At 43.7% G+C, this 72,089-nt stretch overlaps 2 protein-coding genes across 2 annotated transcripts in view; both read left to right on the plus strand.

The window, feature by feature from the left end:
- The window catches only part of CA3 (carbonic anhydrase 3), a 10,053-nt gene extending 5,987 nt beyond the window's left edge, over positions 1–4,066 (plus strand). Inside the window, exons 5-7 of the mRNA XM_006077413.3 lie at positions 273–335; positions 1,461–1,616; positions 3,090–4,066. Of these exons, the coding sequence (XP_006077475.1) occupies positions 273–335; positions 1,461–1,616; positions 3,090–3,209 (339 nt within the window). The 3' untranslated portion in view covers positions 3,210–4,066. The remainder of the gene's footprint in view (positions 1–272; positions 336–1,460; positions 1,617–3,089) is intronic.
- An 18,415-nt stretch (positions 4,067–22,481) lies between these two features.
- Positions 22,482–40,237, plus strand: CA2 (carbonic anhydrase 2). The gene is made up of 7 exons (XM_025264987.2): positions 22,482–22,663; positions 23,868–24,065; positions 33,531–33,649; positions 34,075–34,167; positions 35,797–35,859; positions 37,984–38,139; positions 39,468–40,237. The coding sequence occupies exons 1-7, from the start codon at positions 22,630–22,632 to the stop codon at positions 39,585–39,587; spliced, it is 783 nt and encodes a 260-aa protein (XP_025120772.1). The 5' UTR covers positions 22,482–22,629; the 3' UTR covers positions 39,588–40,237.
- Positions 40,238–72,089: the final 31,852 nt, after the last annotated feature.

Here is a 72,089-nt window from a genome sequence, read left to right on the forward strand (position 1 = left end):
GGTCAAGGACACAGATGTAAATCAACATGTAATTTTGTGGTTTTGTATTTCAGAGACCCAGAGTCCACGTTTAGTTCAGAAAATACATACCCTAAAATTTCGGGGGAGGGATGAACTTATGGTTTTGCTTCATGCAATATATTCTGGCAGATTTATAAACACTGGTTGTAGATGGATGGATTAAAATCAGCTTTTAAGACAATCCTAAATTATGGAGAAGAGAAAAATATAATCGTTAGTTCTCTTTCTCTCTCTTTTTTATTTTTTTACAGATAGGACGTGAGAAAGGCGAGTTCCAGCTTCTCCTTGATGCACTGGACAAAATTAAGACGAAGGTAAAAAATATCATTTTCCCTCTTAGAACATAAAGTCAGGTTATATCGATTTTTTTCTTTTTACATTTTTCAAGTGTGCTTCTTTCACCTAAAATCCATTAGTAAATTGTTCAATGAATATGCTGCTGCTGCTGAGTCACTTCAGTCGTGTCCGACTCTGTGCGACCCCATAGACGGCAGCCCACCAGGCTCCGCCATCCCTGGGATTCTCCAGGCAAGAACACTGGAGTGGGTTGCCATTTCCTTCTCCAATGCATGAAAGTGAAAAGTGAAAGTGAAGTCACTCAGTCATGTCTGACCCTCAGCGATCCCATGGACTGCAGCCTACCAGGCTCCTCCATCCATGGGATTTTCCAGGCAACAGTACTGGAGTGGGGTGCCATTGCCTTCTCCGAATGAATATGCTAGGCATACCTATAAAAGCAAATGCTGTTATGTTTGTATATTTTTGTGGTTTGTTGGTTTTAGAGCAGTTTCACATACATAAGCTTATTTAACCCTCATAGTCAACCTGTCAGATAATTACATTTTTAATGAAATATTTGAGAGAGAAGTTGAGTGGTGTTTCCCTGCCCAACACACACACACACGCACACATACACACTCTTACACACTTGCAGAGGCACTAAATGTTTGGGACCTAGTGTTTCCCTTTCTCTCCTGGATTGCACCTGTATATTTTAAATCTTAACAGTAAATTCTTCTACTTAACAGACTCACTTTAATTCTTTGAGACTGTTCTAGTCATCACTTTTAGTTTTACCACTAGGTAAAATATTCTGAGGATGACATTTGATAAAAATGCAAGCCTGTTTTGTATCATCAGGAACCACAGCATTAATTTATATGAAATATTTCTGTTAGTTTAGAATGAGTTTGTCTTTTTTCTTGAAAAATGGTAGGTTTATAGTTCTACAGATAGCGAATAAGGGATAAAATATTACAATGATTGTGCCAAAGTCATGTCATGCAAACCTGCCCAGCTCCCTCCCCCCGCACCCCTTTTATTTCTAAAAGACACGGATTTGATCCCAAGCTTGTTTTCTCCGTTGCCTTTGAAATCCACACCCCTCAAGCTGAGATGCAGGGCGCCATGCGCGCCTGCTCACCCCCGCTCTCTCGCAGGGCAAGGAGGCGCCCTTCAACAACTTCAACCCGTCCTGCCTGTTCCCCGCCTGCCGGGACTACTGGACCTACCACGGCTCCTTTACCACGCCGCCCTGCGAGGAGTGCATCGTGTGGCTGCTGCTGAAGGAGCCCATCACGGTCAGCTCCGACCAGGTGAGCGCCCGCCCTGGGGCGCGGGGCTCCGGGTCTGCAGGGCCCCGCGGGGTGCCGGCACTAACCGGAAAGCGTGTGTGTGTGAAAGGCGCTCAGTCCTGTCCGGGTCTTGGCGACCCCATGGACTGTAACCCGCCAGGCTCCTCTGACCATGGGATTCTCCAAGCCAGAATCCTGGAGTGGGTAGCCTTTCCCTTCTCCAGGGAATCTTCCCAACCCAGGGATCAAGCCCAGGTCTTCCCCAATGCAGGCGGATTCACCAGCTGAGGCACCAGGGAATCCCTAAGAGTAGATAGAGAGTGTGTGTGGAAGTCTCTGAAAATATAAAGCTGCTAAATAGGTGCTTACCCAATCTCTACTGCTAGCGCTTTCATAGTTTGCCATGGTTAATTACGATCAGCTTGTTTAACTTTCTAAAACTCAGCTTCCAGAGGGTACCAGGCTAAGTGCAAAACATTTATAGATGATGGTGGTGCTGTTTAGTTGATCAGTCCTGTCCAACTCTCTGCGACCCCATGGACTGCAGCACTCCAGGCCTCCCTGTCCATCACCAACCCTTGAAGCTTGCTCAAACTCACGTCCATCGAGTTGGTGATGCCATCCAACCATCTCATCGTCCTTGCTAATTTGGAGAACCCCAAATACTGAGGACTGTTTAGCAAATGGGATGGTAAATACAGCCTTGGGGAAAGGATGGGAAGAGATTGAACATCCTTGTGAGGTGTCAGCTTCCCTGGTGGCTCAGAATGTGGAAGAATCTGCCTGCAATGCAGGAGACCTGGGTTCGATCCCTGGCTCAGGAGAATTCCTGGAAAAGGGAATGGCAACCCACTCCAGTATTCTTGCCTGGAAAACCCCATGGACAGAGGCCCCTGGTGGGCTACAGTCCATGGATTGCAAGAGTCAGACACAGCTAGTTCCTCAGTTTTACAGCTAAGGAGGCCAATGCTCAGAAAGGTTAAGTAATTTGCTTATCACCACACAGCCAAGGGTAGCATCTGAGATTCCACCTCCCCTCTGTCTGCTTTCAAATGCCTTTGGTCTTCTGCTTAGGCTTCCCTTCCTGTAAATTACAGTCATGTAAATTGACTCCATTAACTTATGCAGTGAAGGCCAGTTGAGCTTATTACTTGCGCTGACACTGTCTTCCACTCTTACATATAATTCATCAGATTAAGATAATTGTTTCAGAATTCTAGATGAAAAGGTTTTAATCACAGGGGATAGTGATCCTCTACAAAAGGAAGAAAAAGGTGGTTGTGTGTGTGTGTTGTTTTTTGTTTTGTTTTTGTTTTTGTTTTTTACCAAAAAGAGGTTGTTCTTACTCTGGACCTGGCAACCAGAAACTCTAGACTGAACACTGGAGACGGGTTTTGTGGTTGGCTCGTCCAGAAAGCCAGCCATCTCTCTCTGTCCCACGCTTAGCGTCCGCTCGGGTGGACGTGGTGTGACGTCTCCCCTTCCCGCCTGCAGATAGCCAAGCTGCGCACTCTGTACTCCAGCGCGGAGAACGAGCCCCCGGTGCCCCTGGTGAGGAACTGGCGCCCCCCGCAGCCCATCAAGGGCAGGATCGTGAAGGCCTCCTTCAAGTGAGGCCGCTGGAGCTCGCCCTCTTCAGGAAAGGAAGCTGACCCTGCAGAGCTTGGTCCCTCACCTCCTCTTGGTGCTTCTGACTCCGGTATACTCCAGGTCCATCCCCGTGTTTCCGCGCAGAGCAGAGCAGATGAAAGACGCCATCACCAGGAAATCAGAGCTACTATTCCCAGGATCTGATGTGAGAGCGCTTGGCCTCTGTGATAACACCTTGCCTATAAAAGTAGCATTTCTAGTAAGGTTTCAAAGAAGAAGCAGAAGCAGGGTGAGGAGAGTAAACACAGGGAAAAAGTGGCTCCTGGGCACCGTTTCTGTGTCATCTTAAATTTCACAGAACTTCCGTTTACCCTTTTTCTATGATGCGTTATCCATCTTAAAGAAATACTGAGTACTTCTATATGTGGGCGTAGAGGAGTCTGCAGATCCTGTAGCAGAAATTAAAGTGACTGTGAACATCAAGAATGGAGATGATTATACATTTTAACCCTTAAGTAAACCAATAAGAAGTGCATCATTTATTAACATTTAAAACCGCTGTAGAGGTCTCCTGGTTTTGATTATCAATGAAAGTAAAACACACTGACCAGGAATTTTTTAAAACATTTGACCCATTATTTGAATGTTTTCTTCATGAAGATAGTTGACTTTATCCTGATATTTTTCTTTACCTGAAGGAGGGCCATTTATTTTTCATTTTACTACTTTTATCTTTGCATGCTTAAGGTAAAAAATGTCTCTGATGTATTTCCAATGTGAGGGTGGGATTAACAAGTCCTAGAACTCGCAGGAGTGAATGACTGCACTCGAAATAAAAGCAGTGTACTGATCATCCAAACTAATAAAGACATGAATGCAGACACTTGAGAGTTGTGTTTTTTGTGGAGGGGGAACTTTGTGAGTTTTCATAACTGAAGGGACTCATTCTGAGTTTGACTGGAAGCTGCATTCCTTGTGGAGTGGCTGGAGCACTTCCTGGGGGCTTTCCAAGGAAACTGCAGGCCAAAAGGGGCTTGTGTAGCCACAGAGTTGACAGTGTGGACTGGTTAGGTTAGGGGGTCCTTATCAGTACCATGGTTGCTAACTTAGGGTCATGGAATCATCAGACTGTAGCGTTTACGTCATTATTTTTTTTTTAATGCACATTGAGATGACGTCTGTCTGACACTGCAAACATCCATACATTTGAGACCTTCAAAAGTGAAATATCTTTAGGCATAAAGTCCAATTTTGCTGTTAGTAGCCTTGATGAACTCTCATCACGTCACTGGCTAATCTGTTAACTTGCTTTTGAAAATGGCAGCAGTAATTGAGTTACCCTAAGGAATGAGAATGGTATTGGGTCAGGAGAGTCCTGCAAAGCCGGAAGTCAAGTCACGTGACAGAGTCCTGGGAGGCTAACGTTATTTAATAGATTACCACTTGGGTGAGGTTAAACCAGGTTGGTCAGTGCAAACTGGGTGTGTTAATTAAATCCCTTGAAATTAGGAGGTGTGGAGTTTTCATCAATTAGTGGTAATACACAAGCTGTTTCTCTCAGGGTACTTACTTGGTAATGCAGGGAGTGCCACAAAAACAGTGTGTTGGAGGAACGTAGGGCTTAGTTCCAGCTGCAGTGGCACTTGCTGGAGGATGGGCTGGACAAAGCTGCAGCGGCGTTGAGGGGAAATATCTAATCCAGGAAAGGTATCTCCCTAAACCACGAGCTCCCTGATGGTGTAGACTTGAATCTCATATGCTAACATTCTAGTATGGTGTCTGTCTCTGGGGTCACACAGAGTCGGACACGACTGAAGCGACTTAGCAGCATGGTGTCTGGCACTTAATAAGCCCTCAGCAAATATTTGGTGAATAAATAATGTCACGAACATGGATAAACCCAGGACAAATACTTATCTCCTTGAACAACACAGGATGAAGATTCATACTGTTTCTTTCTTCATTTCATTTAGTTTGGGTCTCCTTGGAAAGTGACCTCTTTAGCTTTAGGTAGTAGCTTCCCAGTAGAACATATATTCCCCGCCCCTCACCCAAGTCATTGCCAATGATCACAATTATCACTCAACTTAAAACTTCCTCTCAACTTCTGCCTGCAACTCAAAAGTGCTGAGTTCCTAGAAATGTCCACTAGAACATCGAAACCACACTTGTAGTCTGTATTCAGTGGGAGGATCATTTTTTCTGATCATGGACAGGTTTCCAAACAAAGATGTTTTAGGCATATACAGCTTACAGAGGCAACTTGGGTAGGAACTGCTGTGGTGAAAATGTTTCACATCTGTGAACTCTTGTTCTTGAAGATATAATCATTTCAGGTATTTTAAAACTTCAACAAAGGGCAAAAACTAATTTGAAGGAAGGGTGTTATAATAGTCAGATGATGACAACCTTGAAAGTCTATGAGTGGGGCATCAACCAATAAGAATTTACTGAATATAGGGCCTTGTTACCTTTTAAGGCTGCAAATATAATTCCCACCCATTTAATGGGAAGACAGAATATATTTATGAAGAGGTAAATAACTATTCAGGACCACTGGTTCAGAATTCTTTACGTGCAATCGGTGAATATTTATGTAGATGAATGGGAAGAATTCTACACAGAATGTGTAAAATGGCAGATTTCAGTGTCTAACTATAATCATTTATATAATTCAATAAATATGGGTGAAATTGATCAACTATAAACAAGCTTGGTGAGATATGAAAAATTAGTATGTTACTCAAATAAGAATAGGTGCAAATAAAATCATTTTAACCAAAACCACATCAGACACCACGCATAAATAAAATTAATTAGATGTTAGTTTCTCCTCTAAAACCTGCTTATTTGATATTTTAATAGCAAATTAAAATGGACTATGGACATGAGCAAAATACATTATTTTAGCAGAGAAAGAAAAAGTGAGAAGAAAAAAGAACTGCAGCTGTTATTTTTTTTAGAATTTTGGATTTAGTATATGAATATTTAATGATTTTTTTAAAAACGACTCCTAACCAGGTAGCTCAGTGGTAAAGAATCCGCCTGCCAAGCAGGAGACATGAGTTTGATCTTTGGGTCAGAAAGATCTGCTGAAGAAAGGAAATGGCAACCCTCTCCAGTATACTTGCCTGGGAAATCCCATGGATAGAGGATCCTGGCAAGATACAGTCCAGGTAGTAGCAAAGAGTCACACATGACTTAGGGGCTAAACAAGTTCATCAAGGTAGCACTTAAGACTTAAAATGCAAATGAGAAGGCAAAATCATTTGCATGTTATTTTCATTTCGGTCACTAGATGGCAGCAACATACTTAAAATTTTCATTTGGGTCACTAGATGGCGGCAAAATAATGACAAGCATGACAAATGAAACGCCATTTGTAGAGCAATAAGGGCTTTTATTTTTAAATCCTGAACACCCGGTCTCCTTTTCTCGAATGTTCAGCATTAACCGTCAATACCTATCTGCAACAGAAAAGATGGTGAGAGTCTTACATAGTTCTGAGAATTTTCATAGCCAAAGGTGAAGCCAGGCTTCTCTGGTGGCTCAGCAGGTAGAGACTCAACCTGCCTACAGTGCAGGAGACACAGGCGATGTGGGTTCGATCCCTGGGTCGGGAAGATCCCCGGAGAAGGGAATGGCAACCCACTCCAGTATTCTTGCCAGGAGAAGCCCACGGACAGAGCTTTAGTCCGTGGGGTCACAAAAGAGTCGGACATGACAGCAACTAACATTTTCACTTTGTGAAGCCTATGAGTTAGTAGTTGCTACACGACAATTGAGACACATGAGAAACGAGCCTTTTACAGCCGCGTTCAGGCTTCTGGAGACCTGGGTGCAAGGTACACAGCGCTCCCCAGATACATGACCTCAGGCAAGCCAACTTCTCTCTGCCTCACCCTCCTATCTGTGAGCAGGAATGGTAATAGTAACTGCTAGAGGGTTATTTTAAGAATTAAATGAGTTAATATACCTAAACCTCGTCAGTAGCTTTTCTAGCATGTAACAAAACTTTGGGCTTCCCTGATAGCTCAGTTGGTAAAGAATCTGCCGGCAGTGCAGGAGACCCCAGCTTGATTCCTGGGTCGGGAAGATCCACTGGAGAAGGGATAGGTTACCCACTCCAGTATTCTTGGGCTTCCCTTGTGGCTCAGCTGGTAAGAAATCCACCTGCAATGTGGGAGACCTGGGTTGATCCCTGGGTTGGGAAGATCGCCTGGAGAAAGGAAAGGCTACCCACTCCAGTATTCTGGCCTGGAGAATTCCATGGACTGTATAGTCCATGGGGTTGCAAAGAATCGGACACGACTGAGCGACTTTCACTTGCATCTTAAGGGGCTTCCCAGGTGGTGCTAGTGGTAAAGAACCCACCTGCAAAGGCAGGAGAACTGAGCCGCTGGTTCGATCCCTGGGTCAGGAAGATCCCCTGGAGGAGGAAATGGCAACCCACTCCAGTATCCTTGCCTGGAGAATCCCATGGACAGAGGAGCCTGAGAGGGATACAGTCCATGGGGTTGCAAAGAGTCAGACACAACTAAAGAGACTTAACACTAACCATTATTTTCTGTGAGTTAATTTTACTTCAACCAAGAAAAAATTCTAATGGCTTCTTCAATACCTAAAACCATGCTTCTTTCTTTATGTAAGGTCATGAACCCATATCTTAGCAATTCAGAGGATACTTGGGAGTTACTATAGTGAGCTCCCCTAATGAGTTTCCTCTGTGCATGGCATTAGGGAAAATGCTGTTTGAAAACAAGGGTGATAACTCTTGTCACATTCTTTTCAGCAGGAAAAACAAGCAGTGGCCCCACTGAAAATAAGCGCAAAGCTAGAAGGAGTGATTTGGGGAAGGCTCAGAAAATGTTTTAGGAGGAAGGTTCTATTCTGAATCTCTGCACCTGAGCTTCTGAGAACATGTATGATTGGCAAAACATTCAAAGACTAAACCAAAATAGACAGGTGGGGAAGCGTGATGGTCATTCTGTTTTGCTGACTTAGCAATGTTGGCAGAATAGAGTCCCTTGGAGTGCTCTGTAAAGTGGAAAATCTATCCTCAGGATACATATGGAAATCTCTTGCCATGAAATTAATCTGGGGCTTGTCTGGGCATGACATAACATCAGAATCCTGAATGAGGTGTACAAGTCATCCATCCAGTGGAGGCAACTCAGTTCCAATTGTACAGAAGGAAACAAAACAGTCAAGGCATAAAATTCAGGATCCGGAGATGATGAGAGAGCCAGTTAAGTCCTTTAGATTTGAAGGCATTTAATGGCAGCCACTCGACAACCTGACCAGGCAGATAATCACAGGTAATCAGCAGGGTAAGAGCAAGAGTAACCGTGCAGTCCCTGGGGACCGCGTGCACTGCAGCGGTGTAGAACCCAGTGATTTAAAAGCTAATTTTCGCCAGGTGAGAATTGACTGTGTGCAGTAAACAAGGAATCAGATTCTCCCTTGTATTTAAGTTATTCCCAGGCAGCACAGCCTGGAAGCCCAGGAAAAATATTTTGGTCATTAAATGTTTAAGCATGTCCGTGTATTTCTACCATACTCCCTCAACTCATGTGAAATTTGGATGATTCCAAACACGTTAGTTCAAGGGAAGTCATTCCCCCAAGGGCACTTGAATCCCTTGAAAGTATATTACAAATGGAAGTCCTTGAAAATACCAGGCAACCTGGGCTTAAAGAATTTGCCCTTCTCGTTCCTGTGTATGAGATTAGTTTAATGGGACACAAGACCTCTGTGCAGCGACCTGTCATGGGCAGGGAGATTGTAGAAGCCAAGCAGAGAAGATAGAAGGGTGGGGTTCAGCCCAGGAAAGAACTGAGAAGCAAGCAGGAAAAGGTGCAGTTAGAAAGTGAGCAATAAGGAAACTCCAGTCCAGCAACGACTTAGGGCTGGGGTTCTCGCACCAGGAATTGATTTTAAGAGCTAACTTGTCAATTCTATCTGTAATGTAAGTCGGTGTGTGTGTGTGCAGACGTGTGTTTGTGTGATGACCAGTCTGGGCAAAGAGGTTTTAGGAGGGTAAGGACTCTGTCTTGTGGTACCACAGAGGCCCCCCAGTACCCAGCAGTTATCTGGATCATAGGGCCTGAGAATTATCTGTTGAATGAAAGGAGGAGTGAATGGACGGATGGACAGATGGAGGAGGTAGCGGGGATCCGAAAACAGTGCATGCTGGTCCAAGTCCACGAGCTGGCGGGAGCTCTTTGCTTATCCATGGAGGGGCAGGGAGTGACATTCCGAGGGGCTCCGGACGAAAGCGCGGTTTCTGTTGCCACCCAGGCGTGTCTGCACAGAGAACGGGAGTGGGCAGAGACAGCTGTTTTATAGACACCCAAACCTCATTATCTGCAAATTCAACTGGGTAGAGAAGAGACATATTTTATAATATAAAAGAGAGATATAAAAGCAGACTCTACCAGAACATTTACCTCTTAGCACCCATGCTTCTCACATGCAGTTTGAAGGCAGCTGGCACTGAGCCTGGGACTCTGGACTCTGGCGATACGAACTGGCACTGTTTACGCTAGGGCTTGAACTTTTATAAATTTGCCTTTATTTTCTTATTTGCGATTTTTAGTTCTCCTTTTCTTTCACCTTTGTGCCCATTGCAATTCCACACACATTATAAAGATAATTCTTTAACTCAGATGCTTGTGGTGTGGCCAGGAACGACCCGAGTGTGATAGTTTTGAAAATTCAATCAACATTTTCAACTGACACATTCTGCCCCACCCCAAGCGAATTGGTAAATGTCCTGCCCTCCATAAACAACACAGACAAATACACCCTATACGTTCTCATGCACTTGTTACTACTTGGAGCTTACTTTACAGTATAGTGGAGTATTTGGAGAAATAAAACGTTTACCCAGACAGTAAATTTACCAGAAATCAAACTCAAGTTATCTCTTGATGGATGGGGAGGGGAAGAAGAAATGGTACTAGGCAGCTGAATTTGTAACTTGAAGTGTAAATCTCTGGTTGCCTGTATAATTGTTTGTTTTTTTTTAATTTAAAGAAGTATTTTAGTGATATTTCATCAGAGGTCTGACTTCTTTCTTTCAGTTTGTTTTCTCTAACAGAAGGCCTGTTGTCAAGATTGTGAGGTGTACTGAGTCTCTTGCCCTTAGCAGCTTAATTGATATGAAACATTGATTAGGCCCCAGGAGGGCTGGGGAGTTTCAGAGGAATTATGAAATAACCATAAGGAGCAAAGAAGAAAGTTTGAGCTTGTTAAGAATGGAGTGGTTTTGGCTGGGCAAAAGCATTCAATATTTGATGTATAATTTTATTTTTTTTAGAGACTGTTTTTTAATTTAACATGTATTGTTTTCTAAAGTCTCTGTCGAATCTGTTACAGCATTGCCTCTGTTCATGCTTTGACGGTTTGGCTGTGAAGCACGTGGGATCCCAGCTCCTCGACCAGGGATCAAACCCATACCTCCCCTCCCCACCCCACCCTGCAACATTGGAAGATGAAGTCCCAACCACTAGACCACCAGGGAAGTCCTTGGATGTGCAATTTTGAAAGTATACACAAGTGACTAAACCACCTTTTTCTTTAAAGGATTGCATGCTTTCTGAAAGCAGTTAGGTGTCGAGAATGAGAGATACAGAAGTAGTCGAGGAGCTACCTGGAAGCATCACAGAGGAGGAAAGAAATGGAAAACAGAAGGAAAGCTTCAGACACTGCTCAAGAGAAACTGTGTGAAACGTGGCTGTGCTGCTGAGGGGAAGGCCTTATCCAGCATGGCCAAGGTGCCCAGCACACCGGGCATGAATACATGGTAAATAGTGATATCAGTGTCACTGGAGAGCGGGGGAGACAGCAGAACCAAGGGCGAGGGCAACCCGCAAAGCCTGGGCCTGGGGCACCTGGGCCTCTGGGCCGACAGTGACTCCCGTCTCTGTGGCTGACGCAGCCACGGGGCCCGGTTCATCAGTGGGGAACACGAACCACCGATACCGAATTTCTAAAAATAATAAATTTCATGCTCACAGCATTATACTACTGTATATGCTATAAAATATAAATAAAGTGGACATTTTCAGGGGGCCAAAAAATCACTATGAAGAGAAACAGTCTTTCTTCCCTACTCTGGAGCAGCCCCTCACGGGCACCCCTCCGTGTGTGCCCTGCACGCGAAGCGGCTGGTCGGCAGCTGTGCACGAGCAGGGTCAGCTCAGGCAGGCTCCTGCCAGCCCGTCAGCTTCTGTCTGTTCTAGAACGCCACACCTCACGGGTAACTGCTGTGTTCACTGTCTCCCCGAGTGGGGAGGAGCTGCAAGTAGAAGGGATAGCCGTCACAGGTATCAGAGAAACAGTGCCAACAGGCCCTGCTGTGGCTTGTGAGCAGTGTAGCATGTGGTTTTGACTGACCAGTTTTGACCTTGGGTTGGTTGGTGGTTTTTTTTTTTTTTTTTTTTTTGACTTGGTTATAAACTCTTTTAGCATCATCAAAGATGAGACAAAGGAAAAAAAACAAGGAAGAGAGGAAAGAAAAAGACATCCCATCACATCAAAGGATGTTGACTATACCATTCCTTTTTTGCCTTAAGATATTAACGTACAGAAATTTATTCATCCAAGTGCATATTACGTTCCCTGCTCAAGTGAAGGAGAAACAGAGAGAAAGGAGAGGGAGAGGAAGAGGGGGAGGAGGAGAACAGGACAGACACACACAGGGGCGGGGAAGTGCTGAACAACGGAGGTGGTTCGCACAGAGTGACTGAGAACGCTGTGGCCTGTAAGAGACAATTCTGGTGAAGCGGTAAAGCAAACTCACATATGAAACAACGGAGCGTAAAGAAAGTGCCGTGGAGATTTGAGGTCAGGTGCGGTATTTTCAGGTTATAGACTGCTTGTCTCCTATCCCCAAATCCTCACTGAGCAGTCCAAAACTTTCACGATATCTTTCCTTGCATAAAATAGACTTAATCTCTCTTTAGAGTTAACCTGGATAAGTAAAAAATTAACAAACTACAGGGTTATAAAATGTAACCATTTCTGTATCCTGTGGCCTATCCATATATTTCCTAGGGTAATAAAAATGCCCTTTTCCCATCTGTATACTTTTAAGACAGTTTTCAGAAAACCAGATTGACCTGGATTGAGGCCTTCCAGGGAGGCCTGGAATGCTGCAGTCCACGGAGTCATGAAGAATCAGGCACGACTGAGTGACTGAACAACAACAAGCCTTCCATGGGCTATTCTGGCGTGAGTGAGGCCCCGGAAGCATACGGTGATTTACTCCTGCTTTTAGGAGGGGTAAAAGCCAGGTTCTCATTGGCAGAAAAAGTTACATGGAGACACTTGAGGGCACCCTAAACAACAACCTAACACAGCAACAACAAAGTTATTAAAAGTATACATTCAAATTTCACATTTGGGGTGGGAAAGACTGTTTTGCTCTATGATAACAGTGAATCCTGACTCTTGCCCTTGGTAAGGGGGAAAAATTACTTGTCATGCCTATAATTCCCCTTGTATGGAAAAATTAAATTGTTCTTGTTTCTAAAAGGAAGTCAAAAATTCCCCATACAACCTGGTGATTTATAAGCAAATGAGAAGTTGAATCATGTGATGAAGTTACTACGAACATATACCAACTATCATGATTCAGATAGGAGAGCCGTTATTGGAGATATGCTGAAGCAAAGTGAACAAACAAGCTTTGGAAGGTACAGCGGTGAGATTTTCCGTTTTCTATCCCATCCCACCAACAAAAATGAGTGAAGACATATTGTGGGCAAAGAACTGTCCCAGGGCTCTTGTCTTGCTAGATCCATACATAATTTTTACAAAAGCATTACCTTATGGATACTCTTAAGGCAGGGTTTCATGATCAGGGTACTATTAACATTTGGGACTGAGTAATTTTTGTTACAGGGAGCTGCTCTTGAATTACAGGGTGTTTTACAGCATTCCTGGAGGCCCGTAGCACACTGGCCCTCACCAGTGGTGACTACCAAGATGGCCCTAGACACTGGCGATCTCGCCCCGGACCAAAGCTCTAAGGAGAGGCGGACTTTTACTGAGTGCTTCGCGGTATTCCGTGTGACAGACACCGTGGAACATCAAAGACTGTAAATGTGCAATTTGCATTTCCAGTGTAATTATCCCACCTAATACTTCCACTCCAGTTCTGGTTGATTGAAACAATATTAGAATTTACCAACTACTTTTAAAAGCTAAATAGACTTAGTTATAAGGAAAAGTTGAGATGTTACTAGGTTATCATGAAAGAAAAAGACACATTTAGGAACTAATGCTTTCAAAGTCTGAAAGCATTACTAAGGGAAGTTGAACTCATCTGTTTATTAGATGTATGCTGTGCTGTGCTTAGTCACTCTGTCGTGTCTGACTCTTTGCAACTGCATGGACTGTAGCCCTCCAGGCTCCTTTATCCATGGGATTCTCCAGGCGAAAGTACTAGAGTGGGTTGCCATGCCCTCCTCCAGGGGATCTTCCTCACCCAGGGATGGAACCCAGGTCTCCCACACTGCATGTGGGTTCCTTACCAGCTGAGCCACCAGGGAAGCCCAAGAATACTGGAGTGGGTTGCCATGCTCTCCTCCAAGGGATCTTCCCAACCCAGAGATGGAACCCAGGTCTCCCGCACTGCAGGTGGGTTCTTTACCAGCTGAGCCACCAGGGAAGCCCAAGAATACTGGAGTGGCTTGCCATGCCCTCCTCCAGGGGATCTTCCCCACCCAGGGATGGAACCCAGGTCTCCCACACTGCAGATTCTTTACCAGCTGAGCCACAAGGCAAGCCCTATTAGATGTACACTTGGTGCTATCTCCTGCCACTTCAGTGATTAGAGGGCTTTTGGCAGAAAACCCTAAAAATGACCAGTATGTCTATATAACTTTGTTTTACAGAGTAGTCGTGCGTGCTAAGTCACTTCAGTTGTGTCTGACTCTTTGAGACCCTATGGACTGCAGCCCCCCAGGCTCCTCTGTCCCTGGGGTTCTCCAGGCAACAATCCTGGAGTGCGTTGCTATGTGCTCCTTTAGATCTTCCAGACTCAGGGATCGAGCCCTCAGCTCCTGCGGCTCCTGCACTGGAGGCAGATTCTTGACCACTGAGCCACTGAGGAAGCCCTTTCCAGAGTAGCACTTCATGCATAACCTGAACGCAGCGCTACTGTGACACCCAGAGGCCGCACGGTGGAGCTAAGTGCCCAAACTCTGTTCTGGGACAACCTGGGGCAGACTGAGCTACATCAGTGCCTCAGGGCTGTATCAAATCCTCAGAATCGTGCTTGCAGCATGATCAGATTTCCAAACATGGTTTTTTCTCTGTAAGAGAAGGAATTCTGAAAGTATTCCTTAAGTAAATGTGAGCTTTTTCATCCAAGTTCAGTTCAGTTCAGTGGCTCAGTCGTGTCCGACTCTTTGCGACCCCATGAATCGCAGCACGCCAGGCCTCCCTGTCCATCACCAACTCCCAGAGTTCACCCAGACTCACGTCCATCGAGTCAGTGATGCCATCCAGCCATCTCATCCTCTGCCGTCCCCTTCTCCACCTGCCCCCAATCCCTCCCAGCATCAGAGTCTTTTCCAACGAGTCAACTCTTCGCATGAGGTGGCCAAAGTACTGGAGTTTCAGCTTTAGCATCAGTCCTTCCAAAGAAATCCCAGGGCTGATCTCCTTCAGAATGGACTGGTTGGATCTCCTTGGACTGGTTGGAGTCCTTCCAAGGGACTCTCGAGAGTCTTCTCCAACACCACAGTTCAAAAGCATCAATTCTTCGGCGCTCAGCCTTCTTCACAGTCCAACTCTCACATCCATACATGACCACAGGAAAAACCATAGCCTTGACTACACGGACCTTAGTTGGCAAAGTAATGTCTCTGCTTTTGAGTATGCTATCTAGGTTGGTCATAACTTTTCTTCCAAGGAGTAAGATCTTTTAATTTCATGGCTGCAGTCCATCTGCAGTGATTTTGGAGCCCCCAGAAATAAAGTCTTACACTGTTTCCACTGTTTCCCCATCTATTTCCCATGAAGTGATGGGACCAGATGCCATGATCTTCGTTTTCTGAATGTTGAGCTTTAAGCCAACTTTTTCACTCTCCACATCCAAGTTAGAGAAACAGAAAAACCAGTTCATGATTTTATAATGGGAAGTGCTGTAGTAACAATTAAACCATTTATTCAATAAAGAAAATGTTCCAGAACCATATTATGCTGCATATTATCCATATCATAATGAGAAGCAGAATTTCTCACTAATTTACAAATAAAGTAAGTAGCGTTCAGAAGGACCCTGAAGCTCGCTCAGGGTGATGATGACAACGGCACCTGGGTGACGGAGCCGGAGTCTGGACTCGGGTCCGTTTTCTCACGACGTTGATTCCCACTGCACAGGTCTCCGCCTCTCGGCCGCACTGAGGACAATCCTCACGGAGCAGTTAACCGCACTGGGAATCATGCTAGCTTACATGCCTAAATCACAGGAACTAGCTCATCTAGCACTCCCACAACCCTAGGTACTCTTATTACATTCTGGATGTAGAAACAGGCTTGAGGAGGTAGAACAAACAAATCATCCAAGGGGGAATAGAGGGTGAAGTTTGGATTTACGTTTGAATGCTGCCGTCTGTCGGGTTGCACAGAGTCGGACACGACTGAAGCAACTTAGCAGCAGCAGCTGCTTTTGAGGGCTTCCCTGATAGCTCAGTTGGTAAAGAATCGCCTGAAATGCAGGAGACCCCGGTTCGATTCCTGGGTTGGGAAGAGCCCCTGGAGAAGGGATAAGCTACCCACAGCAGTAGTCGTGGGCTTCCCTGGTGGCTCAGTTGGTAAAGAATCTGCCTGTAATTTGGGGGACCTGGGTTTGACCCCTGGGTTGGGAAGATCCCCTGGAGAATGGAAAGGCTACCCACTTCAGTGGGTATTCTCTGGCCTGGAGAATTCCATGGGCTCTACTGCCGGGAGCTGGCATATTGCATATTGAGTGCATATTGCATGTTGAGTGCAGCACTTTCCACAGCATCATCTTTCAGGATCTGGAATAGCTCAACTGGAAGTCTATCACTGCCAGGAGCCCGCGTGAGGAACTCCTCCCGTGGCAAAGGTCATGAGGAAGGAGGCTCGGCATACGCAAAGGCGGGATCGAGCCTCAGGAGTCCCCCTGGAAATTCTCGAGCATCTACCCCCAAAACCAGAGTCTGCCTACTTTCTGCTTTGTGCTTTCACCTACACCTCTGACTTTACGGGGGCTGTCCCCCACTACCTCTCTCTGAAAAAAGAGTTAGCTTACAGCTGCAGTTAACAATTCCTGGGTGTGACAGTGTTTCAACCTACAAACTCCTTTGGAAATCCTCTAGCCTGCCTGAATAGGTTTTTCCGGCCACATGTGATTGTTCAGAGCCTCCCGACTGTGAGAGGCATGAGATGTTCTAAACTGTCTAAACACAGATTCCTTTGAGCAGTTAAAAGATTGATTAGAAATTGTATTGGTGAAGGGATTTTCACTTGTTGGGCCAATGTTTGCTGCTAAGTCTCCATATCCCTTACCTGCTGTGTCCCTGGCAGTGTATTGATTAATATAATTGGTGTAAGTAGAAGCTTTAATGTTTGTAACCTGGGACCCTTGAGTTAACTCTTTTTCTTGTTATAGCCCACCACACCTTTGCTCTGTAGGAATGCAACTTTATCTAATGCTTTTGGAGGGTGGCTCCTGACCAATCACCTTTAGAGAAAAATAAGCTTTCTGAAGAAAGGGTCTTAAAATGTTAACAGGCCTCCGGGCCAGAAGATAATGCCAGTCAACTAAGCTTTTGCATATGATAAGTTTGCAGGAAGAAAGTCTGGCTTGCTGCATGACTCTACCCCTTCCCCCATTATCCTCTATGCATAACTTAAGGTATAAAAACTACTTTGAAAAATAAAGTGCGGGCCTTGTTCACCAAAACTTGGTCTCCCCATGTCGTTCTTTCTCTCACCTTCTGGCTGAATTATTCAGCCTCTTTTCTCCACTGAATTTCCTCACTGAGCTATCCTTATTTCAGCCTCTTTTCTCCACTGAATTTCCTCACTGAGCTATCCTTATTCTATTACTCTTTATATCCTTAATTAAAGTTTAATTAAGCAGTTGTTTCCTGATCCTCGCCGACGCCATCCCCGCTTCGAATTCCCTGGATCCACCGGGGCTGGACCCCTGCCCTCTACAGTCCACGGGGTTGCAAAGAGTTGGACACGACTCAGCGACTTTCACTTTCACAGCCTTTGAGTAGAAGCTGAGTTTGAATTTGGAAAACTCAATCCAAATTCAGGAGACCGGGGCTCTAGGCCACTCCTCCTATCCCCTTGCTGAAGAATGTCAAGAGACCCAGAGGCCAAGGGGAAGGCCAGAACCAGGATTAAAATGGGTCAATTACGGGTCAGGAAAAGGAACTTAAGTCTTTTTGCGAAAAGTCACTGTCAGATGGTCCAAGGCAAGGAAGTGAGGGATAGTGAGGGATCCGTCAGTATGTTCTGGGAACCTCTACCAGTTTCCTCATCCATAAAAAATAACCAAATGAGATGATCTCGGAACTCCCGCTGGTTCTGAAGAGCACCATGTCATTGCGGTTTGCAGCGCTCCTTTGCTCCCAGCCTCCCGGCAGCTTCCCTGGGCCATCGTATAAAGTCTCTCCTGGGAGCTGGCTGCTAGCACTCCACAGGCGGCTGTCCCTGCCTGCCCCGACTCCCCTCCTTGTCTTCTCTCCCTCAGTCACAATGCTCTCGTCACAAGCGTCTCTGCGCTGGAAATGTCCTTGATCCAGGCCCTTATACTTACCGTTCCTCTGCCTGGAATGTCCGTCCCTGGATCTTTCTTTAGAGGTTTCTGAAATGCCACGGCCTTCAGTAGCTCTTCATAACTAACCACGGTGCCTATGGTAACATCCACTGCCTTGTTCTTCTCCACTTCACTGGAAGTCCGTGTCCCTTGTTGCTTATTCATTTATCGTATTCTCCGCCTATCCGTCCCCAGGTAAGCTCCATGAGAGCAGGATCCTGCCCATCTGGTTCGTGGCTGCAGCCCCTGAGCCTGGTACATTACAGTACTTGATAGGTTTGATGAATGAATGAGTGGACAGGCGACTACAGCTTTGACAGCCCACATAGGACCTAAAAATAATAAGCACATAACAGGAGTTCAAAACACATATAACCAGCAGTAATGAAAGCTAGGATTTAGCAAGCTCTAAATATTGGCACCATGCTAAATCTTTTTTTTTTTTTTTTTACAAATTAGTCCCCTTGATCATTAGTCCTTGCCACAACTCCAGAACGTGGGTAATATTATTCTGGCTTTTCAAATGAGGAAATTGAATCTTTGCAAGACCAAGCAATTGGCCCCAGGTCAGAGTGCTAGTCAATTAGCCCAGTTTCAAAACCAAGTCCATTCAGCACAATGTTATTTGTTACCGGCTTCTGTGAAGAAAGGTTGCTATTGCCTCCATCTGGATTAGTGACTTCGTAATTTCAAAGAGCGTTACTCGGATAGTTACTACTTGCATCCTGGAGCTCAGGCCAGATAACAGTGATAGATACCTAGGACTCAAAGTCGAATAATGTGATACAGCTTTCAATTTCAGATGGCTCAGTTTAATAAAAACGAATATGCAATTGTCCTAAAATGGACTTCTCTATGACATGAACACTCCTCGTCACCCCTACAAAAAACCCAGGCTGCTGGAGCCTCATTCTTCTTAATTGTTCCCCTGAACCTTGCCCAGGTATTTAATTTTGCATTTATTACATTATATTCTAACAATGTAGCAATGACTGGGATGAACTGAGTGCCTTTATGTGGCAGGTGATTTATATACAGTCCCTAATTAAGTCCTTATAACAAGCCTGAGACTGGTGTCATTATTCCTACTTTACAAATGAGCAGCCAGAAGCTTATTGAGGTGGTGGATTACAACCTGCTGATCATAATACAGTGTCGGATCAGAACGTGGTATGGAAAATACTAGGATAGATGGATATGCGTGCAAACACCTATGGGAGCCCCAAGAAGGGGACAGTTCTCAGCCTCCATAGATATTTACTTGAAAACTGTAATTGTAACAAACAAGAGACTAGTTAACTATTTATTATCTTATTAGTTTTGTAGTTAAATGTCTAATAAACTATGTATATTTCACTTTGTAAAATATATTACCAATATATTTACTGGAGGGAACAAATACTTTACCATTTTATTTTATATTTTTATGAATATTAATATGTTAGAAACCTTTTATTATGATAATTGGAGCACAGACTTCAGGATTTTTGTATTATAATTTCCTGATATATAGCCTGCCATTTTTTCCTTCTGGGGCAGAAAAAAAGTATCTTTCTTCAGGTACTGTAACAATCTCTTTATTTAGAATTATTCTTAAATAAACGGGTCTTCCTGTCCAGTAGAAAAATGAGTGTAGGATAACTAATATTTTTGACATTTAAAAATGCAATCTTAGAGTAGTCTTTTGAACATAACTGAATCATGACTGCCTGCTAAGAATGCTCAGTAAAATAAACTTCCATTCTGAATGCATCTACGTGAAGGCACAAAGCCATCTCTATTATCTACAAAAATTTTAAAAAGGACAGAAAAAACTGCTAAGACAATCAATGTAATAAAAAAGAAGTTAACAAAAAAATGTAGATCTCTACTGAATAGCCAAAGGTGAAATATTTTCTGCCTGAAGTGAGTATGCAAGTTCCCTCCAAGCTCAACTCTGTGGGAAGGGCCTGCCCCACTAAAAATGAGTTCATGTTCCAGAAGTGAGAGAGGAAGGGGGAAACTCACTTGAATAATAAGAATCTATTTCCTGAACTGCAGTTTGGTGGTGTTTGAAGTTTTAGAAAATTTAATAACCAAAATGTGCTTCTTTACTTCCATGTAAGTAAAGCCACAGTCTAGCTTCACAGAAAATAAGAGACAAGGATTCCAGCAGGTCTGAAAACCTAGCCACCTTCACAGAATCTTTAGAACCCACTTTATATTCATAGACTTAGTATTCAGCTCTTAACACTTACCAATAATACATCCCCAGGGCCTAGTGAAGAATCTCATATCAACTGCAAGGCCCTCTTCTTTCAATTAAGTACATATTTGAAAATTATGCAAAGAATCTAATTATTTTACTGGACTCCACAATATGTAGCTACAGTCATAAATAAGAGGTTCTTTGCAACTACAAATACATTTTGTGATGGTGTGTGTACATGCGTTCTCAGTTATGGCTGACTCTTTGTGACCCCATGGACTGTAGCCCCCAGGCTCCTCTGTCCATGGAATTTTCCAGGCAAGAAAACTGGAGTGGGTTGCCATGCCCTCCTCCAGGGGATCTTCCCAACCCAGGGACTGAACCTGCATCTCTTGCATCTCCTGCATTGGCAGGCAGATTCTTTAGCACTGTGTGGCATCTGGAAAGAACTGTGATGGTACTAGAAACCAAAAATACTCATTGCCTAAGAATTCATGGCAACATCAACCAAAAGACTCCAGCACAAACAGGTGCACACTTTCCTGGAATCTTAGGACAATAACAAGTATATCTAACTGTGAATCATATTTGTTTGTGTGGAATTGACTGAAATAAATAGCAAGTAATAATTTTTGAGATCAATATTGCAAAAGTTTGCACTAATATTATAATTTATCTTGTTATTTATCTGTATAAGTAGTATGATGTTTAGGCTGATAGGATTGTGTAAAACTGTGTCAGCTTCCCCAATGTTAACTCTAATACTATGCTCTCAAAGATCACAGTGATCCACAGGACAGAAAATCCTTCTCCTCTTTTTGTGACAAGGCCCCTTGAGGGAAATGAAATCTGCTCCCACCAGAAAACAGTCCTGACTTATGCATTAGGTATTAGGAAACAGAGCTTCAGGCCCACAGTACTTTTAGATATCCATGAAAATGTTTTCTTTTAAAACCAGAAGAAAAACATGAACATATATATCAAAAAATGTTTAAAATACATAATATTAAAATATTAATATTTATGCCAATACAGCAACAAATTCATGTATGTGTATGTGTGCCCTTGTGTGTGTGTGTGTGTGTGTTTATGAAGAAGGGATCCATAAAGGCAAAACGCCTAAGGCCCAGAAAAGCCATAATGTTGCCTTGCCTCAAAAAATATCCTGTTAAATTTCTTTGAATTGATTCTTAGGTATGCCAGATGCCAAGTTTTCTTTGGCAGCCAACTTCTGAGTTTTCACCATTTTGCAAGTTCTCATCTTTTTGCAAGAAATTCTTTTACCCAATTCCTGTTAGAAGAGTGATTCTTTAGAAGTCTTGGTTGCTTTAAATCAGTATTTACTCGCCTAGGTAATCTCCCCCCACCCCAACCCCAAGTTAATTTTTTAAAGAGAAGAAAGGAGGTAGGAAGAGATGTCAGGGTATCCATATGACACCTTGTCAGTTCTCAAGGAAATGGCCCTCTCCCATGCATGCGCCCAAAGGAAATCAGTCCTGAATGTTCATCGGAAAGACTGATGCTGAAGCTGAAGCTCCAATACTTTGGCCACCTGATGCGAAGAGCTGACTCATTGGAAAGACCCTGGTGCTGAGAGATTGAGGGCGGAAGGAGAAGGGGACGACAGAGGATGAGATGGTTGGATGGCATCACCGACTCAATGGACATGAGTTTGGGTATACTCCAGGAGTTGGTGATGGACAGGGAGGCCTGGCGTGCTGCGGTCCATGGGGTCGCAAAGAGTCGGACACGACTGAGGGACTGATGGAGAAGCACGCTTGCCTCGGTGCGGACTCTGCGGGAGACCGCCCTCCTCCTCGGTGCGCTCACGGCCGTCCGGCAGGGGGCGCCCGGCGCCCGGCCCTCCGCGCCCCTCCAGGACCGCAGCTCCGTCCGCCCCAAGGTCACCCTCCCGGCCCCGCTAGCGGGCGCAGGGCCGGGACCCCGAGCGGCGAGCCTCCCGGGGCTGGGGGCCGCGGCGCGGGCGGGGCCGCAGGGCGCGGGGGCCGGGGATGCGCTCACAAAGGGGGCGCGGGCGGAGAGGCGCCGGGGCCCGAGCGGTCCGCGCCCCGCGGGCGGACGGGGCGCGCGCAGACGCTCCGCAGCCCAGTCCGCGCGGTGAGCGCGGAGCCTCGCGGCCGCCCCGCGCCCTCGCCGAGGGAAGCCGGGCGGCCCGAGCGGAGCCCCGGAACCTGGCGTAGCGCCCCGCCGGCAGGGCGCTCTCCCCGCCCCCGGAGCCAAGCCCGCCCGGCCCGCCCCGAGCGCGCGGAGCGCACCTCCGCCCGCGCCCTCCTCCCCGCTCCGCCCGGGGCCGCCCGGGGCCCCCACCCCGGGGCCGCCCCCACGCGCGAAGGTGGCGGGCGCCTATAAGAGCCGGCGACGGCGCGGCCCGCCGACACACGGCGCGGGCACCTGAGCAGCAGCCCCCGGACCCCGGCGCGACCATGTCCCATCACTGGGGATACGGCCAGCACAACGGTGAGTGCAGAGCCCCCCGGCGCGCCCCTCTGCGCGGGGGCCCCCGGGCGCGCCCCCTCCCCCGCCCCCGGCGCGGGGCCCCAGGCCGCTGTGGAGGAAGCCCCGCGCCGGGCCGGGAAGGGGGCCGCGCATCGCCGCGGGACCCGCGCGCGGCCCCTCTCGGGTCAATCACCACCCTGTCCCGACCCAAGAGGACGCTAGGAAGGGGTGCAGCGAAACACTTTGGTCGTTGATCGCAGAGAAATTAGGAGACTGCCCCCTCCCACCGTCTTCATCCCCTCTCCCCCCCCAACCCCCCGCCGCCCGCTTCATCCTCAGCACCACCTGTGGCTAAGATTCTCAGCATGAACTGTTCCCCGGGCGTTTTCTTGGGCTGGTGGTTTGAGTCCTTTGCGCTGACTTCTGAGTTTTCCTGATTTCTTGACTTCTGAGGTCAGGAGGTCCCCAGGAACCCGGTTTTTTCGGGGCCACAGGTCTGGGTTCCCCCAGGCCAGCGGACGTACGAGCAGATGTGTCTGGCGCATCTCTGAGCGTCTTGCAGGGTCTGGGGCTCGTCAGGTGATGGAGATCCCGACCCTTCCAAGGCGAGGGGGCTGGCGGGGCGGTGACTCAGTCCTTGCCTCTGGCTGAGGCAAGGAATCTCCCTCTTCGGGAGTGTCTTTAGGAAGCTTGCTCATTCAAATCCTAATCACAAACCCAGGGTCAGCTGCTCCGTTTCAGTAAAAGAAACAAAAAATAGCTAACATGTATGTGACGCTGACTGCTTGTTCTAAAAGCATTACATGGATTGATGTTCTTGTACCAACCTCTAAGCCAGATGCTATTGTACCCCATAATACAGAGGGAAAAACTAAGGTACAGATCAAATGTTTTCCCAAAGGTTGCATTTCAGTCGTGTCCTACTTTTTGCGACCCCATGGACTGTAGCCCGCCAGGCTCCTCTGTCCATGGGATTCTCCAGGCAGGAATACTGGAGTGGGTTGCTGAGCCCTTTTCCAGGAGATCTTCCTGACCCAGGGATCGAACTCAAGTCTCCTGCATTGGCAGGCGGGTTCTTTACCACTAGCGCCACCTTGTATACGGCTGTGAAGTGGTATCGCCAGAATTGGAGCCAAGCAGGTCCAAGAATCATTGCCCTGTCCCCGGAGTTGGGGTGTGCCCTTCCCCACATTGTGGGGGTTCACACGTCTCTGCTCAACCCCAGGCCCCGAACACTGGTATAAGGACTTCCCCATTGCCAACGGAGAGCGCCAGTCACCCGTTGACATCGACACCAAGGCCGTCGTTCACGATCCTGCTTTGAAGCCTCTGGCCCTTCTCTATGGGGAAGCAACTTCGCGGAGAATGGTCAACAATGGTCACTCTTTTAACGTGGAGTTTGACGACTCCCAGGACAAAGCAGGTCAGTGTTTACAAAATAACTTGTGTGTCAGTAGCAGCTCTTTTCCCAGCTTAACAGGCGCAGGACCCCCCCTTAATACTACACTCTGATCATCTTCGTTGGATTTCAGCCTCTGCGAAGCAGGCTAATTTCTTTGAAGTGGCAGGGGCTGTTTCTCCCTGTCGGATTCCCGGTTTCTATGTAGGGCATTGAATAACTGTGCTATGCCTGAGAAAAGTCAAAAAAAGGCAGGGCCCCTTGGCGATAGAGATCAGCAATGAGGAGACTTGCAAAAACTGAACTTTTTAGGATTGGTCTTCAAGGTAGCATGCAGAAGAGTGATGAAAACCTGCTACTTTAAAATCCTGAAATTCTCAGAAACACTGTGTTTGTGAGTATTTTCTCAGCCTTGGGCCAGTGTGATAAAGGTGGCTGTGTGTCTCGGTATCCACCCAGAAGTTCATTCCATAAATGAAGATGTTTTAGAGTTGGTGGACATACCTGGTCCCTTGCTGACAAAACCAGTTACCATAATTTATTTGTAGTCGTGCTGTTTACAGAACACTCTTTGACTGCTTCTTCTTTTTATTATTTTTTTCTTGCTTAGAAGTCGGAGAACAATCCCCTTCAGACACAGTAGCAGCCTTCTTCGCCCACTGGTTGATTTCTTGGCCAGTGCCCTGTTTTCCCGAGTGCTTTCCTCTGAAGGGCCCTGAGTAAATGGTGCTACAAACACGTTATGTGTGGTGGTGGCGTGGGCCTGGGGGTGTGTGGAGCATTGCGCAGAAGGAGAAAAGACAGATCCAATGTTTAGTAACGCTGTCAAAATGTTCGCGTAATGACCTACAGTACTAGTATATGAATGTGATTAGAATCATTATAGTCGAGATGCCTTGCCCTTTTTGGTAGCTATCCGATGTATTCAGTACAGTTTTGAAAAAATTATTCTTCCTTCCTCCTCTCTGTAAAATTGGAGTATCTATTACAGCGGAAGGATTAAATGGGACAGATATATAAAGCCCAGTGCCTGGCACCTAAGATTCCTCCGTAAATGGCCATTGCTCTTGTCAGCTCTTCACACCACTTGGCTGCCTTTGTTAGGCAACTGCTGTAGCTATTGCATCTCTGATGAAAACTTTTGTTTTTTGTTTTTTGTTTTTTCATGGTAGCAAGTGAATAGGATTTATTAAAGAGAAAAAAGTAAAGTTTTTAAATTGCTTTAAAATTACTTCTTACCACTTGATGATATTTTAAAGTCTTATAACACTTCTGTGTTTTTCCAAACATGCCAGTTATTATGTTAAACTATGGACTGATTTTACATATGACATTATTACATAGTAATATGTTTTACCATGAATATGCCCAGTTCTGATGGATTTCTACATGAGCAATAACTGATGAGAGCTAGCTACCTTTTTCTAACTACTTCTCCCGGTGAATAACACACACATTACTAAAGCAACTGGCTGTGTTTGATTGTGAAACAGATGAAAACAAGTGGTTCAGATAGAGGCTCAAGTCCATGTCTTTAGAGACAGATGTATTATTCACTTGCTGCTGCTGCTGCTGCCAAGTCACTTCAGTCGTGTCCGACTCTGTGCGACCCCATAGACGGCAGCCCATCAGGCTCCCCCATCCCTGGGATTCTCCAGGCAAGAACACTGCAGTGGGTTGCCATTTCCTTCTCCAATGCATGAAAGTGAAAAGTAAAAGTGAAGTCGCTCAGTCGGGTCCGACTCTTAGCGACCCCATTATTCACTTAGTTTTTATAAAAGAAAAGAAAAATCTCAGTAGCGCCACCTTTATGTAAGACAAGCCAGGCACCAGGAGGTCAGGATGGAGCCATGGTCCCTCGATCGCCTCCCCTGAGCCCGTGCTGGGGATGCCTCAAGTAGGAAGACAAGAGCAATAGATGCTGACAGTCACTTTTGTGGGTGCAACAAGGAGGTATTCCAAGGAAACATGGAAAGCAGATTTGGAGTTGGCCCGAGCAAGTCAGAAAAGACTTTTCAGGGTGAATAAGGTTTGAGCTTAAAGGATGAGGCTTGAAGGATTTCAGCCTTTTGGAGGAGACTCCCAGCAAAAGGAAGGAGGACTTGAGAGAGCCAGGCGGGAGGTACAGTAAAAACAAGAGGAATGAATGCTAGAGAGGCTTGTTCTCCTTTACAGGTGAAAGACTCCTTTGTAATTTTGCCTGGTACCTCTTCAGCATTTGCAGGTGTTTTGATTAAACAAGGAAGCATTTTCCTCTAGAATATGAATATATTAAATGTTGATGTTAAGGGAAAACACATCTACAGGATAGAAAAAATAAAACCAAAGAGAGCATGCAGAGAAACACGCTTTGGACTTTTTTAAAATCCTAGACTCTCAAGTTGGAACACATGGTGGAGATACTCTAGTCAAACCCACTTAAAATAAACGTGAAGAAACGGAATGCTCAAGAGTTTAGGTTAATTGCTAGTCGTCTCCTTCCTAGTTTGTTGGAATGAGACTACATGGCAACCACTTAAAAATGGAAATTGAATAAGAATCTCTAAATGACAGTCGTAGTTAGCATTTAGAGTGTTCATACCCATGCCATACTTTTAAAAACTGAGATACTTTTCTGTTCTAAGTCTAAAAATAATTTTTCATTTTGGTCATTCAGTTTTTTAAAATCTGTAGTTTATCATCTCTTTCTATTAGGAATTATTTTCCTTGTGTTAATATTTTCAGATATCCTTTATTTTCTATATTTAAATGCTTCAGTTCATTTACTCCCCTCCCCCGCAACCCAGTGAGATATCAGTCTTCAAGAACTTTTCATAGGCTCAGATTTTCGGATATATCCTAAATGTTCTTATACCCAAACTTAAATTCTTGGGGATAATGAACTGAACTGGTAGAATTTATTGTTATGTTTAAGCTTGCGAGAATTCTTTTTAAATATGGAGTTAATAGGCTTTAACTAGGAACTTGGGTTCAAGCTCTCCTCAATCTTCTGCCTTTAAAATCTAGAAACCGCCTGAAATTAATGAAAAAATGTTAATCCTGTTAGGTTTTTTAAATTATGAAAAAATAACTCTCCCCGTTTGAGATCTTTTATTACATTCTTTATCTGGGAAGAAAAGAATAGTAGTCAAATTATTAACTCCTGCTAACTTATTAACTTTTACTAATGAGTTTAAAACTCTCTTACTGTATTGCAAAGTTAGAGGCAAATATTGAAAACCAGAGCTCGAATTATTGGGCCAACCCATGGACAGTCATTGTGAGCGTCTGTAAGATAGACTAAAGCATTCTAGACCCCGTATTTAATTGTGTTCATGTCAAAGGGTTACTTTAAAAAAAAAAAAAAGCTGTTAAATAATGGCCATAAACCTGAAACTAAAAACTGCTGTTCCCTTCTGTCTTCATTGTGGTTATGTTAGTGAAAGTAACAGCTAAACATCTCACTACTGAAAAAGAAATGGAATATGGGCATGTTTCCCTCAGATTTGTCTCTACTGACACTTGCTTTTTTAACCTTAGCAGGTAGCCCTAGAATGGCTGACCACTGCCAAAACCCCAAAATAGATTTTCAGATTCTTCATAGAAATGATTATTCACCTGCTAGAAATGTGTTTTTTAATAGACTATTTACTTCATTAATAGGAATCCCTTAAATTTTAAACTAAGGATTATTGGGAATAGTTTATTTATATTTTGAATTTAAGAGAGATTATTGACATTCACTAAGGTCTGTAGTTTATTTGGATGTATCTTATATCATATGTATGCATGTTAGTAGCTCAGTCATGCCTGACTCTTTGTGACCCCATGGACTGTAGCCCTCCAGGCTCCCCTCTGCATGGGATTCTCCAGGGAAGAATACTGGAATGGGTTGCCATTTCCTTCTCCAGGGGATCTTTCCAACCCAGGAATTGAACCTGGGTCTCCCGCATTGCAGGCAGATTCTTTACCAGCTGAGCCACCAGGGAAGCCCTCACATCTTATATTAAGTAATATTAAAGTGATCAAGAAGGAAAAAATGTTAATGTTACATTTATAGTTTTTAATTTGTATTAGTAGCTAATTTATTTCAATATTACTAAAATGAATCTTTCACAAGTAACATAATTTACATAAGTAACATATATAAGAGGACAGATGATAATATTACATTTAGTGCTTCTGTTGTGTTTTATATAGAGTATGTATAACTGATGGAAGATCATGGAAGTTAAAATCTCAGGCTCTTGATTTTGCAGTTTGGATTTACATGAAGTTTGGAGGTGTCTTGAACAGGACATTGGGTCTTGGAGTAGAAAACCCCATTCATGTATCTCCATCGTTTGTGGAACACATTTCTGTGGTACAACGGATGATGGATTCTACACACAAAAATGGCTGGATTTTTCCAGAGGGGAAAAAAATGCAGTCAGCCATTTCTGCTATTCTTTAAAACTACTTTTTCATTAGAAAAAGGAGTTTTTAAAGTGGAGTAGTTTAGAAAATGGCATGGAGCAATCAAATTAAGTAAAAGACTAAGTAGACCCAGAATACTGTGTGAGTTGCCCGTCTTGAATCTCGTCTTTCCTATTTCTCAAGTGAAAAGATGCACGCTGCCTTCATGAGTATGTGTGTGTCGCTCAGTCGTGTCTGACTCTTTGCAACCCCATAGACCATATGGAGTGGAAATGACATTCCTTCCCCTGGAGAAGGAGATGACAAGCCACGCCAGCATTCTTGCCTGGCGAATCTCATGGACAGAGGCGCCTGGCGGGCTACAGTTGACTGAGTGACAACCTTTCCTCATTACAGTAGGGGCTTCCCAGGTGGTGCTAGTGAAGAATCCACCTGCCAAGGCAGGAGACCCGAGAGACACTGGTTTGATCCCTGGATTGGGAAGATCCCCTGGAGAAGGAAATGACAATCCATTCCAGTATTCTTGCCTGGAGAATCGCATCGACAGGGGAGCCTGGTGGGCTACAGTCCATGGGGTCGCAAAGAGTTGGACATGACTGAGCGACCGAGTACACAGTGTTTACAGTGGACTTCTCAGCTACATAGTAACATAGTTTTATTTTAACAGAAGCTTAAACAGATATGTCTGGTAATAGTAGATTAGTCCTGAAAGTGTTTAATCATTGAACACTCAGGCATTTTTTTTTTTTTTAGTATTAGAAAGCCTTATATAATAAAAGTTCATATTACTCTTGCCTAATTCTAAATCTTTATAAACATGTATTTTTAAGGGTATATATAGTTATGAATTATATTTTCATCTTGGAAAAAGTCTATTTGGGGGGTATAAGGATAATTCTTTAATTCTTTCTTTATTATCAAATTTTAAAAAAGCACTTTTACAGTAAGTTTTTTTAAAGTTTTAAGAGATGTGATTTTATCTGAATACATCCAAATTCATGTTTCTTAATAGATCAGTAATATAGCACCATTTTTTAAAATTTATTTATTTTTTCATTGAACTTTTTTTATTTTTTAATATAAATTGATTTATTTTAATTGGAGGCTAATTACTTTACAATATTGTATTGGTTTTGCCATCCATCGACATGAATCCACCACGGGTGTACATGTGTTCCCCATCCTGAACCCCCCTCCCACCTCCCTCCCCATACCATCCCTCTGGGTCATCCCAGTGCACCAGCCCCAAGCATCCTGTATCATGCATTTAACCTGGACTGGCAATCCGTTTCACATATGATAATATACATGTTTCAATGCCATTCTTCCAAATCGTCCCACCCTCGCCCTCTCCCACAGAGTCCAAAAGACGGTTCTATACATCTCTGTCTCTTTTGCTGTCTCATATACAGGGTTATTGTTACCATCTTTCTAAATTCCATATATATGCATTAGTATACTGTATTGCTCTTTTTCTTTCTGGCTTACTTCACTCTGTATAATAGGCTCCAGTTTCATCCACCTCATTAGAACCGATTCATATGTATTCTTTTTAATGGCTGAGTAATACTCCATTGTGTATATGTACCACAGCTTTCTTATCCATTCGTCTGTTGATGGACATCTAGGTTGCTTCTATGTCCTGGCTATTATAAACAGTGCTGCGATGAACATTGGGGTACACATGTCTCTTTCAATTCTGGTTTCCTTGGTGTGTTTGCCCAGCAGTGGGATTTCTGGGTCATATGGCAGTTCTATTTCCAGTTTTTTAAGGAATCTCCACACTGTTCTCCATAGTGGCTGTACTAGTTTGCATTCCCACCAACAGTGTAAGAGGGTTCCCTTTTCTCCACACCGTCTCCAGCATTTATTGCTTGTAGACTTTTTGATAGCAGCCATTCTGACTGGTGTGAAATGATACCTCATTGTGGTTTTGATTTGCATTTCTCTGATAATGAGTGATGTTGAGCATCTTTTCATGTGTTTGTTATCCATCTGTATGTCTTCTTTGGAGAAATGTCTGTTTAGTTCTTTGGCCCATTTCTTGACTGGGTCATTTGTTTTTCTGGACTTGAGCTATAGGAGTTGCTTGTATATTTTTGTGATTAATTGTTTGTCAGTTGCTTCATTTGCTATTATTTTCTCCCATTCTGAAGGCTGTCTTTTCACCTTGCTTATAGTTTCCTTTGTTGTGCAAAAGCTTTTAATTTTAATTAGGTCCCATTTGTTTATTTTTGCTTTTATTTCCAATATTTTGGGAGGTGGGTTATAGAGGATCCTGCTGTGATGTATGAGTGTTTTGCCATGTTGTCCTCTAGGAGTTTTATAGTTTCTGGTCTTACGTTGAGATCTTTAATCCATTCTGAGTTTATTTTTGTGTATGTTATAACACCATTTTATTGTTCTCTTTTTTTTTAAACAAATTCTTTTCTTCTCCTGGCCTAGTGTAAGGCAGAACTGTCAGCCAGAGCTTGTATCAGGAGCCGCAGAAGGGCCCAGCCGCCTGGCTGTCTTGCAGCAGCTTTATCTCTTCTTTGACGAGATGAACGTGTGCTGCTACCAGTTAAGCCTATTTAGGTGAAGTTGTCCAAACAAACTTTATCATGAAGACCTTGTCCCTTGGTTTTCAGCCAAAGCTGAAGTTATCTTGGACTCATTACTCTGCAGAATTATAAGCCCAAACTAATAAAATTCACTTATGGCAAAAGGGGTTCTATTTCCAGTTCTAGAGAAATAACACTGAAGTAGTAGAACTACCCTAATTTGAAAAGCTTTTAAATATGTCAGGTTGTTGCTGTTCAGTCACTAAATCGTGTCCGACGGTTTATGACCCCATGGACTGCAGCACGCCAGGCTTCCTTGTCCTTTACCATCTCCTAGAGTTTGCTCAAATTCATGTCCATTGAGTCAGTGATAATATCTAACCATCTTATCCTCTGCTGCAGTCTACTTTTGCCCTCAATCTTTCCCAGCATCAGGGTCTTTTCCAATGAGTCAGCTCTTTGCATCAGGTGGCCAAAGTATTGGAGTTTCAGCTTCAGCATCAGTCCTTCCAATGAATATTCAGGGTTGATTTCCTTTAGGACTGACTGATTTTATCTTGCAATCCAAGGGACTCTCAAGAGTCTTCTCCAACACCACAATTCAAAAGCATCAATTTTTCAGCACTCAGCCTTCTTTATGGTCCACCCCTCACATTCATACATGACTACTGGAAAAAACCATAACTTTGACTGTACAGACCTTTGTCAGCAAAGTGATGTCTCTACTTTTTAATATACTGTCTCGGTTTGTCATAGCTAATAAATATGTCATAGATATATCAGTTAAATCCCATTAATACATATAAATTAAGTAAAAGCTTTTTGGAGGGCATGGGGAAAACAGTGGTTTATTACTATTTTAATCCTCCCTTAAGACACAGCTCCTTAATTATCTACAGATAGACTGCTGTCTAAGAGTGTGATTTCTAGTATGAATTTAAGTGTAAAAAGGTTACATTAATATCAGAATCATGGGATAGTTATTAAAGTTAGAATTTTAAGAAAGCACTATGCACTATATCTCACAGATGATCAATCTGTGATGATCAATCAATTCTTAGTGAATAAATAATTGAAGGTATCCATTTTACAGATGAGCTAATTTATGTCAGAGTCTAAATAGAACATTTTAAGTATAAAGCTAAATAGTAGCAGTGACAATCCACACTGGCTCCCTGGTGGGTCAGACGGTAAGGACTCTGCCTGCAATGCAGGAGACCTGGGTTCGATGCCTGTGTTGGGAAGATCCCCTGGAGGAGGGCATGGCAACTCACTCCAGTATTCTTGCCTGGAGAGTCACATGGACAGAGGAGCCTGAAGGGTTACAGTTCATGGAGTCACAAAGAATCGGACATGACTGAGGAGCAAGCACACAATCCAAATTCTAAAGAACTGGGGAAACTTGTAGAGAAGAATTGATTTTAAGATCAAGGGAATGCTTCAGTTCAGTTGCTCAGTCGTGTCCGACTCTTTGTGACCCTATGAACCGCAGCACACCAGGCCTCCCTGTCCATCACCAACTCTCGGAGTTCACTCAGACTCACATCCATCGAGTCGGTGATGCCATCCAACCATCTCATCCTCTGTCGTCCCCTTCTCCTCCTGCCTCTAATCCCTCCCAGCATCAGAGTCTTTTCCAACGAGTCAACTCTTCGCATGAGGTGGCCAAAGTACTGGAGTTTCAGCTTTAGCATCAGTCCTTCCAAAGAAATCCCAGGGCTGATCTCCTTCAGAATGGACTGGCTGGATCTCCTTGCAGTCCAAGGACTCTCAAGAGTCTTCTCCAACACTACAGTTCAAAAGCATCCATTCTTTGGTACCCAGCTTTCTTTATAGTCCAACTCTCACATCCATACATGACTACTGGAAAAACCATAGCCTTGACTAGACGGACCTTTGTTGGCATGCTTATTGTTTCACAAATTCTAGTGAGAAGTGGCATCAGAGGTCGGCGAAGGGGGCTGAAGGCCGCTGTCTGGGCCGAGTCAGAGCAGAGGCTCCTGAGTTTGCAGGCGTGTGATGGCCCAGCGTTGGAGGGCTGCTGCCAGCGCCTCCTCACTGATTCACAGAGGAATTCACAGTGCCCTGAACATCTCCTCTCTCTGAAACCTGAACCTCTGACTTCAAAACAAATCTGGAAGGAAAGTGTCCTGTGCTCAGAAAACAGATGGGAAAAGCATGCATCCTTTCAGTTAGTACAAGTAAAAGAAAAAAAAATAACAGCAGTTGAAATGATTCCATTCAGCTCTGCAAACTAAGCCCAAGTCTAGATTTAATTTTCATGGAGTGAAAATGTTGCTTCAGGCATAAATTTAGTACTATAAAAGAAGATTGAAGATTGTGATATGCAGTAGTGTGTGTCCCACGTGCGTATGGATGAGTGTGTGGGTGTATAAGTGTGTGTGAGCCACCAGGCTCCTCTGTCCATGGGATTCTCCGGGCAAAAATACCGCGTCTCTTATGTCTCCTGCATTGGCAGTTGGGTTCTTTACCACTAGCGCCACCTGGCAAGCCCACATAAATATTATATATATATATTTTTTCATTTTAGTGGTGAAAGACGGACCTCTTACTGGCACTTACAGATTGGTTCAGTTTCACTTTCACTGGGGTTCATCTGATGACCAAGGTTCTGAGCATTCTGTGGATAAGAAGAAATATGCTGCAGAGGTAAGATACACTTTTTTTTTTTTCAAAAGCTTAATTTGTAAATTCAGCTCAAACCATTTTCTTTACAAAGGCTCTTCATATTTGCTTCTTATAACCTTTATTTGTGATGTTACGGTTAATGCCGCAAAGCTTTCTCTGAGACCTCCTAAGAACACCATTTGCGTGAAAATGAATTCAACTTGGAGGATCGTGTTTTAATGTAAAATCTAGAAACAAACGTTCCTCAAAGGTATGCAACGCTTTGTCTTAGAGTTGTTGAAGGAATCACTTGCTTTTATGCCAAGTCGTGGACAAGTAGAATTAAAATACAAGTTTAGATGTATAATTATCCACATTTTCGCTTTCTTTCGTGAGCTCTAGCTATGGAGATAACTGTGTAGGCTTTTAGCACAGTTAATCGTTTGCTGTCTGTGCTTCTGCTTCAGCTACACCTGGTTCACTGGAACACCAAGTACGGGGACTTTGGAACAGCAGCGCAACAGGCTGATGGACTGGCTGTTGTGGGTGTTTTTTTGAAGGTTAGTTGATGGCCCAGTTCTCCCCCCCCCCCCCCCCCCCCGCCTGTTTCCAAAAAAGATGAACTGGACAGAACATTCATGACAAATAGAACATTCTACAAAAAGCCTAGGAAATGCTTTTGGCTCTGAAGTATTTAGGGGCTTATTTTCCTGCCTATCTGCTAACCGCAGTGGAGATAGAGACAAAAAGACAGTTCCAGAGGCATTTCTTAGGTACTGTTTGGATGTAAATGTGAAGGATGTTTACACATGAAATATGAAATGAGAAAAAGCAATACTTGGGATAAATACTAGTACTTTTTTTTTCTCATTCAGCCTTAAGCTAGGTAGTACTCTTCCATGATAGAGAATGATAAATTAAGACCAGGTTTTGGAGGACTGAAGGACAGTGACTCCATGTTGCAGAATCCAGGCAGCAGGAGTTTGACATACCGACTGGGCTGCCCCCTGGATAGTTATAAACCCAGTGGAGGAAGGTCCGGGCTGCAGATTCGAGGTTCTAGAAATCCTGTGTCAATGTGACAGCTGCACACAAGTGACAAGTGAAGTGAAAGTGGCGCAGTCGTGTCCGACTCTTTGTGACCCCGTGGACTGCAGTCCATGGAATTCTCCAGGCCAGAGTACTGGAGTGGGTAGCCTTTCCCTCCTATGGGGGATCTTTGCAACCCAGGGATCGAACCCAGATCCCCCGCTTTGCCGGCAGATTCTTTACCAGCTGAGCCACAAGGGAAGCCCAGGAATACTGGAGTGGGTAGCCTGTCCCTTCTCCAGAGGATCTTCCTGACCCAGGAATTGCACCGGGGTCTCCTGCATTGCAGGCGGATTCTTTACCAACTGAGCTACTATGAGTGTCTATGAGATCATGCAAGGAAACCCTGATGAGGAGGGGGTAACACTGCTCAGCAAGCAACTCTGAGAAGCTGCAGACTGGGAAGAAAGACCCTGATTAAATGATCAATGGGGAATACAGGAGTCAAGGGAGATTTGGGAGGCTGGAGGGCAGAAGGACGGAGAAGGCATTGGCACCCCACTCCAGTACCCTTGCCTGGAAAATCCCATGGACTGAGGAGCCTGATAGGCTGCAGTCCATGGGGTCGCTAAGAGTCGGACAAGACTCAGCGACTTCACTTTCACTTTTCACTTTCATGCATTGGAGAAGGAAATGGCAACCCACTCCAGTGTTCTTGCCTGGAGAATCCCAGGGACAGGGGAGCCTGGTGGGCTTCTGTCTATGGGGTTGCACAGAGTCGGACACGACTGAAGTGACTTAGCAGCAGCAGCAGCAGCAGGGCAGAAGGAAAGGTTGAAAGAGGGGGGATTGTGCAAAGGAGGGAAGACAATAGTGCAAAATTCTGCATGAAGCTTAACGCAAGCATTTGAACAGTGTTGTTGACTTTGGCAGTTGGAGGTCACTGGTGACATCTGAGAGGGTAATTTCAGGTGAACCACAGGGCCAGAAGCAGGTTGTTAGTGAAAATAGGGAAATCAGACTAAGACTGATGGGTGGCATGTAGCTAGTGGTGGTTTTTGCTTCACCATTTGGAGAAATTATACCTTAGAGCTGCCCTAATCAAAAAAGGGTGTAGTGCCAACTGTATATGCTGTCTTGTCCTTTGTGTCTTTTTATAGGTTGGTGATGCTAACCCAGCTCTCCAGAAAGTCCTTGACGTGCTGGATTCTATTAAAACAAAGGTACAGTTCAGTTTTTTTGACACCTGCATAGGGTACCTATTTTCTATACCCAACTCATTTTTTAAAATTCTTTTGCTCAAGCTGGGTAGTCTCGGTTTGATGAGCAGTGCTTAGATGAGCCTTTAATAAAGGTAACATGTTGCTCATATGTTTATGTAACTTAATCTTTATCCCAAAGTTAATCCTAATGCTTTTATAATTTTCAGACTTGTATTTATTTAATCTTGCTTCATTTGAACATCCATATGCAAGAATCAGAGAAAACTGTGATTGCAAGGAGGCTGAACCACCTGATCCAGTTATTCACCCTTCATAAGGCAGATATTTCTTGAGTACTTACTATACGCTGGCCACTTTGTTAGTCTAGGAAATGCAATGGAGAACACCATGAGTAAGGTCCTGCTTTGAGGCCTCTTTGAATTCATGTATAAATCTATGTGCTGAGGTCATGGGGCATCTGCTTATTATAAATACTGCTTTCAGCAGCAGCAACCTGGCTTTATCAAACTCATCCTCAAATGAAAGCAGCATCTATCTTCTGAAAGGCTTACCTGTTACCCTGAGCTTGACTCCCTTGATTCGTATAGAATAAACCTGATCTTACAACACTAATTCAGAAGGATATATACACCCCCTGCCCATGTTCATGGCAGCTTATTTACAATAGCCAAGACAGAAGGAGCCTAAGCATCCAGTAACAGGTGCATGGGTAAAGAAAACGTGATGGGTAGATAGAGATAGATGGGGCTTCCCAGGTGGCTCAGTGGGTGAAGAATCTGCCTGCCAAAGCAGGAGACGTGGGTTTGATCCTTGGGTCGGGATGATCCCCTGGAGGAGGGCATGGCAACCCACTCCAGTATTCTTGCCTGGACAATCAATCCCATGGACAGAGGAGCCTGGTGGGCCACAGTCCCTGGGCTTGCAAAAGAGTTGGATAGGACTGAAGTGACTAAGCTCAAGATATAGACAGACAGATAAAATGGACTCAGCTGTACAGGAGAATGAAATCATGCCATTTGTGACAACATGGATGGACCTTGAGAGTATTAGGCTAAGTGAGATAAGTCGGATAAAAATACCAGATGAATTAGTGGAATCTAAACAAATAAGCAAAGAAAACAAATACAAAACCAGCTCACAAATACAGGGACTCGATGGTGGTTGCCAGAAGTGGGAGTGGGGGGCCAAAAATGGTTGAAAGGGGTCAAAAGGTACAAATTTTCAGTTATAAAATAAAGACGTTTTGGGATTGACTTACAAGTAAATCAAAATCAATGCTATGGTGACTGTAGTTAATATCATTGTATTGCCACTTTGAAAGTTGCTAAGAGTAGATTTAAAAGTTCTTATCCCAAGAAAAGAAAATTCTGTAACTGTTTTATGTTGAGAGATGTTCACTAGACCTATTATGATCATTCGATAATATATTCAAATATTGAATCATTACATTGTATTCCTGAAACTATATGTCAACTGCATCTCAAAAAAACCAACTAAGCCTTCCTTAGCTTGAGCCCGTTTTCTCTCAGCCTCTCACCTACGCCCAAGCTCATTATCTCTGTCCCCTTTAACTAGTCTTACCTGACAACTGTCTCTCTGCAGCGACCTGTCAGTCTTTGGACAACCCTTTCCTGTTGCTTCTGTTTCTCTAAAGTGCGGTGTCCAGAGCTAAATGCAGCTCTTCAGTTCTGGTCGAACCATCAGACGGTACAACAGAAAAGTTACCTCCTCATCGAGGATACTGTCTACATGTTCTGTTCCTACATCCTAAAATCTCAGCGTTTCGGTGGCAGCAATTTCACTTTAAATACCAGCTAAGATTAGTTAATGACTTAATGAAAAAGATAAGGGATTGTTTGAGAGGACAGATGAGCAAATGGACGGGTGAAATTGATAGGTTCTCTTGTTTATATCTGCTAATCTAAGTTTCCATGTCAAATGTCTTCTGTTAATTTCTTTTATTCTGTTTTCTGGTGAATATGGAATGTATCTTTTAAAAAAAAGGAAGGTATTTGACTCTCCAAGTTGAATGTTTCTGTTTCCCCTTCTCCTGCGTCCCCCCGCCCCCTCCCCCCGACTCTGATCACGTGATGTTTTAACCTGTGTCTTTGTCTTGTGTTCCAGGGTAAGAGCACCGACTTCCCTAACTTCGATCCTGGCAGCCTACTTCCCAACGTCTTGGACTACTGGACCTACCCTGGCTCACTGACCACCCCTCCTCTCCTCGAAAGCGTGACCTGGGTCGTGCTCAAAGAACCCATCTCTGTTAGCAGTCAGCAGGTCCGTTTGCTCAAGTCGGGGGAGCACTTAGTCCAGGTGGAAGGGCTGGACCTTTGGAAGCAGACAGACCTGGGCTCTAATCCTCCTGCTGCCCCTGGCTCCAGCAATAGCGCTTAGCAGATGTGGTTAGCACCCAACAAGAACTTGATGTTGTGAACCACAACCTTGGGCAATTCTTTCTTTTTACTCTGAAGTTGGATAACATCGAAGATTACCTGAGAAAGGTGTCTGTCACCCAGTACGTGCTTTTTGTGTGTGTGCATTAGGAGGAATCTGAAGCCTGGAACAAAGAGATTTTATATTCAAGGGTACATAGCTATGGGTGATAATTTCCAGCCAACGGCTCACTCACCTAAGAGCTTACTGTGGTTTATTAATATCAGACTACATCCTGAACTCTAACAGAGTTTCGAGTCATCCCTTGGATAAAAGGCACCTATTAAAAGTCACTCCAAGTGTCTTGAGCAGCTTAGACCAGATGCACATTTCCTATAGAGCGTCGTTTGCGCTGTGCAGCTCGCCACAGTGGCAGTGGTTGTGTGTGTTAACAGTAGTTGGCTTACTCGGAAATTGACTTCCTCGGAGGTGACCAAGGGAATTTTGTTTGGCAAAGAGATCAGGTTCAAGGCTATTGATTCTCTGGCAGCTGCCCTACTTCCCAAACCACCATTCTTCGTTTAGATCGAGTCATGCTTCGTGAAAGGGAAGTGACACTTTCAGAAACAGCCTCAGAGAAGGAGGGAACTGGGGGAGGGCTGCCTGGGTCAGGGCACTCTGCTGGGAACTCACACGAACTTAAAAGGAAATCAGAACTACCCAGTGATAAGGATTGGAAATCCCAGCATGGGCAGATTTAATCCTGTGCTTCTGTAAATTTAAGCAGAGATGTCAGCCGTCATTCTACCCCGGAGTCACTTTATCTAATTGTACCCATGCTGATGTTTATCTTCCCTGGGGCAGAAAACAAAACCTTAATTTGGATCTAGAATTGTTATTATTACTTTACATCTCTGAAATATTTTATAGGTTTTTGATGTTTGATTATGAAATTAAAAGAGGAAAAAACAAGCTCATTGCAAATTTCCTTCAAATAACAGCAAAATGTTGTATTTATTCTGTAGAAATTAATTTGTTGTATAAAAGTATATATATGTAATCTATATGTGATTATATATCTGTGGGTGCGAATCAAATTAAATTTTGAACATTGCCATCTGAGACTGTGAATACTGGGAAATATATTTCAAGATTTAACACAAGCACGATAGTTGAATGCTCTAGTGAAACTTGTATTTTTGATGTTTTTCATCTTTAATTTTGTCTTTTAGATGTTGAAATTCCGTACTCTTAACTTCAACGCGGAGGGCGAGCCTGAACTCCCGATGTTGGCCAACTGGCGTCCGGTTCAGCCGCTGAAAAACAGACAAGTCAGAGGTTTCCCCAAATAAGACGGCCCCGGGGCGGTGTCCAGGGGAGAGCCTTTGGGCCTCCCTTTAGCTTAGCACAAGTCCACCTGGTGAACTGGCCCCTCGCTGCTTTGCGTCTGGCTTTCTAGACACTTCGTCTCTCACCTGACGTGCTTACTACTAAAATGTGAAAACGTAGATCAGTTGTCATGATTGGCAGATTTGCTGTGACTGGTGCTTTGCTTTTGATGGTAGCCTTTCTGTGACAGAGAATATAAGAACCTTGATTTTGCTCACAGAATGTGGGGTAATGAGCACTCACAATGGTACAGTAAAATGCTATTTTTAAAATATAGGAAGGTAGGATGATTGAGTGCAAATCTATATATGAGGATAGATTGAACTATGTGATATAAATCAGGTAAAATAGTCTCGATCCTATGTAATGTAAATCAGATAAATGTTTGTGATTCCAAGATGGTATAATAAAAACTTTAAATTCTTATATATTTGTAGCAATGGTATCTTAATTACGCTATGATTTAGTGACTTTTGAACTATAGCAATGTAAATGAATTATCTATAAAAATTGTTATAGTTGTGATACAGAGTATATTTCCATTCAAATAATATATCATAACTTAATAAATATTGTATTTTAGATACATTCTCTAATAAAATCTGGAATTCTATCTTGGATTATTTTATTTTATGCTGGGCAGTGGGTAATGGTGAAGGAGCAAAGGTATACTTTTTTAATTCATATTAATTCACTGTAAATAATAAGCCATCATAATTGGCTTACTCATAATCAAGAGTCTCCACAGAAGGAAACACCCTGAAGGTTATCTGTATTTGCCATGCGCTCTTGTGAGTTTTCTGAGCACTGGCTCATGTGATCTCCATGAGGGTAGATCCTGAAAAAGGAGAGGAAGTGGTTACTAGAACAGCGGGAGCGGGGAGGGGAGACTTCCCGAATCAACATGTGCTCCTGGGAAATGCAGCAAATAAAAATAAAAATCCATTTTATTCAAAAGAGGAATCCCAGTGGTCCCCAGAAGTGAGAGTCATCTGAATCTTCAGAAGGGAATCATACCTGCTCCAGGTGGGAAGCACGGTGAACAGATGGAACGCCAGTCTCCTGCTCCCATGGCTGTCTTGGATTTAGCTCCATGCCCAGACCCTGGGATGTTTGGCTAATGAGTTACTCTGGGAAGCCAAGTTTAACACATGACTCAGGTGCCACACTTTGAGGGGAAAAAAATAAACTTCTTTGTTACCAGAGATAGAGAAGTCACTAACTCATTCTCACCTGCTTTGCTAAAGAACTGAGCTGAGTTTTCTGTAAAAGAAAGATCAGAAACTTTGGAGTTTGATGGTCTGTTTTGAATCTCAGCTCTTCTCAATCGCTATGACCCTGGGTGTAAAGAGAGGATAACACCCAGGGTGATCATCTTATATGAGGTAATGTCTGGTGTATAGGAGGTGGTCGAAAATAATACATTTTAAGCCTGAGTGTGTGTGTTTAAACCAGTGAGTCTGTTAACTTAGTTTCCTAGAACAAGGCTTCTCTAATTTGTTGTTTATTGTTTTGGGTAGGGGACCTACAGGCCAACCTTAAACAGGATTGTGTATGAATTAAAACTAAATCTACTCCAGGTGAACTGCAGAGGGCCTCTTCTAAATATAAAACATTTAACTTGTGTATATTTTTACATATTGATTTTCAGTTATATGCTGAAGCAGAAACTTGTCAACACTGAGTTCTATATATAAGTGAGTTATGATGTTCTTGGTGTATAATGATCTCTAAATTTTGTAATAAAGATATTTTATACCACTCATCGGAGAAGGCAATGGCACCCCACTCCAGCACTCTTGCCTAGAAAATCCCATGGACGGAGGAGCCTGGTGGGCCGCAGTCCATGGGGTCGCTAAGAGTCGGACAAGACTCAGGGACTTCACTTTCACTTTTCACTTTCATGCATTGGAGAAGGAAATGGCAACCCACTCCAGTGTTCTTGCCTGGAGAATCCCAGGGACGGGGGAGCCTCATGGGCTTCTGTCTATGGGGTTGCACAGAGTCGGACATGACTGAAGCGACTTAGCAGTATACCACTCTTAGCCAGAAATACATGTAATCAAGAGATACTATTTTCTTGATCTTTTTTTTGGAAAGACTTTCACAAATATTCTAATTTATTCCGGTACTTTTCAGATGTTTCATCAAAATATTCCTTTAAAGCAGAAAAATTCCTCAGGCACAGTTCAGAGCAGATCATTACTTCTTTAGAGTTTCATGTTTTACAAAATTTATTCAAAATGTCCATCTCACTCTGTATTATAGCTATGTTTATTTTTAATATAAAATGTTACAACTGGCTTATTGCAGTTAATAAAATTGGCACCGGGGTATTGTTTATCCTTCAGCTTATTGTTACCTCTGGTTATCGGGTGTACTTGCTGGGACCTGGGTAGCCTCAGTTTGAGAAGCACTGATAATGTTGAGAGGCAGGAAAGAATAAGTTAAAGCTAAATATTGAGGATTTGGATTATATTTATTTCTCCAAGGACAGCTGTTAGTTTTAAATGGCTCCTTACTTTAACGGATATCATAATTGGTGTTAGTATGTTTCTATTTTTAAGCTATATTTGAATTGCTCTTTTGCATCTCACAAATAGGATCCTAACTCAGTTATTCACCCTGAGTTAGAAGAAAGGAGGTAACATAAATGATACTCCTGTAGGCAGAACAGTGGCCCTCCAAAGATGCCTGCATCCTGAAACTGAATGTTACCTTACCTGGTAAAAGAGACTACACGTTTAGTTTCAGTAAGGGTTGTGAAATGAGGCAATTATCCATTGCAATCACTGGGGTTCTAAGAGGGAGACACGAAGGTTGGGAGCAGAAGGAGGAGATGGGACGGCGGAAGCAGAGAGGAGGGATGAGCCCTCCGGCAAGGGAGCGGGCAGCCTCCAGACTCAGGCAGAGGCAGGGCACAGGCGCCTCTCTGGAAGAACCAGCCCGGCTGACACCTGGATCTTCGCCTGTAAGACCCACTTTGGACTTCCGGCTCTGGACAGGTCAAATAATACCCCTGTTGTGTTAAGCCACTAAGTTTGTGGGGTGATTTGTTACAGCAGCCATGAGAACTTAATACTGAGGCAGGAATTACGTGACCCTGCGTGTGAAAATAAACGAGGTCAGCGGCTTCCTCCGTCCAGCCTGTGCGCCCGGGGGAAACCGTTCCTCAGCCTAGACTGTTCCTCCTGTCCAGCCCTAACTGTGAAATCTTGCCTCCTCGTGGATGCCAGGCTCCCAAATCAGGTCTTAACGCTGACGCTCAGTCTCTCACTCAGGAGAGCGTGTGGCTCTGGGGCTTCGGACGCCGATGGCCTCCTCCCCTCGGGTCTGCAGTCGGGACACCGGTCTCCCTTCCTGCCTCGGGAGCCCCTGGAGGGCAGCTTCCATTCACTGCGAGAGCTGTGTGCACAGCTGGGGCTTGGCCAACGTGTGTGGGATGGAATTAGTCAGGGAGAGCCTTCGGAGGGGAGTGAACTTTGTCCTAGATCTAAAACCAGCAGAGCGGGTGGGTGTTGGAAGGGCCCCTGCTGAGGGATGTGTATTCTGCCCTTTGTGTGCAAAGAAGAGGCAGCTTTTTATTTACTGAGGCTCACCTCCCCCTCGCCCCCCGGCTCACCCTCATCCACAGTCCTCCCCAGCAGTGGTGGCAGGGCGGCTGAAAACTCAAACTTGGCCCTAAAGAGCATCTCAACCTATGCTGGTTGAGGCAGTTTATTTTTGTAAGGTTTCCTATCTCTAGCTCCACACCAGCCCACACACAGGTCAGGCCTGGTGACTGGCGCCTAAGAGGTCCCCTAGGCCGCGGCCTCTGCCGGGGCGGGGCTCGCCCAGGCCGGCCCTGGCCTCGCTCTGGGTCTGCAGAAGCCTGTCTCATCTGGTCCTTGGAGGCGTCCACAGCCCACCTTACCCCCGCCGTCGCCTGACGGCAAAGACCTGTTGTCCCCTACAGCCCTGGGGCGCCCGGGTGGATGTTGTTTCCAAAGGAAGCAGAGGGGCTTCCCGGTGCCCCAGGGGTTGGGAATCTACCTGTCCCTGCAGGGGACACGGGTTGGATCCCTGGTCTTGGAGGATCCCACATGCCGCCGGGCAGCTGCGCCTGAAGGCTGCGTGCCTGGAGTGTGTGCTCACAACCAGAGAGAACTGGTGGGCAGCGAGGAAGACCCCGCAGCCGAAAATAAACGCGCAAATGAATAAAAGGGCGCAGCGTGTAAGGGAAGCCCCTCTCGCACCGCAAGAACCACGGGATCGGCTTCTCTCCTCTGACCCAGTGCCTGCGGTCCTTGCTTCATCACCCAGATTTGACCCTGCAGGCAGATGGGGGAGATGAAGACGTGGGTAGCTGACCTCTCTTCTAACTTTCCCTCCCCTCCTCCTCTTTCCACTGGCCAGAAAGATAGGCTGGCCCTTCTTCCTGTACAACAGGACTCTGTCTTATACTCTGTTTTCTTCTGGAACCGGCATTCACCAGGACCCTTCCCCAGAGTCATCAGTTCAGTTCAGTTCAGTTCAGTTGCTCAGTCGTGTCCGACTCTCTGCGACCGCATGAATCGCAGCACGCCAGGCCTCCCTGTCCATCACCATCTCCTGGAGTTCACTCAGACTCACGTCCATCGAGTCAGTGATGCCATCCAGCCATCTCATCCTCTGTCGTCCCCTTCTCCTCTTGCCCCCAATCCCTCGCAGCATCAGAGTCTTTTCCAATGAGTCAACTCTTCGCATGAGGTGGCCAAAGTACTGGAGTTTCAGCTTTAGCATCATTCCTTCCAAAGAAATCCCAGGGCTGATCTCCTTCAGAATGGACTGGTTGGATCTCCTTGCAGTCCAAGCGACTCTCAAGAGTCTTCTCCAACACCACAGTTCAAAAGCATCAATTCTTCGGTGCTCAGCTTTCTTCACAGTCCAACTCTCAGATCCATATATGACCACTGGAAAAACCCTAGCGTTGACTAGACAGACCTTTGTTGGCAAAATAATGTCTCTGATTTTCAATATGCTATATTTGTTGGTCATAACTTTTCTCCCCAGAGTCGTAGTAACAGATAAAATGCACATGAGGAAAGGTAGTTTCATAGAAGAAGGTCCATCAGAAAGTATTTCCACATTTCTATCCACGTTGCCCCTAGCAATATGCTGTTACTGAAGACTTCAAGAGATTCCTTTACCTCACTTGGTAAAAATCTACAAGATATTTAACCTGTGTTTATCTGCCTTTCCTCTCCATTCTTTCTCAGTCCTGGACCCCTACTTTCACTGTGAAATAAATAGTGCTTAAAAATGTCAACAAAGGTGTCAACAAATGTCAACAACGTTACTTGTCATCTAGGATTTCTAACAACCTGTTGGATGGTGTGAGACGAGAGAATGCTGAAGGCTCTGATACTGAAGGTTCGTGTCCACAAACAGAGGATCACACAACTTCCTTTACATGTGTGACATCCTGAGGTCTGATGGTCCTTCTGTGGGAGTGTGTGTGTTGGGGAGCGGGGGGTGCGAGGAAATTGCAACACAAGGCTGCCTGATGGAGTTACATTCTGCAGAGGAGCATGGTAGCTTCACTACTGAGGACTTGCTTCCCTGGTGGCTCAGCTGGTAAAGAATCTGCTGGCAGTGTAGGAGACCTGGGTTCGATCCCTGGGTCAGGAAGATCCCCTGGAGAAGGAAATGGCAACCCTCTCTTGTATCCTTGCCTGGAGAATCCCATGGACAGAGGAGCCTGGCAGGCTACAGTCCACGGGGTCACAGAGTCAGACACACTTACAAGGAGCGATCCTTGGAAGGAGGCTCAGAAGACCTCAGAAGACCCCCAGCCCTCAGCTGACAGGGTCCTGCAGGCTCACTGGAGACACTGAGCCCAGCACACCCCCTGCCCCCTGCACACGGGCCCCCACTGGAGCTGCGGCTGCCACCTCTGCCACCTAAGTCTCCAGCCCCAGGCATCTGAAGGTCTTGGCCACACATCACTGGGCTTTGGACATCTCCGAGGTTTTTAGAGAAGGTGTTGGCTCCTGAGACTCCTCTTAGAAGAATGAGCCTGGCTTGCTTGGCCGAGGCCAGCACCCGCTCCCAGAGAAGGCCTCTCCAACCCTTGGTCACTAATCTTTCTCTCCATCCATTCACTCCACCTGAGTTTCTACTTTGCAAAAGTTTTCAAGTCTGCAAAAGCTTTCAATGCTTTGTTGTCTGAAGCCTATTCTCAAAAAGTTCTGGCAGGAAGAATGATGCCTTCCAGCTTTGAGACCTGTGTATAAACAGAGAATTGCAAAACAATTTTTTGTTAAATACACCCCCCTCAACCATGGTTGGCAAGGTGTGTTTCTTGTGTACAAATTATTTTATTTATGACTGTCTTGGTTAAGCCACCTGGTTCTTCTAGGAACCAGTAATGAAGTAGAGTTTTGCACTACATCTCTTCCCATGTTGCACCTGATGTATGTTGTTCAGCCGTTAATTTGTGTCCAACTCTTCACGACCACATGGACTGCAACACGCCAGGCCTCCCTGTCCCTCACCATCCCCCAAAGTTTGCCCAAGTTCATGTCTATTGAGTTGGTGATGCCATCCAGCCATCTTGTCCTCTGTCGTCCCCTTCTCCTCCTGCCCTCAATCTTTCCCAGCATCAGGGTCTTTTCAAATGAGTCAGTTCTTCACATCAGATGGCCGAAGTAGTGGAGTTTCAGCTTCAGCATCAATCCTTCCAATGAATATTCAGGACTGATTTCCTTTAAGATTGACTGGTCTGATTTCCTTGCAGTCCAAGAGACTCTGAAGAGTCTTCTCCAACACCACAGTTTAGAGGCATCATTTCTTCTCCTCAGGTCTACATCCTTGAAAATAGAAAATCCAACTATTGCTGACCAATGCAAGCTGATTTTACAGAAAGAACAGAAGTGAGGTTTTCACCTCACACAGTGTAGAATTTCACCGCCCAGATCCCCACTCCCCGCCCCTTCCTCCAGGGCCCCACACCCCCCTGGACTGCGGTCCCCTGTCCCTGCAGCCTCTCTCGGGCCTCACTTTCTCCTAGATTTCTAATAGAGAACAATCTAGTGCCATCTTCCCTCCTCCTCCTCCTCATAATACATACACGTGCATGCCCGTATGTGCATGCACACTCAATGCATTGTGAACCTGTGTGCACATCGGCACACACACAGATATCCATGTCTCAATGCTGCACTACACTTAAGACACGAAAGGTCGGCAGAGGGGAGCTCCTCCAGTTCAGGAGCCATGCTCCATAAAAGTGGCGGTGAAAGTGAAAGTGCAGTCGCTCAGTCACGTCTGACTCTTTGTGACCCCATGGACTGTATCTACCAGGCTCCTCCATTCACGGGATTTTCCAGGCAAGAATACTGGAGTGGGTTGCCATTTCCTTCTCCAGGGATCTTCCTGACCCAGGGATTGATTTCAGGTCTCCTGCATTGTAGGCAGACGCTTTACCGTCTAAAAGTGGAAGAAGAATCACAAATATTTATTTTTCTTATGACATTACTTCTAATTATTTTACTGTATATGTATTATCTATCATGCTGTCAATGTGTGAGTGAGTGAAAGTCGCTCAGTCGTGTTCAACTCTATGCGACCCCATGGACTATACAGTGTATGGAATTCTCCAGGCCAGAATACTGGAGTGGGTAGCCTTTCCCTTCTCCAGGGGATCTTTCCAACCCAGGGATCGAACCCAGGTCTCCTGTATTGCAGGCGGATTCTTTACCAGCTGAGCCACAGGGGAAGCCCATGCTGTCAATACAATAAAGTAAAATGAATGCCTCTTTTCCAAATGGGGGCTGGGGGGCTCAGGCACTAGAAATATTCAGTACATCCGATTTCCCACAGCAACGGTGGCAAAAAAGGACACAAATGCAAGCTTTGTGGTCATGACTCCACAGCACTATGACGTGCTTATCCATCCCTGTGTGAGGATGGTGGCCTGGGGGCTGTCCTGTGATGCTGTCAACCTCTAGCCCCAACCCTGCCTTTTCTCCAAACTGCCGAGGTTTGGGGACCAAACACAAGAACAGGACTCGCTGGGGCGGGCTGCCAGCCTCCAGGGCAGGGGAGGTGGTGCAGAATTTGAGAACATGCAGTGGGCCAGGCTTGACCATTGCAGAGCCTGGCTCAGAGCAGAGATGCAACTAGAGGTCACATAGATATTGCTGAATAAATGACTAAATAAGTGTATTTTAAAGTCAAATGCAATGAAACGAGTTCTAGGGAAAGACGTGGGGGACAGTTACACAACCATGTGGATAGGCCTGATACCACTGAACTGTCAACAGTGATTAAAATGATACATTTCATGTGGATTTTATCACATTTTTTTTAATGTCAGATGTGCATTCTTTTCCCTTTTCCACTGTTGCGTCATTCACTTTTCCCTTCTCAGTGGGAAACAGACGCAAGACAGAACAGACACGGACAGTCTCACTTGAAAGGCCTGTAGGGCCTTAAACAAGACCAGGTCACCAGCACGAGCGGAATTTAAGGGCAGCAAATGTTGTGTTTAATCGTAATGGGTTCTGGAATTAGATTCTCTCGATTCAGAGCCTGGCTTTTGAACTCAGCAGCGTGAACTAGGGCAAGTTGTTTAATCTCTTTAAATCTCCTTTCCCTCATCTGTAAATTGAGGATTATCATACTAGCTCTCACATGAGATTTTTGGAAGCTAATCTGTGTGAAAGAAATACTATCATGCTTAGAAAACAATCAAAAATATCAGTAACAACTAGTAAGATGTTATAGACCCCAAAAATGACTAAAAAATGAATTGTTTCCAGTATTAGTCCAACGCAGACCAGCCTGCGGCTCGCAGACAGCGTGAATGATCCGGTTCGTCATCTTCCCTTTCTCTCTCCCAGGGATCAGGACATCATCTGTGCTGCATTCTTGGGCCATCCCCCCGAGAACTCTCGTGTGCCCTGATCATTCTGGGAAGTAATACTAGACAAACAAAGAACACGCTTTTTTGCCTTTGTTTCCAAGTCTAGAGAGCCCTTGCATGCATGCTAAGTCACTTCAGTTGTGTCCGACTCGTTTCCACCTTATGGACTTTAGCCCGCCAGGCTCCTCTGTCCATGGGTTTCTCCAGGAAAGAATACTAGCATGGGTTGCCATGCCCTCCTCCAGGGGATCTTCCTGACCCAGGGATCGAACCCGGGCCTTCTGCTTGGCAGGCGGGTTCTTTACTGGTAAGCCACCAGGGAAGCGCATTGTGCAACCAGAAAAGGAGATAATGAATCCATTTCAGATGGACTTTTTTAGTTGTTTTACGTACCGACCACTCTGGAGCAGATTAACTACTACCAAGAGCACTTTCTTAGCTTATCTTAGCCTGCTATGACCGAAAAATAGAAATACCAGCTTTGAGGTAAGAGGTATTTCCTATGCATCACTATGATTCATAGGGTTTTATAGGTATGGTATCAGAAACAAATGAAAAATAAAGTTTAGAGCAGGACGTAGAGCCTTTAGAGTCCAACTGAGAGATGCTGTTCAGGCTCTGTGACTTTGAACAAGTTGCTCAGTGACTCAAACCCGTTACTTCAAGTGTAGAATGATGATCATATGTATCAGGAGGTTGATGTCAGAAGTAAATGGAGTTTGTAAGAAGAGCAGGAGCATAGCCTGGCTTGTGGGGAGTGCTGAAGAGAGAGCCACTCTTACATGAATGCTCAATATGAGATCTGTTTCCCAGCAGACAAAACTAAGGCCATCTCTTTATTGAGGGTCCCGTCAGCCTCCGTTGCTTGAGGTAACACAGAGGGGAAAAGCATGAGGGCCTGGCTGCTCGAGGTGAACACAGGCTCTGCTATCGCTCACCAGGAGATGAAAGGTCGGGTGTTGAATTCCTAAGAGCTCCAGTTTCCTCACCTGTCCATGCAGAGAGCAAGCCTACCTACTTGTTACTTAGAGATAATCTAGGTAAAACTCTAATCACCATCCCTTGCTGATGGCAAGTGTTCCATACATGTTAGCCATGGTTAGTAAAAATTCATTGACTCAGCCACACAGATATCCACTGGATTTTTTTTTCCAGGCTTCTGGAAATGCATCACCAGAGAGGTGACTACGTGCTGTTCCAACAACCATGTTGGGGCTTTTCATTTCAGAACACACGTGGATCATGCTGTGAGCTCCATGCAGTGCCTGAGTCTTCTAAGTGTGATGTGTGAAACACCCACCTCAACATCTCCAACAATGGTGGCCATCCAGCAGATAAATGGTCCATTAACTGTGGAATAAAAGCATATATATATATTCTATAAAGAAAGCTGAGAGCCAAAGAATGGGTGCTTTTGAACTGTGTTGTTAAACAACACTCTTGAGAGTCCCTTGGACTGCAAAGAGATCCAACCAGTCCATCCTAAAGGAGATCAGTCCTGGGTGTTCATTGGAAGGACTGATGTTGAAGTTGAAACTCCAATACTTTGGCCACCTGATGTGAAGAGCTGACTCATTTGAAAAGACCCTGCTGCTGGGAAAGATTGAAGGTGGGAGGAGAAGGGGATGACAGAGGATGAGATGGTTGGATGGCATCACTGACTCAATGAACATGAGTTTGAGTAAACTCTGGGAGTTGGTGATGGACAGGGAGGCCTGGTGTGCTGAAGTCCATGAGGTCGCAGAGTTGGACAACATGACTGAGTGACTGGACTGAACTGTGGAATGGACTGAGGGTGTGAAGTCACAGTATCTGGCGCCTCCCTTGGTGCAGACATAGAGCTGTCAGAGCTGACAGGCTCTTTTGTTTATTTTTTCAGCTGATCTTGTGGTGTTTAAGAAACAATTCTTCAGGCCACCCCCAAGCATTTTCACAGCCCTTTCTACTGTGCCAGTGAGCAAACCTTCAGTGTTTTTGCCAAGTTATCATTTACCTGTTTTTCACATAAATTTACTGAGTAATTACAAAATAGTTGTTATAACCATAAGGTTACCATATGTATTTTGTAAAAAATGCCATTGTCCTTGAAATAATTTTATATGTTATAAAAGACAGTAAATTGACTTTAAAGGTATACCAATAAGATTGCTATATCCAGATTTGCATGTAAGTTGGGAAACATTTATAATAATGTTTAAATCTTTGACACTCTGATCTTACCTGATAGACTTGCAGAAAGTTTTATCTGTGTTGATAGATTCTTTCTTTCCAGATATTTCTTCAGATCATCTGTATTCTTCAGAAGCCTACATTTATTCAAAAATTACTCCTTGGGCATTGCTTGCTGACAGAGCAGAAAATCAGACATTCCTTGTGGGCAAATTCCAAAGGTGACCCACCTCTGAGGTTTCTGCTGCTGTGTCTTTCCAGTGCTCCGGCTCCCAGAGAGGAAAGGGGAGATCTGCCGTGGGAGCCGGGGTTGGGGACCCCGCTTCCCTGGGGGGACTGTCAGCTGGCCAGGCCTTTCGGCTTGAGCCCTGATGGTCCCCTGGTCTTAGTGCAGACCTCCTTCAACTCACACGGATAGTGATGCTCTTGGGAAAAAGGGGCATTAACCTTACTCGGGGCTGCCCCTCCTACTACAGAACTCTCTGTCTCCCCCCGCAACACTCCTCACATGTCTGTCTCCAAGAGGCTTCCACAGCACCGGGCTGTTCAACCTTCGTGCTCTGGGCAGCCCAGGGCCCAGACTTCATCGGCCTTGCCCTGGTAGCGTTATCACTTCCACGGCCCATTCCGGTTTTAGTCACATGTACACAGTTGGCTCAGGCGGTAAAGCGTCTGCCTACAATGCGGGAGACCTGGGTTCGATCCCTGGGTCGGGAAGATCCTCTGGAGAAGGGAATGGCAACCACTCCAGTATTCTCGCCTGGAAAATCCCATGGACGGAGGAGCCTGGTAAGCTACAGTCCATGGGGTCGCAAAGAGTTGGACATGACTGAGCGACTTCGCCTTATCTTACACAGTTTGCAGGTTTTTATCAACTTGAATCCCAAAGAGGTCAGCGTTCCCATCCTTTTCAAGGGCAGATTTTCAGCTCTTACGCACATTAATTCATCTCAGTGGGCATGCGGGGTGCTGTCCAGCTCTGCTCCTCCAGAGCTGCAAGCCCAGCCTTCCGACACACCCCGTGAATGAAGGGGACTCCTAAAGCAGTTTTCCAGCTCTGTTAGTTTGCTAGGGCTTCTGTTAACTCAGTCCCCGTAAACTGAGTGGCTTCAGTAGCACTTGATTGTCTCACAGAGTCTTAGAGGCTGGAAGTCCCAAGTCCAAGGTCAGGGCCTCTGAAAGCAGTAGGGGAAGATCTGCCCCACATGCCTCTTGCAGCTGCTGGTGGTTCCTTGACTCGTGGCCGCTTAACTCTAACCCTGCTAGTGTTGCCCTGTGTGTCTGTACCCAAGGTTCCCCTTTAAATAAGGGCGTCAGTCATGTTGGATTAGGGGCCCACCCTACTCCAGTGTGGGCTTCCCTGGTGGCTTAGCGGTAAAGAATCTGCCTGCAATGAAGGAGATGCTGGTTGAATCCCTAGGTCGGGAAGATCCCTGGAGGAGGGAACAGCAACCCACTCCAGTATTCTTGCCTGGAGACTCCCATGCACAGAGGAGTCTGGCGGGCTGCAGTCCCTGGGGTCTCAGAGAGTGGGACACAACCGAAGTGACTGGCAGGCATGCACTACCCCGTATGGCCTCATCTTAACCAATCATGTCTGTAAACCACCTGATTTCCAAACAAGGTCACATTCCGAGGCACTAGGGTTAAGGCTGTAGTATTTCTTTCTGAGGGGGCGGAGAGACACGATTTAACCCATAAAACTACCAAATGTCCTTTTAAATAATATCTGTGTCAAATGACAAAGTGAAACTATATTCTTCAGAAATTCCTAAATATCTCGTAATTGGATGTACACTTATTTATGTTACTTCTTTCTAAAGGAGTTACTGGAATATACATCACAAGTTTTAGTCCCTGCAACAGAAATTTTCAAAAAATTAAAAAGAAGAGAGGAAAAAAGAAAGCACAATTTAGAGTTTCCATGTGTTTATACTGTATGTAAACTTTCCTCTTTCACAAGAGGCAGAGCTTTTTAAAGAATATTTGCTTATGTGCCAAAGTGAAAAAAAAATAAACACTTATCAAGCTACACTCACGTCCCTAATGCCTTCAAATGCACTTTGCTAGAAACCTTCATTTTCTCAGGAAGCAGGATATCTCTTGCCCATATTGTGTGTTTCACCAGCATCTTTGTTATTCCAGAGTTTTAGTTATAAGACATGTTCTATTACAACTGGGGCAAAGCTATTTCTATATACATCAGAATACCACCTACTGCTAACAGTGTATTAAATTTCTACACTCTTAGGTAAAATAAAGCTCTAATAGCTTTGTTAGTTGAAAAGATGCTTTTTGTATAAACTAAGTAGTGCATGAATTTGATTTTGTGTCAACTCATTGAATCTTTAAGGAGAAACAACTCATTTTCAAACTTCTTTGCTAAGTGTCGAAACTTCGGGCACATCTAGATTTCAGATAAGATGCTTTTTAAAAAGACTTCTGAATCAATACTTCATATAATTTCCTTTGCTCTCCCAGGACAGGAAGCAAAACCTTAGACTTGTATTGAAATGACCTGGGCAGAGAATTAGCCAAACTCCATCCTGTTCTCACAAATTAAAGCAGATTATTAGGTGAAAGATCACAGGAACATCACTCCTTTTTTTTTTTTTTTTTTTTAAATACTTCCGTTAACTTCAAGGATGCCACACTCACAGTTTTCTAAGAGTACCTCCTATCCCGTGTTAGCCTCAGTTACTGGCTCCTTTCTTTCCCAGGCCTTAGAAGGATGGAGTCCTCTACAAATATACTCTTGGCCCATTTTTCCTCTAGCTACGCTTTCTACTTTATTTCATCCAGGATTTTAGCTTTAACGGCCACCTGCATATTGAAGATGCTTAATTTTTATTCCCCACTTGAGGCCTCTCCCCAGGACCACAGCCTTTCTTGCCCAGCCATCTTTGCAGCTTTGCCACGTGGATGTCTAGTAAGTAGGCCCCTTAAACTTGAGTGTGATCAGAAGGACCTGTCAGGCTCTGCAGGCCTCTCTGTCATTGGCTTTCCCTGGCTCAGCAGACAGCATCGCCTCCCACCCAACCGCTCACACCAAGGACTGAGACCTCACACCCAATTCTTCTTTCTCTAACATGTTTTCTGTACAACCCTGTCCAAGTCATCGGCATGTCGCCCCTGAATGACTACAGTAACATCTCAACACACATTTCTGCTTCCGTTCTGGCCACTCTGCTCTTTGCTGTTCACACAGACGCCAGCCCTGTAGATCTAAAGCTTAAATCAGATCATATTGCTATCGTCCATGAAGCCCTCCCCCGGCACCGACAAGCAAACCCAGACCTGCCCTCAAGGCCCTACTCTCTTTGGCTTCAGCCCTCGCCTTTGAACTTGCTACCCTCTTTTCTGGTTTCACTGCATTCTGGTATTCGCCTATTTTTTGTGCCTCGAGGGCTTTGCACATTTTGCTTCTTCTTCTTGGAATGCTTTTCTCTGAGATTTTCAAATGACCCTTTTCTCTCATTTGAGGTCTCAACTGAAACGATGCCACTTAAAAAGCCCTCACCTTGCTCTTCCAGTCCAAACAGCCCCGCAGGGCTATATCTCTGTCACTGACAAATGTATCACTTTGTTTTATTCTCTGCACAGCACCTCCTCCTGTTTGAAAAAAATCATATATTTATAAGTTTTGGCTTCTGGTGTTTCTCTGGTCTAGAATGTGAGATCTTTTTGTGTCAGTAGCGCCGAGCTCAGTGCCCAGCACACAGCGGGGACTTCTTCAATTAATTGTCAGCTTGGGGGCTAGAAACTTTAATTTCTCTGTTAGCTTGGAACAGAAACAAGGAATATTTTAGGATTGTTTATAAACTGCTCAGCTGGACTTGCAGAGAAGAGTTTAGTAAATGTTAGCCTTCTTGTTTCTAAAATATAATCTTGGCGGGTATTGTGCTGCATGGCTTGTGGGATCTTAGTTCCCTGACCAAGGGTGGAACCTTGGCCCTTGGCAGTGAAGATGCGGAGTCCTAGCCACTGGACATCCACGGAATTCCTTAAAATATCATTTTTGGTCTAGAAAATTTGCTGTTAGCTATTACTGATGCTGAATAGATGTGTTAAAACAGACATTCTCAGACATTGCTTACGGAAACAGAAACCTCTTTGAGACTTACTGGAGCAAGACCTCCAACAGTTATGTTCATACCCTTTGATTCATAAATATCCAAAGAAAATTATATCTATATTTTCATAAAGTAAATTTAATTTAAAAATGGATCTACCATTATTTGTAACAGTATGAATCTAGAAGCAACCTCAATAAGGTAATACTTAAATACAATATGGTTATAAAATTTATACAGTGAAATGGGAATTTTAATTTGACATGTTCTTAAATTAAAAACTTACTCAAACTTGTACTATGGTGAGTCTCCCCCTCAAATAAAAATCCATTGAAAAATGGATATGAAAATATATAAGCAGTGATTTTTCTCTAATTTCCAACTTTATTTCAATTTTTATTATGAGCATCTGATAAGTAAACAAAAGCACATGTTCATAATAATTCTGATTAAAGCTGCATTTTTAGCACAACCTTATGTATTTAATAATCTAGCCTTCATTTGTCAATTACTTTTCAAATAGTGAAAAAATATAAAATACCAAAAATATTAAATGTTCATACTCTAATCATTCTCTAACAACTGTTAATATTTCATTGTTTTTGCTTTGTCTTTTCTCCTCAGTAACTAATTTAAAACATTATATGACAAATGTTTGCAAATACACAAGTCATATTTCTTTGTTGATATTGGAGAAAAGCAGAGAACTAGCTCTAGAAGGAATGAAGAGGCTGAGCCAAGGTGGAAACAACACCCCATTGTGGATGTGCCTGGTGATGGAAGTAAAGTCCGATACTGTAAAGAGCAACATTGCACAGGAACCTGGAATGTCAGGTGCATGAATCAAGGTAAACTGGAAGTGGTCAAACAGGAGATGGTAAGAGGGAACATCAACATTTAGGAATCAGTGAACTAAAATGGACTGGAATTGGTGAATTCAATTCAGATGACCAACGTATCTACTACTGTGGGCTTCCTTTAGAAGAAATGGAGTTGCCCTCATAGTCAACAAAAGAGTCTGAAATGCAGTACTTGGGTGCAATCTCAAAAATGACAGAATGGTCTCTGTTCGTTTCCAAGGCGAACCATTCAATATCACAGTAATCCAAGTCTATGCCCCAAACACTAATGCTGAAGAAGCTGAAGCTGAACGGTTCTATGAGGACCTACAAGACCTTCTAGAACTAACACCCAAAAAAGATGTCCTTTTCATTATAGGGGACTGGAATGCATAAGTAGGAAGTCAAGAGATACCTGGAATAACAGGCAAGTTTGATCTTGGAGTACAAAATGAAGCAGTGCAAAGGCTAATGGAGTTTTGCCAAGAGAAGGCATTGGTCATAGCAAACACCCTCTTCCAACAACACAAGAGAAGACTCTACACATGGACATCACCAGATGGTCAGTACCGAAATCAGATTGATTATAATCTTTGCAGCCAAAGATGGAGAAGCTCTATACATTCAGCAAAAACAAGACTGGGAGCTGCCTGGCTCAGATCATAAACTACTTATTGCCAAATTCAGACTTAAATTGAAGAAAGTAGGGAAAACCACTAGGCAATTCAGGTATGACCTAAATCAAATCCCTTACGATTCATACAGTGGAAGTGACAAATAGATTCAAGGAATTAGTTCTGATAGACAGAGTGCCTGAAAAACTATGGATGGAGGTTCATGACATTATACAGGAGGCAGGGATCAAAACCATCTCCAAGAGAAAGGAATTAAAAAAGGCAAAATGGTTGCCTGAGGAGGACTTGCAAATAGCTGAGAAAAGAAGAAAAGTGAAAGGCAAAGGAGAAAAGGAAAGATATACCCATCTGATGGCATAGTTCCAAAGAATAGCAAGGAGAGATAAGAAAGGCTTTGCCAAAGAACATTCAAATTACTGCAAATGCAAGGTGAATGCTTAGTCGCTCAGCCATGTCCAACTCTTTGTGACCCCATGGACTGTAGCCCACCAGGCTCCTCTTTCCATGGGGATTCCTCAGGCAAGAATACTAGAGTGGATTGCCATGCCCTCCTTCAGGGGATCTTCCCAACCCAGGGATCGAACCCAGGTCTCCTGAATTGCAGGCAGACTTTTTATCATCTGAGCCTACAGGGAAGCCCAATAATACTGAAGTGGGTAGTCTGTCCCTTCTTCAGGGAATCTTCCTGGCCCAGGAATTGAATCAGGGTCTCCTGCATTGCAGGTGGATTCTTTACCAGCTAAGCTGCCAAGGAGGTCCTAACTACCATACAACTGCACTCATTTCACACCCTAGCGAAGTAAAGCCCAAAATTCTCCAAGCCAGGCTTCAACAGTGCGTGAACCGAGAATTTCTGGATGTTCAAGTTGGATTTAGAAAAGGCAGAGGAACCAGAGATCAAATTGCCAACATCCACTGAATCAGAGAAAATGCAAGAGAATTCCAGAAAAACTTCTGCTTCATTGACTGCACTAAAGCCTTTGACTGTTTGGATCACAATAAACTGTGGAAAATTCTTTAAGAGTTGGAAATACCAGACAATCTCACCTGCCTGCTGAGAAACCTGTATGCAGGCCAAGAAACAACAGTTAGAACCAGATGTGGAACAATGGACAGGTTCCAAATCAGGAAAGGAATATGTCAAGGCTGTATATTGTCACCCTGCTTGTTTAACTTATATGCAGAGTACATCATGTGAAATGCAGGGCTGGATGAAGCACAAGCTGGAATCAAGATTGCCAGGAGAAATATCAATAACCTCAGAAATGCAGATGACACCACTCTTATGGTATAAACCAAAGAGGAATCAAGAGTCTCTTGATGAAGGTGAAAGAGGAGACTGAAAAAGCTGGCTTAAAACTCAGCATTCAAAAAGCTAGGATCACGGCATCTGGTCCCATCACTTCATGGCAAGTAGATGGGGAAACAGTGGAAACAGTGACAGACTTTATTTTCTTGGGCTTCAAAATCACTGTAGATGGTGACTTCAGCCATGAAACTAGAAGATGCTTGCTCCTTGGAAGAAAAGCTATGACCAACCTAGACAGCATATTAAAAAGCAGAGACATTACTTTGCCAACAAAGACCCATATATTGCTATAGTCAAAGCTGTGGTTTTTCCACAGTCATGTATGGATGTGAGAGTTTGACCATAAAGAAGGCTGAGGACCAAAGAATTGACGCTTTTGAACTGAGTGTTGGAGAATACTCTTGAGAATCCCTTGGACTGCAAGGAGATCCAACCAGTCCATCCTAAAGGAAATCAGTCCTGAATATTCATTGGAAGGACTAATGCTGAAGCTGAAATTCCAAAACTTTGGCCACATGATGCAAAGAACTGACAATGGAAAAGACCCTGATGCTGGGAAAGATTGAAGGCAGGAGGAGAAGGGGACGAAAGAGGATGAGATGGTTGAATAGCATCACTGACTCGAAGGACATGAGTTTGAGAAAGCTCCAGGAGATGGTGATGGACAGGGAGGCCTGGCTTGCTGCAGTCCATGAGGTCTCAAAGAGTCGGACACAACTGAGCATCTGAAGTGATTTATAAAGGAAAAATACCTATTTTTAGTGAAGAATGTGGCTATTAAATAGCATATCTGGGATTTGTCATAAAATAATTCAGAAATGAGAAAGGAAAAATATAATAACTATAACAGTGTAACTGATCATTGTTTACTTTGCATTTTGATGGCTCATTTTACTTCTTCCTACTTCTGTGTATTATAGAAATTTTTTCTTGAAAAAGTGTTTTATAAAACTACACAAACAACAGCAAATGACTTCTTTAACCTCTTTCCCTTTCAAGGTTTATTCTCATCTCTCTTCTTTTCTCTTGATATTTTTAGAAATAGCTGTTTGACTAACCACCTCCACTTCCTTATTTACCTACCACAGTTTGATTTTAAACCCACACAATCTCCTTGAAGCTGCTCTATCAAAAGATTGTTTGTATCTGTCATCTGCTAATTCATTCTCCACTGCACTGCGGAATAGGGAATACAGCTTCACTGCAGAGGGAAGGAGACAGGATGTACAGTGCGGGGACAGGGGAGTGCTACTCCAAAAACTTACAGGATTTCCTAACCTATGGCGATCTGTTCATAAACATAAGGTCACCGGGCAGGATGTCATAGTAATCCTTCTGAAGAAGTAACTGTCGACTCTGCAAACCACAGGAAACTTGACTGAGCAGAGGATAAATTCCTTCTCTGCTTGTCAAGTGATCTTCAGCAGAAGAATAAGGGTGTGCTTAGATGTCGTCATCTGCCTCCTGGGGATGGTTTGAGGATTCTCGTCATGGGAACAAAACATGCCCTTAAATAAAGAACAAATCCTTGCAGAGACCTCCCAGGCTTGGCTCCAGTGTCTCTCTCCAGGGCCCACGTCTGCTGTGGTCCACATGGCATGCCTCAGGCCGCTGGGTCTTTGCCTCCCCTGCCATCTCTGCCACCTTCTGCTCAACTGCCTTTGCCCCAAATTCTCTCTCTCCCCAGAGCTTCTGAGCTCAGCACAATCAGCCTGATCATAATCTCCAACATTCCAGTTCTGATTTTTGCCACGATGTGGGTGTTATCATCAACTCTCTTCTTTCCTGACCATTTTGTACGGTTTGACCATGTTGCCCAATTAGTTCTTGTGAAAACTCTTATCTGTCATGAAAATCATCTCTCTTGGTCATCCTTCTTTTCTCATTCCTTCTTGCATGAGTTTTTTTTTCTGCTTCTCAAACTATTGCTTCTCCAATATCTGTCTCTGCCCGCTGCTCTTTTCAATCAGTATGTCTTTCTGGGTGATTCACATGGTGTATGTAATTCCCAATTTAAATGGATTGGAAGAAGATGACCAGGCATGCCCTTCAACGTTCACTAGTTCAAATACCTACTAGCACGTTTTCACAGCTGTAATATACAAGCTAGAAAGGACACATTATTGCCCTCTCACTTTGCCAGAGTTACCATAATTGCTTCCTCTTCTCATAATTTGTGGGCTTTTCTGGTAGCTCAACTGATAAAGAATCTGCCTGCAGTGCGGGAGACCTGGGCTTGATCCCTGGGTTGGGAAGATGCCCTGGAGAAGGAAATGACAACCCACTCCAGTATTCTTGCCTGAAGAATCCCCTTGGATAGAGGAGCCTGGTGGGCTACAGTCCATGGGGTCGCAGAGTCATACACAACAGAGCGACTAAGTATGCACGTGTGCTCTCAAGTTATAAAGCAAGCTAAGTATTATAAGATATGCTGTGATGTCCCATCATCATTTTCCTCCTGATTTTGTGATCTATGAAAGGAACCTACGTGTGCGTGTGCTCAGTCACTCAGATGTGTCTGACTCTGTGTGACCCCATGTCCTATAGCTCACCAGGCTCCTCTGTCAGTGGGATTTCCCAGGCAAGAATCCTGGAGTGAGTGGCCATTTCCTCCTCTGGGTGATCTTACTGACCCAGGGATTGAACTTGTGTCTCCTGAGTCTCCTGTACTGGCAGGCAGATTCTTTACCATGGCACCACCTGGGAAGCCTAAATTGCTTCCTAAAGTTCAATCTATTCTAATAGCCTGCAAATCTGTAACTCTATGAGTAGATGGATTAAGAACACATAGCATCTAAAATAATAGATTTTCCCCTAATCCAGAAGGATATGAATTCTAAATACCTATTCTGAAACAGTGAAAGTGAAAGTGAAGTTGCTCAGTCATGTCCGACTCTTTGCGACCCTGTGGACTGTAGCCCACCAGGCTCCTCTGTCCATGGGATTCTCCAGGCAAGAATACTGGAGTGGGTTGCCATTTCCTTCTCCAGGGGGTCTTCCTGACCCAGGGATCGAACCCAGGTCTCCTGCATTGCAAGTAGACGCTTTAAGCTCTGAGCCACCAGGAAAGCCCCATTCTGAAACAGTAGCCTTGCACAAAAGCACTACTTAGCTATCACATAATTATTTTCCAATTTCCAGAAAGCAGCATAGTTTCAGGTTAAAAAAGAAAATTAAAAATACACTGGCTGTATTGGAATACTCTTTTACCTTTTAATCAATGCAACCCAGGGTCACACTTTATATTCCAAGTGGTTTTTTTTTTTGGCCACATCTTCTGGCTTGTGGGATTGTTGTTTCCAACCAGGGATCAGACCAGGGCTCTCAGTATGAAAGTTCAGAGTCCTAACCAGTGCAGTATGAGGGAGTTTCCTCCAATGATTTTTGAGTCTAGTTGGTCGCCTTAGAGAGAAGTGATTTATATTTGTGCAGGATTCTGCAAAGTTCTTTTCCAGTGGTATTGAAACATCTTCAGCACAGAGGGAAATAAATCAGTAGACCACTATGGAAACGTTTTCACCTGCAGAGTTTAAAACTGTTTCCTTCTCAGTTAGTAAGTTATTCCCTGAAAAGCCCCAAAGAACTCCAACTGCAGCATTTAGTAAGTCTTTATTCTTTTTGCTTGAGTATATTTAGCACACAACTTTTGGGAAGGTAGCCAGGTTAGGAGTTGCCATAATTAACAACATATTTCCTTTAAATGTAAAAGTGGAAGTGATTACAAGATTATTACTTGTGAGGCTCCAAAGAGACAGTGGATACTGCTGCATAATAAAGTTCTTCCGTGAAATTTTCAGTTTCCTGACACGATCTTGTGAGGCAGCAGCTGATTGTTTTGTTCATGAATTAAATAGTTTTAGAACTACAAGGGGTTCTACTTCAAAGTGTGCTACTTTGTACTAATTACCCCATTCACTCTTGGTAAACAGGGCAGCAGCTATAAAACATGTCAGTCATGTATTGGCTCTTACATGAGTTTTCTCATCAGGTTAATGTTTTGAAGTCATCAGTTGCAAATTTTCTCTCAATTAAAGAGAAAACCTTAGTGATCTGCAGACACCTTAGAAAAACTGGAAATCTACAGAACTGCAGGCAGTGATTGGTTCAGTGGCTTCAAGAATTCCTAAGCTTTCTACTATGTTCAGTTCCTGGGGAAACTGAGTTTAAATTACAAAAATGCAAAGACATTTCTTTGAATTAGAGCAATGGAAAAAATGTAAAATGCTACTCTCTGAATTCAACTTTTAAGTACTTGGTCTAGTAGAATGGTCTACCTTCTGGATCTCTACCTTGCAGGGGAAACACCAGCATCAGAGGTTAAGCTTGCAAAGACTGCCTGATAGGGAATAAATAGCAATAGAGAAGTAACTATGCTTATGTGTCTATTAGGATTGTTAACTTATTAGTGCTTTGCTTGAAAAAGTTCCCTAGCTTTTGAACGATCTTCTCCAATCCTACTCTTTCATAAGTTTTGTTATTTTTTAGTGTGTTATTTTGCAGAAAGTGAACATGCATTGTAATAGGTACACTTAAACCCATTCCATTTTATAAACAGAAGAAATCTAAATCTATGAGAGATTAAAACCAAGTCACAACCAATTCAAAGACAGAGTTAAAATTAGGGTTTATGATTAGTAATTCTTGTAAAGCTGTTTTAAGTGGTACTTGTTCATCTATACATTACCACTGGAGATGCATCAGTTCAGTCAGTTCAGTTGCTTAGTCATGTCTGACTCTTCGAGACCCCATGGACTGCAGCACACCAGGTCTCCCTGTCCATCACCAACTCCCAGAGCTTGCTCAAACTCATGTCCATTGAGTCGGTGATGTCATCCGACCATCTCATCCTCTTCATCCCCTTCTCCTTCTACCTTTAATCTTTTCCAGCATCAGGGTCTTTTCAAATGAGTCAGCTGTTCTCATTAGGTGGCCAAAGTATTGGAGTTTCAGCTTCAACATCAGTCCTTCCAATGAATATTCAGGACTGACTTCTGTCACAATTGACTGGTTGGACTTGCAGTCCAAGGGACTCTCAAGAGTCTTCTCCAACACCACAGTTCAAAAGCATCAATTTCTTGGTGCTCAGTTTTCTTTATAGTCCAACTCTTACATCCATACATGACTACTGGAGAAAACATAGCCTTGACTAGATGGACCTTTTTTGGTAAAGTAATGTATCTACTTGTTAATATGCTATCTAGGTTGGTCATAGCTTTTCTTCCAAGGAGTAAGCGTCTTTTAATTTCATGGCTGCAGTCCATCTGCAGTGATTTTGGAGCCCAACAAAATAAAGTCTGACACTGTTTCCCCATCTATTTGCCATGAAGCGATGGGACTGGATGCCATGATCTTAGTTTTTTGACTGTTGAGTTTTAAGCCAACTTTTTCACTCTCCTCTTTCACTTTCATCAAGAGGCTCCTTTAGTTCTTCTTCACTTTCTGCCATAAGGGTAGTGTCATCTGCATATCTGAGGTTATTGATATTTCTCCCAGAAATCTTAATTCCAGCTTGTGCTTCACCCAGCCCAGCATTTCTCATGATGTACTCTGCATATAAATTAAATAAGCAGGGTGACAATATACAGCCTTGACGTACTCCTTTTCCTATTTGGAACCAGCCAGTTGTTCCATGGAGATGCATGGCTGCCTGAATATTGAAACTCTTCCAATTTTTTAATTTTCATTTTATTTTTATGTATTTATTTCCAAAGACACTGATATATCACTCAATGCTTTATGGCTTTTTCAGATCACACATGTTACACATTTTAAGACATGGTTAAAATGAAATGTGTGTAATTGAAAAATACTACACAGCTTTAGGATTGTGCTACATAGCTTTTCAAAAGATAAAGCCCAACATTCCAAAAACTTTCCTACTAAGTGGTAAAAGACAGAGACATAGCTTTGGCATCTGATGGTAAGCTGGCTGGCAGAGGGTGGTACCTTCATGATGGATGAGGATGTCAAGGGTGGAGGTGGAAGCCATTGTCCTGCAGGACAGAGTGATGCATGGCCAGGTCACAGATGGACGTGATGCCAAAAATCAGCCCTGGGGCCATCTTGTTGTGTGTCGCCAAGGATCTTTGCTTATGACATTTCTCTATATTAATTATGCATTGACCCAAGAAACGTGTATCGTCCACCTACTGTATTCCAAGAACTGCGCTTAGCGTGAGGGGTGGAAGAGAGATGAAAGAGTCTTTGCTCTCAAGTCCACAGCCAAACAAAGTCCAGAGTGATAATGAGTATCTACGGGATACTCATACTCCTCTACGGGAGCAGAGGAGACACTTCTAACTTGGACCATGGTCAGGAAAGGCTAAAAAAGGTGAGGATGATGCTTGAGTTTAGACTCCAGGAAAACTTGTAAATAAAAGGGAATAGGAGAGCTTCACACAGAGAGAATGGCATGTGTAAAGTCATCAAATAAAAACAGCGTGGGAGTCTGTGGAGAATGCAAGTGGGTGTGAGCGAAGCCTAGCCTCTGTGTGTGTGTGTGTGTGTGTGTGTGATATGTGGGCAGTGGGATAGTGGGGAGGGAATAAGAGGTTGGAGGTTGAAGTTGAAGTCAAACAGGCAGGTAGAATGCAAGTCATAAAAGAGCCTGTTTATCAAGAGATTGAGCTCTGTACTTCCAGACAACCAGCTTATCCATCCAAAGCTGCCTCCAGTGTCTGCTTTCCATTTACTAGACATTCAGCTGTATGAAGGTGGCGGGTGTGAAGGTCTTACCCTTGACTGTATCTCTGGTGATAAGAAGAATAGCTGAAGCATGGGAGGAGTTTGACCATTACAGGTGGAATGGAGAAAGTATTTGTCTTCTCAAGCTTTCAGCTCTATCAGCTCCTCCCTCCCAGAAGATGGCTTTAACTTCTTACACAGGACCTCATCACAGTCAGACACTGTATTAATTTCCTAGGGTTGGCATCACAGAATATCACAAACTGAGCGGTAGAAACAGACAAAATTTTATTGCCTCATATTTCTGGAGTCTGGAAGTCCAAAATGAAGGTATCAGCAGAGTTGATTTATTCTCAGAACTGTGGGGAAGGATCTGTCCTGTGTCTCCTTCCTAGCTTCCGGGGGTTTTGCTGGCCATCTTCAGTGCTCCTTAGCATGTAGGAGCATCGATTCAATCTCTGCCTTTACGGGGTGATCTCAGGTTGTGTGTGTGTGTGTTTAAAATTCCCCATTTTACCAGGACATCTGTCATATTGGATTTGGTCCCATGGTAATAACCTTATTTTACCTGGATTACCTCTGTAAAGGTAATCTATCTTACCTTCAAGTAAGATAATATTTTGAGGCAGTGGGGTTTAGGCCTTGAACACATGACTCTTTTGGGGGGTAGACGGGCATAATTCAAACCGTAATATGTATAAACTTCAAGAGATACCTTTGTCACTTCCTTATTTACAAAGAATAGAATTCACTGTTGCCATTTTTAAAAGAAGAACACTAAGGCTTAATGACATATGAACAGATCAAATTCCCACAGTAAGCAAGTAATAGAGTTTGAACATGGTCTTAACTAGCCATATTGAATCCAACCCAAAGAAACATTACAGGGAGGAATTATTTGTTCGATGAGTGTGTGGATTCAATATTGAAATTGTTTGTTCATTGTTTCATTTATCTGGTATTTACTGAACATCTATGATATATTAGGTACTGTGCCAGGAGCTTGGGGGAAAAGATTAGTAAGACACCAAGACTGACTTTAAAGCAATTTACCATTTGCAATTCCAGACTTAAGTATTAGGACAGGTAAGCATTGATTAAACATAGGAAATGCTTTTCTAGACTGACGACAGAGTCTCTAACTACCCTGGCTGAAACAATTTCTCTTAGACACCTCAATAAAACAGTAAAGGAAAGAGATGCATTGGGCTAATAATAAATATAACTTGGGAAGATTGGCTTCAAATGTGTTTAAAGAGTTTTTAAAAATGGTGGACAGTTTAAAATCCTGTTCAGATAAAATAGCAGATTACTTACAAAATTACATGCATAAATGAGTCAGAATGCTTGCTAAGCCTCATGTTTACTCATTTAGTGTGGAGGGATTTGAGGGTGATGAAAAGAAACAGAATTCGCCTTAAAAGGCAGTGTATTTTCTGGTTTGGCAACTATTTACTGAATGCCTACCATGTGTCAGACTGCTTCATAGGTGTTTTCCACTTTGTTTGTGTAACTGCAATTTACTCAGTCCCCATGATTCTCAGTTCCTCACCACACTGTTACAAAGATCACATGAAATATTGTGAGAAAGCACTTGGAATATGTAGCTTTTCAATAGATGTTACGTGTGAATCATATAATCTTCACTATTGTTCTTACAATAAGATTGGAGGACTTTTTATCAAATCTTAAGTGCTTTAAAGCTGAAAGTTGCTCTATAACTTTATTAAAAGTACATATTATCAGAGATATGCAAGCATCATTTTTGGCAGTAGAGCAAATACTAATATAATAAAGAAAATGATAGCAATGGTCTGAAAGAAAAACTAAAGTGTAGTCTGAATTATAATACTTTAGACGAATTATTTGTAAATGTATTTAAAAGGAGCTTTAAAAAGTGGCATTAAAAAAATCTTTCCTCTACTATGTATTGCATTAAGATCAAAGCTACTAATTTATTTATTTTTCTTTTTTGTACTCAGCTTGTGGGATCTTAGTTTGCTGACTAAGGATAGAACCTGGGCCCTCAATATTGAAATTGCAGAGTCCTAACCATGGGACCACCAGAGGATTCCTGAGACCAGAGCTATTTAAATGAAGAAGTCAGTCACATTCTCTGTTTAGGGTAAGAAGGTTTAAATGTCTTATAAATAAAACAATGGGTTCATGCTATAAGAAACAAAATTGATCAATTTAATCTCACAAATATGAAACAAATACACCAACATATTATGTGAATAAGTGTGGACCACTTTGTAGCTATTCTACAGGGATGGAACTGTACCTTAATTTATTTTAGATTTATGCCCCCTTTGTTTCTGAAAGGATGTGAGGCAGTGAACAGAATTCAAATGGTTTAAAGTTGCAAAAGACACCTGAAACGTAACACCAACAAATCAATAAATTCCATCAAAACCTAAACAGCCTGTGCTTTTCAGTTTCTGGGCCACGTTTGCTTGGTTTCTTAAGGGAAAATGGACTCAGCTTCCTCTTCTCCATTCTCACAGGCGTCTCATAGGGAAGTGGGCACTGTCTGGGTCCTTGTTAATAAGCACACTAACTCGGTGGGCTGGGCTTCGATCCCGCTCACAGCAGCGATGTGTCAGTGAACCTGCACGGAGCCGTGTTGTTGCTGTGGACTTGATACAATGAGTGATAATATTTGTAAGACTTTAGATCTGGAATATATCTATTTTAAAAAGTAGATAAGGTATTAAGAATATCACTATATATGTAAAAAATAGCTCTAAAACCTTATATTTGACTAGAAAGAACTTTCTACCATAACTTGTATTATAGTAAATGACACTCCAAATGATGACTATCTCCTTTTGTAAAATTTATAAAATTTTAATTTAGAAAATTAAATGAATTAAAAAAAATAGTTATTTCCTTTTAGTGGGCAGAATTATTTTACTGGAGAGAAACAAACAAATAAACCAAAATCGTGCATTTTTCCTTCATCCCCTTGGTCATTTCTCCCACACACCTTTATTGAGCACGAACTATGCGCTGAGCAACAGAGAACCTGCAGAGGATGCAGGGATGTGTACAGCGTGGTCCCTGCCTTGGAGCGTCTTCGTCCAGGTGGGAAGTGAGGATGTCAACAGGCTTTACAACAGAACCAGGCTGGTGTCCTGGGAGCAGAGGAGGGGCACTGCACAGCAAGGAGGCATCAGGACCCTGGGAGAGCGGATGATCTGAAGAGCAAGTTGAGGGCGTGGAGCCAGTTTTCACCCGGAAGGGACACCTTGGGGAGTCTTCCCAGTTCATGCAGCGCATTCAACACAACACGGCAGCAAAGAGGTAGGCGGGGGTCAGGTGTCACATGTTCCCCCCGAGTCACACTGCAGAGACAGCCCCACCCTGAAGCCCGCGGGGAACCCCTGGAGAATGGCAACATGCTCCGCACGGAGCTTCAGAGACACTTCCCAGGCCGAGGTGGGTCGTGTGGGAAACGTGATGGCTTGGGAGAGGCAGCAAGAGACCATCACAGAATATGGGGGGTGGAGGGGGAACAGAAACCTTCAGTAAGTAGGGATGAGAGTTTAAGACTGGCTGTTACTGAAGCAGAAACAAGTCCAAGAGGATTATAAACATAGATTCCATGGGAACTCACTGAGTATCATCAAGCAATAAAATAGTTCTGTTCTGTCCCTTACAGCTACTGGAATTGAAGATGTGAGCCGTTCAGTCGTGTCTGACTCTTCCTGACCACATGGAGTGTAGACCATCAGGCTCCTCTGTCCATGGAATTCCCCAGGCAAGAGTGGAATTCCCCAGGCAAGAGTACTGGAGTGGCTAGACACTCATTTCTCCAAGGGATCTTCCAGACCCAAGGATCAAACCCAGGTCTCCCACATTGCAGGCAGACTCTTTACATCTGAGCCACTCTCCTTTGCTCACTTAACAAGCTCCCTTCTTACAACTAAGGTTATGAAACAGGAAAGCTGCAACATCAAAACAATTAGTACTTCTCTCTTTTTGAATTCCCAGAACGCACTTAGAAATGCCAAAAAAAAAAAAAAAAAAGATGAGTCACTCACTATATCCTAAGAAATCTAGATGAATACTTGTGATTAAAAGTAATAAAATTATAAAAAAAATAGTGTTAGGAAAGATAGAGACCTTGCGATTAACTTCAAAATAACTGAGTTTATTGCATATATATTTTTTCAGCTCTTAAATTTCTTATCAGAAATTGGGTGGAAAAATAAACCAAAATGGACAAAATACTGAAAATTATTGAAGCTAGATGGTGTGTATATTATTTTCTCTATGTGTTTGAAGTTTCTCCATAATATAAAGTTTTTTGAAAGCATTATGAAAATATTATATTTGATGAATATCCAAAACTAGCAAGTGCTATAACAATTGTATTAAATTGTATTAAATTACTTGGTCAATTTATTTGGCCTCTGAATTTGTGGGTCTATTGAATTCACACAGTAAGCTTATATTATATTGCTCTAACATCTAAGAAAATGGTCCCCCAATTCCTTCCCCTAGAAAATAATTTACAATAAGGATTCAAATTCAACAAAAGATAATGATAAAATATCATTTTCTATCTGAATAATTTGAATGAAAAATAAATCTTCTGTGCATGGATAGGAATTAACTTCTTGAAGAACAACAATTTACATATATTTACATCCCAGCTTGTTTCAAATTACCTGATGTGGCCTATGACATATACCAGAGTGATTCTTATCCTAGAAAATGGAATATATGTCTCAAAATAATTGAATTTTGGAGAATAATTTTCACAAATAATATATAATTGTATTTCATGTTTTGCTGACTAATGCAGTTTTCAAAATGGTGATAATTTATTACTATTGCTTTTTAAATAAAGTTTTATGAAAAAATTCAAAGTGGAAGTTGTCTTAATTAAAACTGAAGAGAAGATAGTGTGAATTAATTTTTCCTTCTTTGTCAAAAAGCATTTTAAAACAAATTAAACAAGACTTAAGAATTATAGACCTGGTACTATAGATGACTCTCCAGTGCTAAGGTTTCATATGTAGTGGTAAATCGAGAAATGATAAGCCAGAATCTCCTTGAAGCCTAGAAGATTCAAGTAGTCTGCAATTATCCATTTTCCAAATTTGACTTCAAGAATAAAGGTCAACAGTGATGCAATATTGAGACACTATCCAAGCCATATTAGAGGAAGAGTCCCCACCCAGGTTGCAAATCAATCAGGTCTGAAGAGACTGTGCTAGTATCTTGTCTGGAATTCACAGAACATTTTCTCATGGAAGTAATCTTTCTTATCACAGCTTGGATCCCAGAAGAGTCCACAGATTTCTTGAACATGTAATGGGTTTGCAATATGTACTGATAAGGCTGGCAGCTGATGAATGCTGAAAACACTGGTAAACGCGAGTTCTCTAACTCAGTGACGTCCCTGTACCCCATGAGTTTCCCACAGTGCCTTTCGCGCTGCCCCCTTTGCTCCTCTGGGTCCATCTCACACCACTCTCCCCTCCCGCTCTGTGCTCCCGTCACACGGGTCTGCTTGAGATCCTTGAGTGCGTCATCTTAGGACGCTGGCACGACCTGTTTACTCACTGAGATGCTATTCTCTCTGATTTTCACCAAGGCTGGTTCCTTCTTGTCCTTCGGCCACCCAGGAAAATGGCCCTGTGTATACCTGCCTAGTAGACTAACCTTAACTGTTAGATCTTCTCTGATACCTGGTATAAATTAGCCACCTATACTGTTTTCCTGTTTTCATTCTTTCTAGCTCAAAACAATCTACTACCTGAAACTTTCCTGCTAATTTCTGTGTACATTATGTATGCGCTCTGCTACTATGTAAGCTCTATAAGAAAAACCTTGTTCAGCATCACCTCCCATTGCCTAGACTATTCAGGGACAACAGCAGAGCCTCAGTGCCCGAGGGAGGGAACTCCATAAACAACTCTGTAGAACTACCATATGTAGTAATTGAGACCCTAACTGCCACCAGACAATTTAGTCTGAGTCACATGTTAGGGAATCAGGAACACATCTTCCGTTTCATCCCTGATGGTATCAAGGCATTAGAGTTGTCTTCCAGCACCCTGGGATGAGGGAAGCAGCGATAGAGAGGAGCCACTGAACACAGGCGTGGGGGTGGCTGGTGTGAGGATGAAGGATGGCCCTGAGACTGATGGAGTGGAGGCGGTGGAGGTCTCTGGGGCAGAGCGTTCTCTCCTTATCATTTTTCTCTGCCTTCCCTCATTTCCCTCCCCTCCATGCTCACTAAACAAGATCAGGGCCAGGACAGAAGCCAGCCGGCCGCACTGATTGAACAGCAATAGACAAATATTTCTTCCTTTTCTCCCGTCTTTCCTTTCGTCTTCTGTTCTTTCTTCCTTCTTCCCTCTCTAATTTTTCTAGTTCCTCCCATTCCTCACCCTCTTCTCTTACAACATTCAGTCGGTGCTGCTGGGAGTGAAGTTGGAAATGTGGCCCGTGATAAGCACTGTGTTGGCACGCAGTACATGCAACAGGAACGCCTTCCAAGTAGGACAGAGTCTACAGCTTTGCCTAAGTCAAGACAGATTACTTCTCTGACTGGCCCTCGGCACTAACAGACTTGTCACTTGGCTACTTAAAGAATTTTGATTAGTGGGGTATGATGTTCTTCTGTGAAGCTAACACGATTTATTAGACTCTCAACTTTAAAATGAAAAGGTACAAATAGAAAACACTGTAACTGTGTCATATTAAAACAATAACTTATACTGAATAGATAATGACCACTTGTATTCCTACATGTACTATTTTAGTTAGGTTAAGAAGTCTTTTTTTCTCTGAGGAGAGGTACTAGAATACCTTTCATAGATCCATAAATACTGTTACGGTCTTTTCTAACAGTTATGGACTTCCCCAGTGGCTCAGATGGTGAAGAATCTGCCTGAAATGCAGGAGAAGAAGGTTTGATCCTTAGGTGGGGAAGATCCCCTGGAGAAGGGCAACCCACTCAAGTATTCTTGCCTGGAGAATTCCATGGGCAGAGGAGCCTGACGGGCTACGGTTCACAGGGTCGCAAAGAGCCGGACACGACTGAGCAACTAACAACGAGAAGATGGACAGTTCAGTAATGCAACCAGTGGTACAGCCAGCTCTGCTCCAGCGTCAGAAATAACCCCATGGACTCAGAGGCCGGACTTACTGACTCGTTTGGCCGCCTTCTTCAGTGTATCTGTTTCTTACTTCCCAGGACTGAGGAAGATGAGCAGTTGCTGCTTTAGTAGGTCTCTCTGTCCCCATGCTGGTGACAGTGAACCTGACCGTCCCAGAGAGAAGCCTCCGGCCCGCTGAGCTGCTTCTTTGCCCTTGGATTCGTGCACAGTGACACCGCCGAGAGGCAGCAGCCTCACGGGGCTCTGCAAAGGAGGCGGGGACCCTCGAGTCTGCTGACTTTCCTGGAATGACAGGCAGCCTAAGAGCCAGAGGCCGGTAAATTCTTGAAAGCAAAGTTGCTTATAAACAGCGAAACAGCCAAATTCTGTAAAGCAATTACCCTTCAGTAAAAAATGTTAATAAAAAAACAAACAAACAAACAAACAAAAAACAGAGCAAGAACATACTATAAAAAGCCACGTTTATTTTTTGATCTATAATTCAAACAGATTTCAGCGTTTGAGTCTTCAGTAAAACTTCAGAAATGGGAAGTTGGAACTCACTATAAGTTTTAGGTTTTTATCCACAAAATTATTTATAACTGCTGTAGAGTATGATTGGGTTTCACGTTATGGTCCCCCCTTTCTCCGTGAATACAGTTCAACGGCAGCAACAACAAAGCCTGAAAAAAGTTATGTAACTAAAGAGCTCACGCAGCAGGCTCGCTGGCATCTGTTCCTCTCATATCCC

Source organism: Bubalus bubalis, chromosome 15, assembly GCF_019923935.1.
Source record: "Bubalus bubalis isolate 160015118507 breed Murrah chromosome 15, NDDB_SH_1, whole genome shotgun sequence".
Classification (NCBI taxonomy): domain Eukaryota; kingdom Metazoa; phylum Chordata; class Mammalia; order Artiodactyla; family Bovidae; genus Bubalus; species Bubalus bubalis.

Coding starts and splice junctions, on each gene's coding strand:
- CA2 (XM_025264987.2), top strand. CDS start 22,630: ATGTCCCATCACTGGGGATACGGCCAGCACAACG. Junction 22,664..23,867: donor GGGATACGGCCAGCACAACG/GTGAGTGCAGAG, acceptor GCTCAACCCCAG/GCCCCGAACACTGGTATAAG. Junction 38,140..39,467: donor TCTCTGTTAGCAGTCAGCAG/GTCCGTTTGCTC, acceptor TTTGTCTTTTAG/ATGTTGAAATTCCGTACTCT.